At 42.3% G+C, this 60,948-nt stretch overlaps 1 protein-coding gene across 1 annotated transcript; it reads left to right on the top strand.

Moving 5' to 3' along the window:
• The first annotated feature begins 263 nt into the window (after positions 1 to 263).
• On the top strand, positions 264 to 47,062 carry RRAS2 (RAS related 2). The gene is made up of 6 exons (XM_068398241.1): positions 264 to 577; positions 32,706 to 32,793; positions 33,516 to 33,618; positions 35,992 to 36,100; positions 45,018 to 45,136; positions 45,611 to 47,062. Exons 1-6 carry the CDS (start codon positions 473 to 475, stop codon positions 45,696 to 45,698), a joined length of 612 nt encoding a protein of 203 aa, XP_068254342.1. The 5' UTR covers positions 264 to 472; the 3' UTR covers positions 45,699 to 47,062.
• Positions 47,063 to 60,948: the final 13,886 nt, after the last annotated feature.

Here is a 60,948-nt window from a genome sequence, read left to right as displayed (position 1 = left end):
GGAGAGTGCGGAGGAGAGGGGTGACCCAGGGGCTGTCACAACCCGCACGTTAAAAACAAAGAGGTGCGGTGTCGAGGAGCCGGAGGTCTCGCTGCTTGCCGGCCTCTCCCGTCCGGTCCCGCCGCCGCCGGGCCGGCCCGGGCCGCGCTGCCCGCAGGAGCCCAGCGCCGGGGCGGTGAGCGGCAGGCCCCGCCCCGTCATGCATATAGTCGCGTTCATTAGCATACCGATAAGGCGGGTTCCGCCCCCCCGGCGGCCATTTGTAGCCGCGGCGCCCTCCGCTCCGCTCCGCTCCGCTCTGCTCGGCGCTGCCGGCGGCGCACTCGGCGGAGCGCACGGGCGGCGGGGCCTGGGGCTGCTCAGCCCCGGCGGGCCGAGGAGGAGGAGAAGGAGGAGAGAGCGGGAGGGAGGGAGAGAGGCGGCGGACCCGGCGGCGGCGGCGCTGCCGCGATCGGCTCCGCTCGGCTCCCCCATGGCCGCGGGCTGCAGGGACGGCCCGGGGCAGGAGAAGTACCGGCTGGTGGTGGTGGGCGGCGGCGGCGTGGGCAAGTCGGCGCTCACCATCCAGTTCATCCAGGTGAGGGGCCGCGGTGCCTGAGGGGTGAACCGCTCCGCCCGGCCGCGGCGCCGGGGCCTGGGCGCTGCCCGGCGCGCAGCGAGGGGGGGCCGGGGCTGGCGCGGCGGGCGGCAGCTCCCGGAGGCGCCGCGGGCTGCCGGCGGTGGCGGCGGCGGGGCTCGCCGCGCTGCCGGGCGGGGAAGCGGGAAGCCAGGGGTGGGGAGGTGGCGGCGTGACCTTGAGGGGCCCGGTGCGGCGGTTGGGGCGCGGCACCCGGGGCGGTGTGAGCCCCCGGGAAGGTTCTGGAGGGAGGGAAGGGGCGGACGCCGCCCCCGGTCCGCCGGGCACCTCCGCCGGGGTGGGGTTGTGCCGCGCCGGGTCGGGGGCTCGGGGTGGCCGGGGCGGTGGGATCGGTGGCGCGGGCGGGGTCTGGCCCCGCGCTCCGCCCGGGAAGCGGCAGTGGCGGTGACCGGCCGCGGCCGGGGGAGCAGTGACACTTGGCGTCCGGCTCCGAAATAGCTGCCCCGGGGCTGAGCCTGCGCCTCTTGTGCCGGCCCGGCGAGGGGCGAGGGAGCTCTGGCAGCCCCCTAAGAGAGGAGCGGGATTTGCGGAGAGGGGGGCACGCCGTGGTGGCTCTGACCAGCCATCGCCCACCGCCCCTCTGAGCTCTTGCTGATGATGCTTTAACTTCTAAATAATTCAACTTTTTTTTTCTGTTTATTTCCAGTAAAAAACATGACAGAATAGGTGATGTAAAGTGTATGTATCGGTCTCGTGAGGAAGGGTCCTTTTTCCTGTTCCGCCACTAATTCAGCCATTGCCCTTTTATTTATTTTCATCTTCTGCCCTGTTGTTTTTAGCGTTTCTACCACTGTCATGGGAGTGTTATTAATCCGCCTCTGTTTATGGTGGAAGGAGGAGATAACTACTTGCATTCTGCTTGCTGGTATTCCTGATGGCAGATGAGCAAATCTGGAGAGAATGTCTTTTTGTTTGTTTTCTTTAATTCCACCGAGGAGAGGCTGTAATATTCTACCTACCCTTAAGCTAGGCTGTTTGAGAGAAGGCAAACCTGTCTTTTAACGCTTGGGGCAATGATATTCTCAAAAAGTATTTTGTTAGAACAGGTGATCTGATATCAAATAGACTATTTTTTACTTCAGATTTTCTTCACTAATGCATGCATCCATGTGTTCATTAGCTGTAATATTCTGCTGAGAATTTAAGCTCTGCAGCGTAGACTAAGTAACTACACAGAAAACAACCCTTTCCAAATCTGGGTAAGTACTGGATGCTGAATGCTTAGAAGATCCAGTATTGTACAGGACATTAAAATAACTGGCACTTTAGGAGAATTAGTTCTTTGGAAATGAGTTAGAACAGTGCATTTGAGATGGAATGGAAATCTGTGTTGTATAGGAGCCTTGTTTGTCGGACATGTAGATAGCTGATCAGATGCTGGTCAGATACTGACTCGCTGGTCTGTTTGAAGGGGATGGGGCTAGAACAACTGCAGTCCTCTCAGTGGGTGGATTGAATTTCTCATTGCTTGTATATAGAGATAATTAATTATGGTGGTTGACTGAAGCTGATTTAGAGTGCTATTCACTCAAACATGGTACCATTGCTTTGGATGGTATTCCCTGCATCTTCCTGGGAACATCTAAACCGGTTATGACAGTAATGTGTGCAGCTGGACACAGCTTATGTTCGGTTCTGAGATGCTGCTGTCATGGAAAATGTTGCTGAATGGATCTCTGAAGTTCCTGGCCATGATAAAGGCTTTTGGATAATTTTAACTTCACAAAAAAAAAAAAAAAAGTCTTTAAATTAAAGACATAAGGAGAGGAGAAAAAAAAAAGTGAAGTTCACACTTGATGTCCACTTATTTTAATAGTAGTAAGGTTCTGCCGAGTGTGGATAATATGTGAATGCTGGTAGGTATTTATTCTTTGAAGTAAAAGCTTGAGCTGCGCCTCTGTAGAAGTAAAAGTTTTCGCTGAAGTGCTCTGACTGGCACTTGTCTTCCAGTGAATAGCTGCAAAAGAGGAACTTGCGTCTGCTTTGTCACATACAAGAATCTCTTCAAATTAATAGCAGAAGAAGAAATAGTTCGCTTTGAAAGAGTGGTGGGGGAACAGCACTGTAGCATTAAGCTGATATGCTGAGGGTGAATTTTTCAAAACAACTTATTGTCAGTTTGTATTAAATTATCTACAGCTTTTTGCCCTCTCAGCTGCTCTATCTTGAGATAAAATCTTGCCACCACAAAGCGATGTTTAGCAGAAAGTTCAGCCTTCTGAAAAAATGAGAAATAGGTGGGAAATAAAGACCTGGACAGAACCTCAGATGCCTTAGAGAAGAGTTTTGTATTGTTTCCATGCTCGCTATGCAGTTACGGGCAATAAGAGATCAGGCTCGGTGTGTTATTTATATACCACAACATCTTCCTGAGTTCTTATAGCTTGTGATGTTACCAAGTGTGTGTGGTGCTGTGCAACCACTTCTGTAGTTTCTGTATGGCAAGTGTATTGCCAAATACGTTGTTTGTCTTCTAAGACTGCATAGAAACTGCTCCAAATTGTTTTAAAATTGATTACAAGCAAGTCATGTGCTTCATTTTTGGAATTTCTTAGGATTAAGTGGCAAACTCGTAGTTGCCTTCACTGAAGTGTGGATTGGTACTAGCTCTTGCCACATGACGAATCTTGATGTCAGTGAAGGATTTAAATTCTCTTTTGCTTTTTTTATTGCTTGTCTTTAAAACACGGCTGTTGCCAACTCAGTTTTGAAGCTCAAAAAGGAAAGTTTCTTCTTACTGATACTAGCAAATATTTCCACACTTGTTCTTGCTTTTCTATAATCTTGCATTTAATTTTCAGTAAATCAGTACTCCAGTGCAGTTACTCTTGCTTCTACTTCAGTGCTGCTGGTTATTTCCCTGTAAACAAGACTGTTGTGGAGATAGGATTTCATGGGAAAGCACGTGCTGTGATTTATGTTGTACCTTTGAAAGACTAAGGGGGATTCATATTTAAAAATGGGAAAGCCCTTTGTTTCAGATGAAACCAATGAAAACAAGAGGAACTGAGGATATAGGAAGAACCAGTTCATCTTCTTTCTTCTGCCAGCTTTCTGGGATTTGTGCACAGCACATCCATCCTTTCCAGCCCTGTTTAGGTGTTGGTGGGGAAACAGGTAGCATTGGTTCTTAGAACAGTAGGAATGGCTGAGGTTGGGCTCTTATTATGGAAGTGATGAGCACGTAAAGCACTCCTGTGCACGGTGTCCTGTGTGCGAGAGTATCGGTTCCTGAAGATTGTTGTGCCTCAGTCTGAGCTGCATCAACAATGTTTTTGTGAGGAGGCTGAGCGAGCAAACCCATGTTGTACAATGAAGGCTGTCTCTCACGTCCTGGGTTCAACACTGCTGTGCTAATTAGTACAGCGCAGTAGGAATGGTACATGAGATGTAACTGGTCACTTGCTTGTGATCTTGGGTTCACTTTTCAGTTCATCTAGCAACTTTGGAGTACAAATTAGCAGATCAAAGCTTTCAGTGGTTAGATGAGTGGTGTGTTCCTCAAAATTCATCCTCTGGGGAGATAAACAGAGCTCAATATTGCTGTTGGTGGGCCAGGATTTCATCCTGGAAATATCAAATCATTTCCTTTAAATCAGGATATGATATATGAACTGACTGCTGCCGAGTCGGTGCTCTGTTAAGACAGGAAGTGAAGACGTTTTAATTGTAGAGGAGAGTTGATGGGATCTGTCGCAGCTATAAACTTTAGGAAAGCAGCAGTGAATGATAGGTCATCATTACAGCACAGTGTTCTGTAATACTGTACGTGATAGAACTAAGCATTCCTTCTCTTATTTAAAACATACACAAATAATCCATCATGCTCATATCCCAAGAGGCAGAAAACTTTTAAAATGCATCGCAGCCAGTTCACTGGCCTCTTAGCAGGCTGAGGTATTTGGGAGTATGAGCTGTGCAGAGCACACAGCTGTTGCCACAATAGCTTTTCTCCAGCTGTCATGCAGAGGTCTGTCACAAAATACCCCACATTCCCTTCTAACTCAGCCCTTTGTAATATTCAGGTTTCCTTGCTCAAAGGGAATACAGCCTAGCAAATACCTAATCACCCTCTGCATTTTTTCTTATCCTGCAGTTGCCATTTACTTCATGCTTTTTTTGTGTGTGTTAAACTGAACAATGTGTAGCTAGTTTTCGCAGTGTACAGCAAGAAAGCCACTAATGTTTTATTCTTTCAAATCTGCTCTGCAAAATAGTGGATGCTTTTGATCAGAATTGTTAAAATTATTTGTCATACTGTTTTTCCTCTTCATAAAACTATAGCTCTTGTTTTGTGACAATGACATGTATATTTTTGCATTCTGAGTAGACTTTGGTGACTTAGAAGAATTTATTAGTTAATTAATGTCACTAGAATCTTAGGATGGTATTGACTGGATGTAATTCAGTGTGGCTGAGTTGAGCTTAGTTTGTTAATCAGCTTAATGTTAGCTATGGTAATGCATGAACATGGTTGAGACTGCTAAAACGCTTAATGTAACATAAAATGTATGTAGGAGTCCAGTGTGGTGGGGTTTTTTTGTTGTTTGCTTACTGATTTCGTGCTGTTTTTACTAGTTTAATTCTTACTGCCACATTTGTAAACTAAAATATTTTTCCTACTGCTCTTAAACTGTCAGTAACAAGTTCTAATTGGAGCTGAGCTTACTGTTCTACTAACTGGTGAGTAAAACGAGTTGGATGCAGATTTGTGGATTCTTTAATGTTAATATCAGACACTTGTCTGAAAGCAAACATATATGACTTGCAGATGGGTGGTGAGCAGCTGTTCAGACTTTTTTTTTTTCCTTTTTTCTTTCGTTTTCCAAGCTTCTACTTTCACAAGACTGTTAGTTCTCATTAACTAGCAATAAAGCTAAAGGTGGGTTATCTCAAAGTATCTTTTCTCTCTGATATAGCTGTTGGGCAAGAAAATAGCTTGTTCTGAATCTTATGGTAAAGCTCTAAAATAGAGTAGTAAAGCAGATTGAAAAGCAACAACTGAAAATGCAGCTGGTGTGTGAGCTGGCGTGCTGGATGTTTGTCAGACCCCGGTGTCTTAGTGTACCACTTTTGTATGCTAGACTTGGGGGACGTGCAAATCCCTCTGCAGTGTGTAGGTATTGTGACTAACTGTTGCTGACCGTCAAATAAATGTTCTTCAAGTAAGCCAATAAGAAAATCAAAGGAATAAAATGCCATGAATTCCAGGCTGCAGATTCATGCAGGGCTACGCTAGGGACTGGTATGCTTACATTCTGATAAAGCGTGGGGCCTTCTTATGGTAAGTAGTACTGTGTAACGCAAGGTGACAAAATACAGCGTAGGAGAGTGAGCGAGTGATTGTTGGCATCTACTGAGGTTAAAGGTGGGAAATAAAAATCCTAATCAAAACAAAGCACTTGTGATGCAGTCACCTGGAATAATAAGGGCTGGTTGTTGCACTTCATGTGAAACTCAAACTGCTCAGCTCCTTGCTTCCTAAAGCACTGCTACACAAAAAAAAAAAAAGGATTTGTCTCGCTTGGGCTCCCTACAGCCTGGGAAATGGAGTGCATAACTTCAGGCTTAACTTGCGGGCAAGAAGGAAGCATAGGTTTGCATGTTAGTGTTCTGGTTATAGCCAGTGTTCAGAGTTGACAATGTGCAGCGTGATAACACTAATGTCACGTGTGCGTGGCAGCTTGCTGACAGGACCAGGCTGTGCAGCTTCACCAGGTAGTTGCCCGGTACCACTGACCCGCTGTCGCAAAGAACAGCATCGGGTGCTGGAGGGACTTTGCTGACCTGGGCTGTCTGGAGGGTGTGCAGGTCAGCTCTAGCAATGGTATAATGCGTTGTTACTTACCCAGCAGGGATGCTGCGTGTTAATGTATAGATGGGGTAGAACTGAGCTGGGTTCAAAAGCTGGCATAAATTTGGAGTAGTGCTTAAATTTTGAGATACTGATCATTCCGCTTTTGAGTAATTTATAATCCTTTCCCAAAGCGAAATTCCTTTGGGATAATTTAAACCACGCTGCAGTCGGAAAGCACCATTTCATGTGTTAACCCCTAGCAGCAGTTGCTTATATAGCAAGCAAATATTGACGTATCTTTTGGTTATCAGGTTGTCTTCTGCTGCCACTTGCACAAGGAGTACTGGCACAGCTTCCCGGATTACTGGCCGGTGTGCCCTTTGCACTCTCCGGGTTGAATAGGCAGCCGCTGGCCCGTAGCCCTGTTCCTCCTTCCTGTGCTACAGGGAGAGGCTCCTGCTTCAGGTTTTGGCTGGAGCTCTGAATTCCAGTATTCAGTAGTGGTGGTAGAGCGTGGCTCTTATAAGTAGAGCTCTTATACTGAGAGAATTTTGAAGGACCTGAATGGCTCGTGTTTGTATACCCTATGTGACCTGTCTGCATTTACTGAAAGCATGACCAGCACTGAACATGTGACTGAGCTCCTTGACGTACCTGAAGATAAATACCAGCTTCGTGAAGTGAAATGTAGCAGTCTTCTGGCTAGCTGGTTGGAAGCTGGGTTTTTTCCAGACCTTCCTAAATGAGTCACTCTTCAGGTCTAGACTGGTATGACACAAGTGGATTATTTCTCCATTGGTTCTGACAATTCAGGTGGCTTAACTGCAATGGTTTTGTAGTCTTGTCTTCAGTTATGGCCATAAGCACCGTTAAAGGAAAATATAACATCCAGGTAAATGCAGCACTTATTACAAATGTGTTCTATTTCAAGAAGTGTGTAAAACCAGCATTAAAACTGAAATCGCACCTGTAATTGCTCCTTTTTTTTTTTTTTTTTACTTTTCCCTGTTGCTTTGGAAAAAACATGTCCAAAGATTGCTGGATGTAACTTTGATCAACCAAGGCAAATTTTTGCTGGAAGGGGTAGACTGAATGGGATCCAGATTGAAAAGCTTAGTTGTAAATAATACCAGTAGGCAGTGTTTGCCTGGCAAATGGTTTGCCTTATGAAGTTGCTGGGTTTTTGTTTTGAAATGCTGACAGATAGTAGTGGTAGCCTCTTACTACAAACCTAGAGAGTTGAGTTGGATCCCAGGTGAATTCTTTCTATCTGAGCAGTGACTAAGGCCCTCCCTATTTGGCTTGAACTGTATTTTTTCTTTACTAACAGAGATATGCCCTGGGATTGTGAACAAAGTTTTTTTTCTTGGCTCTTTTTACATTCTGTTCTTTCCATTTTTATCATCTATCTCACAGTTTAAGTGTGGTTGCAGCTTGGGTCTGGGATAGCCTGTAAAGCACTCTGTGGGAACAGGTAATACAAAAGAAAATATTTCTTTCCTCTCTTTATAACTTAATTACATGAAGTAGATAGACAAAAAGGATGTTTACTTAATCTGTTTGCTTTGCCTTCTCTTACTTACTCTCCTCCAATGACACACCATGAGTATACTTAAGCTAGTCACATCCCAATGTGTAAACTGCCTGATAGGCAGCACTGCTTCTAGATGGAACTTCCATGAGGTTAAAATTACTTTTTTTTCTTTGTAGATTGCTTGCGTTTTACTAGGTTGCTTCTAAGAGGGCTGGCTGGAATGCAGCGCACGGGCTGTTCATGGTTAAGTTGAAGAAGGTCACGTATTCACGTTTGAAGTGCTTGATCTTGCGACTAATCAAGCATTGTGCACAATGCTACCCTTCATTAAAGTGAGGTCAGGGTTTCTTATCTGCCACTGAAAAGGGAAAGGCTGGAGAACTTGAGCTTTAGCTGTCCTGAGGTATGCACAGAGCCTCGAACCTGAGCTGGGTGGGGGTTACTGAGGAGGATTGCAGTGCACTTCTGCAGTTACGTGGGGAAGTGCTGTAAGCTCTACCTACAGATGGAGATCCTGTTGGATGGTTAAGTTCTGTGGTGATTTTTGTAACAGACAGATGTGCTCACACAAAAGCTCACAAAGGACTGGAAAGGAGACAGTGCATTTCCAGAAGCTTGTGTGGAGCTCCACAAAACCGCAGTGGAAAGCGAGGACTGTGTGTGCAGCCACGAGGGCCATGCTGAAGCTGTCGCAGGTTGAAGGGCCTTGAAAGCGAAGGCAAGTTGATTGTTTGCTTTTTAAAAGGGACAGCTAGTGGGGAGGCACAAGGCTGAGGAAACGTTTTTACCCTTCAAGCCTGAAGAACAGGGCTTTGCTGTAATTAAAGGTTTAATTTGATAAGCTAGTACTACCAGTGAGGAGATATGCTCAACAGGTCCCTACGCTGCCACAGCAGTTTACCACTATAGCTATTTACTCCGTCTAGGTCACTGAAACTCCACAAGCACTCAGAGTTAAAAATAACCAGGGAATGTTTTTACCCAGGATCGGTTACCCTGTCTGGTCCACTGTGCGGCTCTGCAAACAGCTTCATCTGGCAGTCGTGCTCATTTAACCAGACCTGCACCAGCTTCTCAGCTATGCCCAGAAAGTAAACTGTAGTTTCTGGTGCATCTAGCTGGGAGTGAGTTCAGATCGTAGGAATGTATGCAAAAGGGTGCTATTAAAGAGAGCATAAAGTACTAGCTGCTTGGACCAGCGTGCATTAATAATTAACTAGATGTTAGCACTGACACATAAAAATGCTGCAGTTCAAGCAAAAAAATGTGTAACACTAATAACCAAAGTATTCTGCAAAGATGTTTATGCAGAAGACCTATGAGAAGCGTTATTTCTCAGCAGATTAATCTTAGGTACAGATACTCGTAACTGTCACGTGTGTCACTTTCCTCAGGTCTTTTAAGCCAGAAAATAAACTTGAGCTTCCACACAACTTACATGGAAATTATTTTTCCAGTCCTGTTCTTGGTATTCTTAATACCGTGTATATAGAAGTAGTGGTATAATATGTTGAGTCACTACTTATATTTGCTAGGAAAAGGAGAAATTTTAAAATCACTGCAGTTACCGTTTTGGGTTTTTCTGGCAAAACTACCTTGCTCAGCTCATACTGCAGAGCATCTTCAGAATTCCTGATTTAAGCAGATATAAATGTATAAACCTGCAAACAAATCTGAATATTTTGCTTCTTATGTGGTAAGTAGACCATGAAATGGTAGGATGCCAATGATAAATCTGTGTGAAAGATCTGGCATCCTTGGGTAGAAAAGTGATCTGTTTCTTCTGTTGTTAGACTTATTCTGTGTAGGGAAAGTAAATGGGATTACAGTAATATGTTCTCCTTGAAATAGTGGGTTTCTAAATTGCGTGTTCCTAATAGTATTTCTGTGTTTGTCTCTCCAGCAGTTGTTAATATATTTGTGTATGTGCTACGAACTCTACTACTTAAGAAAAAGATTCTGTCAAAAATGCATCAACGTTTGCCTCTACTACCTCACACTAAGAAGACTTCATTAGCAAAACCCGATAAAATAAGTAACGGTGACGTATTTAAAAGGATTCTGGCTTTGCACAACCCAGCATTACTAAGAACACAGTTATCAGTGTATTTTAATGTTATCTTGCAATTTCAATTGCTTCTTAGGATTTTTTTCTAGCAGTTTGTCTTCAAAGTCCTCCAGCAACATACTATCCTTGCATCTTATTCTCCTGCCTTCCCCCAGACCCCAAAGTTATCTGAATCTTGATCATATGTCCTGATTGAGATTTCCAAGACACAAATACATGTGCTGTACCGTTTTGAGTTCCCATACTTTGACTTTTCTTTTAACTGATGTTCCTCCTCCCCGGCAGCCAGGTTCTCATCTTGTTGGAAGTTCTCAGCTTGAGGTCCTGCTTGGGGTCTTAAAATACCATAGTAGAGACAATATCCTCCTGTGCTCAGCAGCACTCTTGTAGTGCTGCAGTGAATTCGGAAAACTTTGTTGGTAGGTTGTACACAATGATAAACAATTTCCAGACCTGCAAGTTTGAAAGTAAACTTGTGGGGCCAAAATCCTTCTTAGCACATAAGCAAGGTAAAACAACTCTAACTTAAGCCGAATGTGTCTTGCATTACCATCTAGAGAGTATTTAACTGTGAAGTTCTAAACTGTAGAAATATATTTTATTTCTGTTTCTGTAGGGGTAGGGGGTGTGTGTGTGGTGGGGTGGGTTTTTTTTTTGTTTGGTTTGGTTTTTGTTTGTTTGCTTGTTTGTTTTTTTCCTAGTAATGAAGTGTTCTGCATGTGGCATCCAGTGGACGGACCGCTTTGAATATCCTCCCTTGCTACTTTTAATGCTGGCTCTTAACAGGTTGTCACCAACCAACAGTGCTGTTGACTGCTTAGCTTTGATTCAGATGCTTGTGCTTCTAGCTTTTTCAGTCCAGAAGTCTCTTCCCATAAACTAAGGGAAAAGATATACTAAACTGCTGTACGGTCTTGTGTGTGGTTTAAATACTTCTCTAGCTTTTGGTGCAATGTTATTTTATATTGTACAGGTGATACTGCCAACTGCCCAAGTACAAAACCTTAAAGCTCTCATCTTGTTTGATTGCTGCAATAACTAAATGTTTAAGCTGTATACCATACCTGGGTTATTGGAGGATTAATCAGCTGGAGGCACTCTTCAAAAGAAATCATCCAAAGGGAATTGGGCTGCCCACTGTAACTTCCTGGCTATGGTTTTAGTGCTAAATGTTACATGAAAACAGGTCTTCAGCAGTAAAGATAATTTAAGATGCTTCTGCTTCTAGCAGTTAACGTGGTTCATAACTTGTTCTGTTACATCACATCAGCTATCGGGAGTGATGCTATAAAGGGATCGCAAAAACCTAGGTAAAATTGTCTGTAGCTAATGTGGACCAACGCAGTTATGCTGAGACCTGTGTGCAGGCAGAGCGAGGAGAGGAGGGATGGGACAGGCAGCAACTTCTGCTGCAGGTTGACCACTGAAGAAGGACTGTGTACAACTGCCTGAAGCCTTGCGCAGTGGGGGAAGTTAACCTGTTCCAGCTGTGCTTAAGATGGAGAATGAGACTTACGAGTGGTTGCTCTTATTGAGTAAAGCAAACACCAGAAGAGTTCAAAAAGCCTCCTGTGTATAATACTGATGGGTGAGCCCAATGATAAGAGGGTGTTCAGCTGAAGTCTCTCTGACTTTAGACTGTGTCAGATCAGCTGATGGGGCAAGAGATTTGATTTCTTTCAGGTCCAGCTGGAAATGTCAAGACAGCTCTGAGGCTTCAAGCTATTGTGGTCTTCTGACCAGCCTAGCTACAGTAGGTGCCTGTGTGTCTCTGAGGCCACTAAGGCTGAAAGTTAGTTTACTGCCTGTCAGTGGGTTAGCTCTTTGATCCCCTCGGGTATTAGTTCTGAGAGCATTAGTTTGTGCAAGGAGACATTTTTGAATTGAGTGTTTTACTTTTAATAAGAATGTTTGTTTAAACCTGAAAAATTTCTGAATTCCTATATCTGTGGCCTGAATCTACTAACTATAGAAAATGTTTTGTCTGTTGCAGAGTTTCTGCTTTGTTTCTCTCTTGCTGGAAAGATACACTCAAATATATTGATGCATACATCTAAACTTTTTTTAATTAAAAAAAAAGCACTTTAAAGCTCAGCTTTTGAAGTAGTTAAAGACACTTTTTCCTTTTGCTGTCTAGAAATTGTTGCACCCATTAGAATGGGTATAGTGTGTATCAGGTAATTGCAGGATTTGATATTTTTTTTTGTTTGTGAAACTAATTTTTAGTCATGCATATTCTACAAAGGTTGATGAAATTCACTAATATTCATAAATTTGAAATCGCCCAGTATCTATGTTTGTGGGACTCTATGGGAAAAGAGCCTCAGATCTGAAGGAGTCGACTTCCTTGTCCCAGTATTATCTGCCTTTTTCCAAGTAGGTTACATTCCACACATTTTTAATAGTGGCCTCCCCTCCTCCATAGCTGCTTTGACTTGTTTTGTGGGAGGACTTGAATATTTCAACTGACACACTAGAAGTCTTCTCCCAAAAAAGGAAACCGATAATAGAATTTTTCACTTTGAGCAGAATTTGATGATCTGATCTGTGCTGGCTGGATGTCTGTTCAGTGGAATTCTGAGCTGGGGTCTTAAAAATCCCACTGAGATATAGGGATTTTGCTCAAGATTTAAGAGTTTGGATTTTTTTCTAGCTTCAGAGCTAAAATTGCACCTTGAAATGCTGTGTTCTGTACATTTATTCATTTTACAAATATTCTGAAGAAAATAAACAAAAGCCCTGCATCTCTTGACGTGATCTGAACAAGGCGCTGGCTGCCTCCCTGCATGGGGGAAGGTGGTGATCTGGAAGAATTTGTTCAGGGTGGTTTCAGAAGATGAATAATTTAAGCTGTAACCACTTGCTTCGGACTAGATAATTGAGATTTGAGTTTTCCAACAGCTGAACAGCTTATGTTAAAACTTAAAGATTTCCTGCAGTGCACGTACTTCAGCTTGCTGTTTTGTACATAAGTACTGCCCTGCCAGTCGAGTAGCCTGAGAAACTTAAAAGTATCTCTGCTTTTCCCCAGTGCTAGTAGTTATTACGAGATGCTAATGTGATTGCCTAACACTATTCAGCTAGGTATATATCATCTTTCTGTAACTTCTTCCTTGAATGGATTGATACCTCTGGACTCTCCTAAATCTGGAAAATAGGTGAAGCGTAGATAGTGAAAGGCATTCACGCTGCTTGATTCTCCTGGGCAAAACCCCGTGTGTACGCTACTTCTGTTATTGCTGGCTGAACACCTCTGAGTTGGAGCACTGACTTCTTGTTAGCTTCCACGCTAGTGCTTTTAAGTGTGTGCTGTCGCAAACCCACGTCTGCCTGCTCTCCTAGCTGTGACCTACCATGGTGATTCAGAGGAAGGTATCCCTAGATTTGTTTTTATGTCTTATCTTCAGGATCTGACGATCGTTTCCGAAACCTGAAGCATGTAGACTGTCAGTGCCAAAATGTATTTGAAGAGGACTTTGTTGTAACTCTGCTTGCTTTCTTAAAAAAACTCCAAAACCAAACAAAAACAACAATGCGTTAGTGAAGTTGTGGTTCTGTTCAACAAGTTCGTAATGCGTACGGCCCATCTAATCAGTTTTGAGTTTTGGTCATCATGAAAGGTTGCTTTTAACACAGGCACAGGAAATGAGTCTAGAAGACTTAACGATTTAAATAAAAATACTTTCTAGCGCTGAAAGAAGGCTCAAAAGAGAAACTACTTGCCTTTAATTGGTAGCATCCACCCTGTCCTTGTAAATAACGTTAGCTTTGCTGCCTGTTAAAAGCTTGCAGAGCTGTGTGGTGGTAATGCTGTGTTCAGAGCTATGTTCACACTTGGCTACGTACGAGTTAACCAGCAAGAAGATAAGGTGTTCTGAAGGGTTTCTGCTTGTCATACTGAGGTACTGCCTGTCCGGAGACTTCATCTATGATTACTGTAAGTCTGAATAACACTGAATAGTCCATTATTTTAAGTATGATGAAGTTGAAGAACCTGTTTCTAATCTGTAAAAATGAGGAAAACTAATGTGCTTTCCTGTGGTTTCAGTGCAGAAGGCTGGCTGCCTGTGCATTCCACGCTCTGTTTTCTCTTCACTGAATGCCTTTACCACAAGATCTCTACTCGGTAGAATATGGGAGCGGAAATAGCAGTAGGTTTTTTAAAAAAAACAACAACAAAAAAACGCCTCTGATCAAACCCCGTGCATTCTAAAACCTTCTTATGAAAGTAAACAAATTGAAGGTCTTTGCACAGTGCTCACTCATTTTAAGATGGCGTTCCTTGTTCTGCTACCTCTTTATACCTTTAAACAAAATGTTTGCATAAGTTCTTTGCTCAAGAAAGCAATCAAATAATGATGTTCTCTACTTATTTAAAGTCATACTTTATTGTGTGTGCCTGTCAGACCAGGGAAGAATATTGCACATTACAATTTGAATTTAGAAGTTGCTGTATAGATGATTTTCTTAATGAAAATGGGTGCTTTTAGGTGATGGAGTATGTTCTTTCCTTCAGGACAAGATGTTTTAAGCTGTCTTCCCCACTAGATGTACAATAAAGCCAATTTTTCAAGTGCTGCTAACCTATTGCAGTACTAGATGGCTTCAACATGCAATGAATTTGGCTAGTTTGGTGTGAGTTCTTCACTTCTGTACGTGTTATGAATTGGGCTCAGGTTATTTATTAGCTGCTCCATTTCTATCAATGTGAACTTATGTGGAGAGAGGAGAACTTGAATTAGTTTTGTTTCTGATGTTTTTGTTTGGGGATTTTATAATTGCTTTATTTCATGCTCCAGAAACTCCTGGGTTGCCTTCTTTCTTCTTGCACTTTGCATGGGATAGCTAATTCTTCTGGTACTGGGCCTTGTGCGCTGTAGCATCAGCTTCCACTTGGGTTATGGCCTCCAGAAATGAGGTGGGGAACGGATGGATTGCTTTGGAGGTGTCCGAAAGGCAACTCAGAGCAGCAAGGTTACATTTCAGGAGTAATGGCTTCCCTCCTGGAAAATCTGATGGGACCTGTCAAGCTGAAAGACTGTAAACTAGCATAGTGTAGCTGATTATGGCATTTGATAGTGTAAGTTTAATTTGTCATGTTAAGATGATAAACAAAAAGGATCTTCTTTGTGAGTTGCCTGTGTAGAAATCTAATACTTTCTGTGCTGTTTGTTGGATTCATACTAGTATCCTCTTTTCTGGGCTTGCTCTCTGCTCTAAGAATATTGGTGTAAGTAACTTTTTTTTTTAAAGGCAAAATGTCTTAGTAATGAACAAATCACTGAGTTGCTTTTGTGGCAGTAGCTGTTCACAGAATCTGTCCAGAAGAAGGCAGCTTACTTCACTGAAGATTTCTTACAAGTTAGTAGACATAAAATCAGAGAGAGGTAGTGGCAGGTAGTGGAACCAAGCCTTAAGTGGAGAAATACGACTAGCATGATTGAGGTAGTTTTCATCAGCCCTTGTCCTTCCTCACTTTGATCATACATGTACATGGTTTAGGTAATATGTTTACTGATGCTTTTAATGACCTATATTCATATGATGTGCATCTGTGTCTTCCAGATAGTGATGCTTTTCTCCTCAACTGATGTCTGTGAAGGGATGTTATGTAGAGAAGTTGGCGTGTATCCTCTAATGCAAGTGAAGTAAATCATGTGATCTGGCTGCTGATGGCAGCTCGTAAGTTTAGAAAACAAATTTATTTGAGAATTTATGTAAATTCTTTGTAAGAATGAGAGCACACGGGACAGAAGGGAAATCACCTTGCTGGAAACCCCCAGAGCAAATCTTGACTATATGCTGTTACTAAACTGAAGTACCTGAATATGAACCCTTAGTTTTTAGGTTCACACTTTTAATGAGCCTAAATATCCAAAAGCCTGCCAGTCTTGAGGATGGGATGATGAACTGGTCAACATGAGTATGGTGTAGGAGAATCACAAATGCTTTAAATTTTTAGTGGCGGTCATCCCTTGTTTTCCTTTAAAACTTGAAAGCCTGCAAAAATGCAAGGTTGTGTTTTATTCAAAACAGAAGTAGCAGGAGAGGGAAAGAATAATTGAATCTATTCAAGTGAAATTTGGTAAAGAGCTGTCCTTGGAGGTTTGTGTGGACATGCGTGGGTGGCTCTGAAGATTTAGCTGTGCTCCTCTTATTAAGAAGTGCCAACAGAAAACTGGGCTCAAATGTGTTTGAATAAGCATAGAAGGTTACAATGTTGCAAAAGGATGAGGAGAGAAATATTTTGCTGAACTGAATTGAGCTGGGATCTGTTGTGGGTAAACTGGCGGTGCTTCTGCCCTCTTACAGCTGGGACAGGGCATTTCCCTAAAGCGAAGCATGTGAAAGAACGAGCTACCATCAACAGAAAGGAAAGACCTTTGGGTGAGGGGAGTGTACTAAGGTTTGGGATGCCAGCAAAGAAAATACTAGAAATACAGTCTCTGAAATGTTTGTGTCTGCAGAACAGATGGTTCCCTAAAGGTTTTTAATGTGAGGGTTAGGTAAGGAGCAAGGGGAGAATGCAAAAAGGAGGATGAGCATTTCTTGGTTGGACAGGGGTTTGTGTTCTCTTGATGGTCTTAATTTCTGTAGATTGATTAATACTTTCCAGAGAGTTTGCCGTTATCCTGGAGGAAGAGCATTTTGATGATAAAGCCCTATTTGCAGTATTAATTTGCTAGCCAATTACTTAAGCAAAACTGTGTTTACAAGTTTTAGATGACAGAACCAAGAGTGGAGAATGTCTGTCTCAGTGCTGGCTATCACAGCATGTGTGACTATGTTAATATTTGCAGCACTTGTGCTTCAAGCAATGAATTGCAACACCCATAGTTTCATGACAAAAGCTCTTCACTGGAGAGCTTAGGTTTTGCCTGAGAATCCAGCTCTTCAAAGAAGTAAACCACTGTTTCCTTTTAGCAGTTTGTGTGCTTCTGAATGAGACTGTAGCATTTGCTCTCAATTTGATCTTTGAGCTCTCCTCCTCCTTGGAGGAGCCTCACTCACAAACTGTGGGTAGAGAACTGTTCTGGAACCTGCTCTAACATACTGTTAAACAGGGTGTTAGAGAAGAAATTACTAGCCCTTGCTTTCCAGTGATCCTAAGGTCTACATGACTTTAGGAAATGCTTCTGACTCAAACTGAATTCCCTAAACAACAAGGGATTATCTGTAGATGTAGTTTAATGCAAATCATGTTTTTTTATCTGTTACTTAGAATCAGTTCCACCATGGGAAGTGATGTTGCTGGGTGTAAAACTGCTCCAATCTTTCATTTGCCTTCTTTACTGCTACCATAAATGGCCAATACTGTAAAAACATTTGTTGACTGTGTGTGGTGTTTGGTTATGTAGCACCTCAGCTGAATGTTTGCTTGCAGTTTCTTGATGTGGTTCGTAATAGATGTGGCTTTTTGTAATGTGAAAGTAGGTATTTGCACATAAAACTGCAGTTTGTGGCGTGTATAGTGTGAAGCAGATCTTAACATGAGAATAAGTCTGCTAACGCTCGTCCTCAGCATACTGTGTCGCTGGGTTTTGTAATTGAATGATGATGGTGCCTTACAAGGAGATGCATTTATTTTTTTGCTTTAGTTATTGCAGGACTTGGTTTGAGGGTAATTATATTCTCACTGAGATAAAACAGTCGTTGCTATTAAGATAATAAATTCTCTAAAAGTGTAAGAGACAGGATTAACACCTAACTGCTTAGGTCCTCCAGCTCAAAGGTCATATGAAATATTCATCTAACATGGTTAATGCTGTGAATGTTAAGTAATGTGGTTTATCTCTATCTTTTTCTGTTCCGTGCAGTGTCTATAATAATTCCAAGCAAAAAGTAAGCTCCCTCTGAGTTTTCTGTGTGTTTCCCTGCCCTGTGATTGGGGTGGTGCTGACTAAGAGTGGTACTGTACCTGCAGGTGCAGAGACAAAGGGGAGAAACACTGTGGTTGGTTTTAGTATAAGCAAATGTTTTGCTGGTAAATATGCTTTTTTTAGATGGAGATTGATGCTTGCTGAAATATGTAGACTGAATACTGAAGGCAAAAGCATTTTTAATAAAATTTGAGAACATAAGCATGTTTCCATTTGACACTTACTCTTTTGACTTTGAAATGTAAAGTTATTGAGGCTGAAGATTCTGGCACTGCTTAAAAGCATTTGAATTGTGCTTTCTGGGGCTTTAGGATCTCTTCCCTTTCCCTCTAGATCAGCTGCCAAGCTGATTTTAGCAAGACAGTGCTTGTAACCAGTTCTGCGCTGTGAAATCTTGCTCACATGTCAGCATTAGCAACCGTAAAACCACTCGATAGTCTCTGGTTCCTGGAATTGGAGTCTGTACACATTTCCCCATATGTAAGTTGCAACAATATTGGTCATGTTGTGCTTTTAAAGTCTTCCTTAATTGGGAGGATAACTCCACTCAAGAACTTGCTTCTGTCAAGCTCACATGTAAACATCCCTGTTGTGAATGATTTGGTTTCATGACTGCCGCGCTGCTGGGGTGTGCCTGTGTGCAGCCGCGTGCTTGGTGGAACAAAAGGGAGGGCCATCTGTGCATTGTCTGCCAGGAAAGCATCTCCCTCTCGCTCGTCATGCGATTCTGGCATTAATGTGACTTCAGGCACACTGTAAAAATAATTCAGGTAAAATAGATACTGCCCAGTTTGATATTCTTGGGCTGAGTGTAGGCAAGTATGGATTAGGGGTGAGGTGCACAGAAAATGGTAGGCTGTACGTAAACGTCAGGTACTAACCTGCAAATTCGCTGGTTTAAAAGTGAGTTTGCTGATTCTGAGCAACTCTGTGCCACTGAGGTATGGATGTAAGTGTAGCATAGCTGCGGGAACAGTCCTCAAAGAGAAATAAATTGTAGGGGCTGGAGCTACTGCAGGACAGTATGTTCAGGTTGACTTGTGGGGACACTGACACAGAACATGGAACGGTAACTTCTAAGACCTCACAACCATGAGTCTGGTGGTTGGATTGTTTTTGTTGTTGTTTTTTCTTCTATTTAGGATAAAATTTTCCCTGTTACCTTTTGTATTTGTTCTAGGAACTTCAGCTAGCTGTCTCTGACGTTAAAGTTCCAATACACATGGCTTTGCTTCTGAAAGGTCAGAAATGAAATGCTGCATTTCCTATTATAAACAATCCTCATGCACTGTACTGCAGCTTACCCCTTGATGAGAAAACTAGTCTGAATTAGACTGTTGTCAGATGTGAAGGAGTAATAACCTTTGATCTGGAAATCTGCTGTTGGTGGTAGTAAGAGAGACTGTGAAGACTTTCTCCAAGGACATTAAGATTTCACTTTTCTGCAAGCACTGATTAGGCTGGAAAGAAAAGCATTGTACTCTGGTGGTATCTGTGATGGAAAATACTCAGTATTACTTTTTTCAAAGTGGTTTGTCCAGCTGAAGTTTCGTTTCAGTTACACAAGTCCACGCTGCAGGTTCCTTGAACTCTGTGTATTGGATTTCTAAGCTTTTGTTCTTATAGAAACCTGGAGTTTTTGAAAATAGTGGTATTAATTTGAACCACTACTTATGTAGTGTCTACATAGGTGAGACTAGCCTCTGTTTAAAATACTTGTGCTTTTTGACAGGCATCATGCCTCATCATGATTTCAGGTCAGCCTGCATCACTGAAATCTCTGCATCAGGTATCTCTGCTGAGACGGGGTAGGATTTCTCTGTCTTGCTTCAAGGGTGGAGTAACTTACCACATTGCTCTGCTAGGTTTGATTGACAATGACCAAGTCCAGTCTTTTTTTCTTCCCCTCTGTCAGAATTGGATCTGTTGAACGCCATGCCCAAGCAATCGAACAAAACAAAGGGACTGCTTGTGTGCCAGGAAGCTCTGAACACACTGTCCTTAGTGTGAAAAGGCTTACACAGCCTGCTCTACCTAGAAAGAGATCCCCTTCCTTTCTTTTCACTCTCACAATTAGGTGGGTTAAGCTGACACCTTAGGTTAGAGACAAGGCAAAATATACTCTTAAGCTTTTTGTTGTTTCGCTCTAAATCCCAAACTAAAGTTATGAGTACTTCTCCTTGGTGTTGTCTGGGTTAAAAACCTGATGCTGAAATGTCAATCTCTTGCAAAAACCTCTCTTTGCAGAGGGGCCACTAAGGCTACAGAGCTTATTGCTGGACTCAGGAGTGACTGGCACGTAGGTGCTCCATTTTCCTTCCTGGTCCCTGTGGGAGCCTGTGCGCTGGCCCTGCCAGGAGCTGCTGAATCTGAAAGTACAGGTCACATGGAAAAAACACTTGTTGACCAGTATAAATTCTCCCCCTATCTGCGGTTTTACTGCTTAGCTACAAACTTCTGAGAAATGGTTTCGGGAGGCGGAAAGCACATTTATTTTCATCTTAAAATGCAGTGTGATGACTGATACGGATGTGCAGAAATACCTGGTGCTGGGGCATGGCGGGTACTCCTGAGTGCTGAGCTGCCATGGCTGGCGGGACTGTGGCGTGGGGCTCGCACGCATGGAGTCAGTCAGCCTGGTTTGGGATGGCTTTCACGCCGTGTCCGTTGTGTGCATTTAGCGCGTTAGCACTATTGTAGCTTTTTTAGCATGAACTTTTCGTTGATAGGTTGCCACTTGCAAGCTGTTCGGATAACTTTTCTAAGGGGAAGTTGCCTAGTTTGTTTCATTTTAATTGATTTTGCTGCACATTTTACCATTATAATATGTGCATCTTGCAGCTTTACACGTTGGCACTCCTGAATGATTAACACACTTTCAAGAATTCCATTATTTCATAGGTAGGCAACCAATTCTTTCATCATCATTTAAAATTTTCATGACTCAAGAAGATAACAGCTTTGTGTGTTTTACTTAGCTGGGTGGTGATTTTGAGGGAAGGATAGTAATAATTAGCCTTGCTAATGGAAATGGATGGCTAAATAACGCTTACAGCTGCCATTTCAGCATTCTTGGCAATTCTGGTTATGGCACTTTCAAAACTTAAAGATTATAGTAATTGTCTGTAGTCTGCAAAATGAGTCTAGACAGTCTAGTCTCAGGCCAAAAGGCTGGAGTTGAATAAATACATAATTTGGGCAAATAAAGCTATTAGAACCGTGCTTATCTTCTGACACAATAGGTCTTATTAGATACAAGTGCTATTTTATAGCTTTTTCCTAAATAATTAGCTTCTAATGATAAGTCAATAAATCTTTGAAAAATAAAGTACTCCAGACTTCACTGATGAAGCTGAATGTTTTCAAGTTGGATATTGTCCAAGCTGGTGTTCACAAATTCCATGGGATTAACTGTGGTAATAGAAAAAAAAAATATAGCACAGGAACGAGTGTATCGCTATCTATGACTACAGTGATCTCATAATATAAATGAGCTGCGTTACTGGCTCTGAAAGAGTCAACTTTTAATTACATATGTGCCAAGGATTCTGTGTCTTTCTTTTCTAACAGAACAAATGGTATGATGAAAACTTCTAGAAGTTTTCACTCTTGGTTCGGTCCCTGTTTGGCACTTTATACATAGACACACATTGTACGAGCGGGAATGAGAGGGAATGTTGGGGGAAAAGGCATCTTTTAGTGATATGCTGTGAGCTTTCCTGAAGTGCCTGGACATATAAAAGTGGTTGGAGTTAACTAGTGTTTGGGTGGAAGATTTTAAAATTTTTCATTAGCAATTTGAACTGTCTGGTCTCCTGATCGTGCTGCAGGGAGGCAGCAGGGAACTGTGGTGGAAGGGCAGGAGTGGGGATGACAAAACCTCCCTCTTCCACTGGCAGGAAGTTGCTAAGGTGGTTCAATTGTATTGTGAAATACTATCCTACAAATATTTAATCCTAACTTGAATCATTCTACAAAACTGTAGGCTTTAGGCTTAATGGACTAGTTAACCTGGGTGTATCTCCATGTTAAACAAATCTTTTAAGAGGAAGAACATGGAGAACTTGCCTTCCTCAGGCTTTCTACCTGGCTCTTTCTGCTGAACTGTGGTCCAAGTCCATGTCTGCTTCCAAGTTACTATAAACCTACACAACTGATAATCGTGCCTGGCATTGCAGGCATTGTAGAGAACTGAAACGTAACAGTAAAGGTGGGAAAAGGTTTTTACGAGCTAAGATGGATCTTTACGTACTGCTTGCAGAATAAGAAGGGTATTGACTTTAGAAATTCATTACCTTAGCTTGCTTTATAGTCCCAGGGCTCGAACATTTTCAGGTATTTAAAATGTGAAGTAGGAATTGACATTACTAAAATCCACTGGAGTTGCTGAAGTGAGGCTTTGTTTTACTGGCTTGTTTGGGCTAGAAAAACTTCTTACTGCATTAATGTAATTGTAAGGGTCCAAATGTCTGTAACCTAGGGCAGACGATCTGAAAAGTCCAATTAACAAGCAATTCGTTTGCAATTTCAATGTATTTTGAAATTTCTGATTTGACATGAATACCTGAACTCTCCTCAAGAGTTTCTTTGCCATGGAATTAACTTTTCCAATCCGCATTTCAGTTCTGCCAGTACGTTCCTGAAGAAGTTGTGAAGTAGCTTCTTTCTTAATAGACTGTAAATGCCCTAGACATGGGTGTCATTATAACCTCTAATCTGAAGTCTGTTGCTGACTGTGTTTTAGTTATGTTTTAAGTTACTGAAGTGAAGAGCTATTTAATTGATTCGAAGTCTTACCCTGTTACTGTACTTACAACTCAAAAGCTCTTACATTACACCATATATCTTGAGGTGTTCTAATGATGTCACGCGTATGAGAAAAAGGTATTCCAGTAACTTTCTGCCTCACCAGAGGATTTTTTGAGTAACCTTACTTTCTTTTCACTTGCAGCTATGTTCCCATTATCTGGTTATACGCGCATCCTAAAATCAGATACGCACTTTTTCAGAGATCACGGGCTTCTTGAAGTAAAAACTGAGTTAATCCTGAAGAGCTTGTATGAGCTGCTATGTTGAAAACTGTCTGAACCTGATAAAATATTATGGATTAAAAGATACTGTGTAGCAAATATTTTAAACATTCCTTGAATTGCAAGTGGCCAAGACCAGGAAGATTCAGTACTTGGTGTGTTCATAGTTCTTGCACATATTTACTGTGAAGCAAAAATGAAATGAAGACTCATCTATGCTTGCAGTATAGAGTACATTAGAGTCAGACATGTTTCAACTTGAGAAATTGCATAGCTGCCTTCAAAGAACTTTGTAGGTGCTTACTGGCATTAAAAGGTATTAATTCAAGGCGTTACAGAGAAGTCTTAACAGACAGTGAAGTGTACGTTCTCTGATCTTGAGTAATGAAAACTGCATCACCAGAAAGTAGTCAAGAGGCCAAAGTTTAATGCATGTATTGCTTAAAACAGGTCTCTGTGAGTGTACTTGATATGTGGTGTGGTTTGATTTGGAGAAATTTAATGAGAATTATAAATCGGAGGCAAATGTTTGCAGGCTGGTGAGCTGCTAATACTGAGTTGATGTACAGTATGGAGTGCTATAAGCTAGTAACTGAAAGAAGACATAAACGCAGTGCAGATTCAGTTTGAGTGTAGAAGGTGAAAGCTGTTTTAGAAAAAGTATCAATCTGCTGTTTTTTAAGGAAGGTAGTATTTAAAAAGATGTTCTCATGCATTTCGAAATACATATCAGAAAACCCCACTCTCATCAGTATTCATGTTATATGCATGTAACCGTACCCACTCTGTCCATAATTCAAGTGTTGAGGCTGCAGTAACGCTTTACAACAGTTGCCCTAACAGTATGTTTAAGCTTGGCAGGATGTTAGCAAAAAGGCATGTCATCTTTTTCAGTGAAGTAGTTGTAATAGTTATTCGTTAAACCTCTGTGATTTGAACATGCACTGAGAGGCTGCCAGAGTTATGTTTCAAAGACACTTTCCCAAGCAAATTTTACCTCTCTCAGTGGATTCTTAGGTGTTGTCGTCCTCCCCCCTGAATTTTGTAATTATCTGTTTAGCAGTAGAAACTTCAGATTTCTACCTGTAAGCTCGAGCTGTTTTGTAAGTCATTCCGTGGGTGCTAGCTTTGAGGGAGAAAGTAAAGGAGATTCTTTCCTGTGCTGCTGCAGCCCAGGTGGGGCTGGGGAAGGTAAAGCTGCCTTATTATAGGTAACAATTAGGGGAAGACCAAAAACTAACTGTTTTTGGGAGTCTCGAAAAGTGTAGAGCTGATGGATGTTCCCTTTCAGAGCACGTAATTCAGTTTGATTTGAGTGTTTCCATCTTCCTGACTCTTAGTCCACTGTGTGACGTGCACAAGTTGATGCTCCAGAACCAATGTGGCTCTTAAATCCCTGATGCGAGTCAGTCCTGCTGAACTGGGGATGAAATCTGTGGAATTTCCTGGCATACGGCTATCTAGAGAAACATCATTGGAAATGAGTGTGTTTATGGTTACGAAGTTCAAGTGTTCATTTAGTAAATACGAAAATTAAAGGTGCGTAGACAGAATTCAGATGTGTATTAGTATTCAGATTGAAGACACTTTACCCTCTGTACCCTTTCTCCCCTTGCTCCACCCATGTTTCCCAACTCATCTTAATTCATGTTTCCCAATGCCTGTGGGGGAAGCAAAGTTAGTTTTGCTTTTAGGTACTTTGAGTGGCGACCACTACAAAGCCCATAAAGAAAAAAAAGCTTTGTTATATTTAGCTTTGTGCAATAAATGTGCCTATGCACTGAACACAGATTTCTTAATAGTTTTATTTTTCTGATGCACTTGTTCAGTGATCACTGTGTATGGAAGGGCAGGGAGTGGAGAGAGGGGGAGAAAGGAGTATGTGGCCATAAAATAGGACTAATTTGTGCTTTGTTTAGTATTTCCAGACCAAGCACAAGCTCTTGACAATCCTTGCATTGCATAAAACAGTTAAGGGGAAGACCTAGGTATACTTAACAAAAGTCAGATGTTTATTTTTGTACCCTACCATATCTTATTCAGCATTTAAGATTTGTATCTCTTCTGTCTTTGAATTATGTGTTGGGTGATAATCTAACAGATGCACTCTGAGGCTGCCATGGGTTATTCAAGAACTTTGCATTCTCCGTTATGATTTTCTTCAACAGAACCATTAGGATTTGATTAAGCAGGCGCTTAATCATAAATCAGTATTATAGGTATATGTAATGCTAGTTCTTCAGGAACAAATAAAAGCTTTTCAACTTGTGTATTAACTTCCAAAGGGTTTAGCTTGTATATGGCTCATGGCATCTGTCTTTCACTATAACTTTCTTTGGTTTAATCCTCTTCTCTCTTGGTGTCTCAGTTTTCACTGTTCATGAAGTTATCAAGTGTTTCACATCACTGGATAATTGCAGTAATTGTGGTTACAAATGATATCTGTTTCCCTGGATAGCCATAACAATGCTGGCAGGACACATTAGAACAGTGGGAAGCAGTGTAAATTGAGGGAAGCATCACTGATTGCTTACAAGCGCTGACTATCTTTTAGTTTATATTTTTCAGAAGAAAAGAACAGGTGCTCTTACTGTTTGTATAATTAAAATAAAGTAACTCCTAAAGATTTGTATGAGTATGGGATAATTGGAGGAGGGTACACCTGGCCTTCTGTAGCACGATCCAGTGTTTTATTCATTCTCTCTGCAGTCTGGTCTTTATCAGCAGAATTCTAGACCTTTGGTCCCCCACTCTCCTCAATGTTCAACACCAAAATACTTCCCCTTGTTCTACAAAGCATGATTGTTTATACCAGCAAAGCAGGCTCAATGCTATCTCAAGCACTTCTGTTTGAAATGATGCTGGGTTGCTATGGGTAGCTCCTGCAGCCTTTCGACAGTGTTCGTGCAGTGCCCAAGCCCTTTGCAGAGGTGGCACTCCCTGCTCTCTACCCCAGCAGCATCCATGTCCTGCTCCCCAACACCAACCAATTAGACCTGTGTGGAAACATCAGGTCCTCATGAACCACGTGCTCTTGGGGAGGTATATGTTAAGTATTTAACAAGCTTGTCAAAGGCTATGTAATCAGTTGTGTGCTTTCGTTTGTTTGGTTGGTTTTTTTTCTGTGACCCAAGTACATCGGGCTCTGCAAAATACTAAACTTGTATGTTTTGCTGTGTCTGTTCCTTTATTCTGGAATGCAGTCTGGGTTTAAGTTTGCTTCCAGAAGTCACGCTTTTTCCTGCATGTTTTCCTTGTCTTCTAGCCAGCCAACTCAAATATTTCTAAAGAAATTACTTTAGGAGCCTCCTTTGTCATGTGAAAGGAGGTTCTTCAGTTAATCTCTTCAGGTGCTGAGGCCCTAGGTGCTGCTTTGCTTAATTACCAAGTCTGCTGGGCAGGTTGGTTCTGGATCAGGGCCAGCATAGTGCTTGAGCATGGTGGCAGGTTACTGCCACCTGTCCTTTAGGAACATGTCTGTGGTGACATTGAACTTGTTTGTGCTCCTATAGGGACAGAAATGTATGTTAAAGCTCCTTGAAATAGTCTCTAAGCTCAGCATGGAGGAGGGCACAACGATCACTCTGGTCATGTTAGTATAGACTTGGCTGCTGTGTCACTCCTCTTAGGTAGAAGAGCTGAAGGAAGAGGCTGTAAGATTTCAATGGGTGGCAAAACAGTGAAGGTTATGCACCAATTTATGCGGTCAGTCATTTAGATCTTAATTCATGGTCTAAGAAAGCTTTTACCATGTAGCCAAGTACCTCAAACAGAAAGGTGTTTTTCTTATGGTCCTACTGACTGGCCAGGGCACTATAGTTCTGGTCTTAAACTCTGGCGCTGACTTTGTCTATGACTTGGAACAAATGTCAGAAATATTAATTCAAATGAAGAAAAATGTTTAGAAGAGAACTTGGTCACATTTCTGTCTTTCTGGATTAAGTAATTCTGATCTGATCAATGTGGTGTGTGATAGGGCTGTAGTTGATACTATTAATTTGTTCTGTGCCCATGGTGTGAAGACGTGAATTGGACTTTACATCTGTCAAGTGGGACAGGAGCAAACAAATGGTGCTGATGAAGTGTAGAGGAAATGAGGAGGAAGCTAGAAAAGAGATGATAATGTTAGCGGTAGTCAAAGGAGAAACTGCCAGAAGAAATACGCTGTCAAGTAGCACTTAGAGCCTAGGAGATGTCTTGGGATAATGTATTTCAGGTATTTGGGAATGTAATAAAGTCTAAAGCTGAAGCTTTGATGTGTAGCATTCACCAACATGTCCGTTTTAAGTTCTAACTTACAAATTATAGCTGGGAAGGATTTTTGGGCTATTTGCAATGCTGAAATTGTAGATGTTATTTAAATCCAGAGCTGGTCTGTAACTTCAGCTGGAGGGTGGAAACCCTTCTATTTCCTTGCCTTCACTGGGTTGAAACCAAAAATTTAAGCATGTGGAAAAAATTTAAATGAGCAACCAGTGACTCTTTGAAACATTCAGTATATATTTAGTAAATATAAATGGAGATTATAGACACAGCAAGGATGAATACATATTTTGTCATGTACCACTCCTTTAACTTACTCATAGTGGTGTGCTTTCGCTGTGCTGGGCTGCCTTGTGTTGCATGCCCTTCAAGCTTTGTGTAAAGATAAACAGAAGCACATTATGCAACCAGCCTCTGGACTGGAGCTTTTGTAGCAGCTCCCTGTTGATAGCATCTGACTTGTCTCTCCAGAAAGTAACCCAGTGGCTTTTCTGCTTGTGGACTGTCGATGACCTTATGCAGCTTTTCTTATTTACTCTTCATAACTGCTATGAAACTTCACAGGGGTTCTCCGTCTTTCCGTGTAAGATGTCTTCACTTAGGTAGTTGTTTTTATTAATTTATGAAGTGGGACTCCTGCGCTTGTAAGAAAGTCCAGCTAATGGAAGAGTTCCTTTATGTGTGTTAAAGGCAGCATAACCAAGGGGGAAGATGACAATCTGAAAGCAGTTTTTTCACATGTTCTCCTTGCCAAAAGACTTGAGTGATGGCAACAGTGATTTAGGGATTACTGTTACCTTAAATGGAGAAAGACTGCTAGAGCAGTATTCAGTACAGCAGTGTCATCGTTCCTGGGCACCGCAAGTAGAAACTCCTGCAAAGGTCAGGACATTGTGTTTGAAATACCTTTTAAGATGACAAGTGTGTGTATAGGAAGGGATTGTGGTGGTGGGTTGCCCAACTGCAAATGATGTAGGTGGTGTGGGGATGGCGGTGTTGTGTTTTGTTTTGTTTTCTTCTGCAAAAGGCCTTGCGTCCTTGGCAGGCTTTCCCGTCTCTGGACTTGATTGCCTCAGCAGTCTTAGAAAGAGGAAACCTAGAAAACTCGTTGCATAATATTTTGGGTAAATTGAATGGTTGATGAGACTACTGGGCTTGGCTTCTCATTTCCCTTCTAGGAGGTGGGTGGAAAGAGCCTTGATTTTTCTAGTGATTAAGGGAGTGGTGTAACAGAAGAGAAAGTTCAAGTTACTATCTTCATAGAAGCAATTTAGTTTCTTCTAATTACGTCCTGCAGGCAGTGGCCATCTGTGGTGGAGCCAGCTGAATGAGGCTTAGCTCCTGCGATTCATCATAGAAACTCACCTGCTTTTAGAAGAGTGGATCTGACAACGTGGTCTGTAATGGGTTACCCTAGAGAGTGGCCCAGTGTGTTTTGTACCAGCCGGCACCCAAGACACCTGTTATAGCTTTCTAGTATTTTGTAGTTTAACAGGGCAACTGCTTTGGAGCATTAGGACTTGCACATACAGCTTTCATAAAGGAGGCAGCAGTAGGCAGGCCTGGGTATTCAAACACTGTGGCCTGTGCATGCGCCTCTAATTTGTCTGGACTTGGCGTCAGTTTAAAACCAGTAGGTTGGCGGTGGTTTGCATCTGCTGGAATTGCGCTCCTGTTAGTCTTTTAAGCAGTTCTGCCACAAACTCCTTGACCTCTACAAAGCTATGTACACTGGTGTATGGTCTTGGGCTTGCTGGGTGTGCAGGCACCTTCCCGCTGTTGCAAGACGGCGTTCAGAAGTAAAGGTACAGCCTCACAGAGTCTTTCAGGGTATGCTCTGCCATCCCTTAATTCTTTAAACACTGTCTGTATAGCAGCAGTAAGGTCCATTTCTGCTCAGATTGATAAATACTGTCTCTGCTACATCTAATTTTCATAAATCAACCCTGACTGAATAAGGCCTGCAAACTGCGGTTGATGTGCTCCCTGTGGCAAATAATCCCAGTGCAATTTGGGAAGACTCCTTCAAAACCAGCAGCTATTTCAGGCACATTAGTTTAGTCCAGTGCCTGGAGGTAAACCACAACACTAATTGCCTTGCAAACCTCTCCTGTAGCGGCTGTGACAGCAGATTTGGCAGTGTGGCTCCATGGGAGGGAAGAAATTGCTCCTAAGAGGCTTGTTAGATGGGGGAGCTCTGGTGTCTGCTCATTCTGAATTTGAGATGTGGCTGGTGCTGGATCAGGGCATCTTAGTCTTGATCACTTTTTTGAGGGAGGAACCATGCTCCATGTCTCTGTACCTAGTCTGGCACTCTTGCTTTGTGTGTAGTTTCCTTTTTTTAAAATAAAGAAAACAAAAAGCAAACCAAAAAGGGTGAGGGAATCACAGAAATGCCCTGGAGATTACAGAACATACTGCAGTTCTTGGCCCTTGGACAGGTAATAAGGCGAACATGAAGAATCCCTCTGAGATTATTATGGTTTTCTTTTCTGACCTCTCTCAGTGAAAGATATTGCCCTTGTTGGATGAAAACTTGCTCCTTTAGGTGGTCTACTAATACTGATTCATGAGAGTGAAATAAATTGATTCCAAATTCTCCCTTTTATTTAAAACTTGGCATGGTTTACAGCTTTATAGATGTAAAGGGTCAGGCGGTAACTGGCTTCTGCAGGACAGAGAAATGAAAGTTGAAACCGGAGAGGAATAGGGAGTAACTTCAGAGTGCGTGCTATATCTTCCCAGTTAGAACCCTGAATTTCTAGATACACTGATAGTCACACCATGTGTTAGTCACCTAATTTTTTTTTTTAATAAATATCACATTCTGTTTCCTTAATGAAGCATAGGACTTAAATCCCCTCCCTTGTGATCATCCCTTCTGAAGTCAGATTCTGTAAACGACTTTATTTACACATATGTATGTTCACATAAGTGAATTTTTCTTTCATCTTTCAAAGATTGTCAAAGGCCACAGAAGACTTGAGACCTAATTTATATATAGTTTATGAATAAATTCATTCCTCAAAAACTGTGTTCTTAAGCTCCTGGATAACACTCTGTGAATCATGGATACAGGCAAAAGGAAAGACAAGAACAGTATTGAAGGCTGTATTTTTTCCTCTTTAAATCTTGAGAAGCAAGGTGAAGGGATGATTTGCAGTCAGAACAGCATATTCTGGGGGCTTGTTCTGTGGTAAGGTGTTATGCTGTCTGCAAATAGTCACTCTTCTGCTGCAAAACCTGGACTTGTGTGTGTGCTTCATTCATGATCCCATAGCTGTTGGTTTGTTTGGGTTTTGGTTTGTGTGGGTGGGGTTTGGGAGGGGTTGGAGGGGGGAGATTGCTTAGCCTGCGTAAATGCCCTAAAACAATGAAGAAACCGTTTCTTACCCAGAAATGAGCAACTTGACTTACATGAAACACTGTGAGAAAGGAATGAATTACCGCATCTCATGTGTCACAGGTGTCTCTGGTGGGACAGAGTGCTAGGATTTTATACTCCTCAGAGAGGAACATGGTGGTTTTAATGTTATTTCTATCTAAAGGTCACTGGTTACACAGTGGTGCTGCTGAGACTACTGTGTGGGTGTATCCTGAGAGGACAGTTTACTGATGTCTACCTGAAATGCAAAGGAGGTGTGCAGAGCTGTTCAGTGTCTCTGTTTGAGGGGTCAGGAGTTTTTCAGTATGGTGCCAAATCTAAATGAATAAACAGCAACCTGTGCGTACTCTTCCTGTAGCCAGCTGCACGCTGGTGAGGTTGTGGTATATGAGCATAGGTTATATATAGTATACACACCTGGTAAAGTGTGTTAACAGCTGGCGATGTGTTCCTCCCAATAACGCATCCTGCAGCTCGGTCGATGAGTTCTGCTGAGGAGGCCATGTCCGTGCTGTTAAACCAGAAACCTAGTGTGGGCATGTCCAAAAGGTGGGAGTCAGGTGGGAGCAGTCAGGATGAAGTACTGCAGCCAGCCCTCGTGGGCAGCTCCACATTGAAACGGAACAAGAACAAATACAACTGCATTAATAAAACTGTATGTGCAAGAACAGAGCTAGCTGTGTTCTGCACTGACAGGGATGTGTCTGGAGAAAATGAGCAGGCTAGTGCTGTAATTTCAGTTATGTCTTTTTTTTTTTTTTTTTTTCCTTTTTTTCCCTACCATGACATCTGTTAACTTGACTTTGGTAAGTCTAGGGGAACAGAGTGGTGTCTTGTTGGTATCTTGGAATTTGTGTGATGGGAAAGACGCTTCAGTGAGAACTATTAATTTTGTCATGAATAAGGACATGCACCCTATTTTTGGCTATATCTTCTTAATGCAAGAACAACGTCCTGTCCTGCCCCGTCTCCCCCCTCCCCCCCCCGTTTTGCTTCCCAGGAGTCAATATGTAGTTTTAAAGCATTCCTGTTTCCTCAAAGGCTTACAGAACTGAATAACATACACAGGTAGTACTCCTTCAGTTACTGTGATGTTCATCTGGGTGTGTACATGCCCGGTGTGCTTGATTTCTGAACAGTCAGAGTAGTACACGTCCCCAGTGCCTGTTGCATGGAGCACAGAGGGGGAGGAATTTCATCAGAGTTCAGATTTGTTATGGCAATGTGCTTATTTTGGGTTGAAGATAACTTTGCTATGACTGCATGAGAGCTAAAAATCCATCCTTTGAAATCTAAACTTGTCTTCTTCAGATAGTGTTGTTACCCTGGTATTCAATACCAGGTCACCCTAGAAAGACGTACTAGAATGTGCTTTGCTCTGCAGTTCGGGTGATAAGTAACAGACTGGCAGTATCTGGTGGAGCCTCGTGCATAGGCAATGGGTGACACAGGCGTTTCATGGCTTATTCTGCTTTCAGGAGTTGTCTTTTTGGAGGTTATATGTGCTTGAAGTCATTAAAACCAGGAGAGAAATCCTGGGAATAGGAATGATCCACTAAACGTTATTCAGCTTACAAACTAAGTGCTATTTGTGCTGTGTGGAGCTGTTGCTAGAAATAGTTATAAAACTGCTAGAGAATTCTAGAAACAGCTGGGAAAATCCTGGCACTTCCTAGAAATTACTGGCTCTGTGAGCGGGGGAGGAAATCCTGGAAACTTTTGAGAATTCCAAAAAAACTTCTAATCCCTACCAGAAGTTCAGAGAAACTTAGCAGTTACTAGAGGCCTTGAAAGCTGCTAGAAACTAAAAGTTTTTAGGGATTCCTGCTGGGAAATTCTAGGAGTTACCAGAAATCTCTAGAAAATACTAGAAATTCTGTGGGAATCCAGTAAATTCAGTGACGCTGCTAGTAATTTCTACAATTTATGAGCGTTTACTAGGACTAGGAAAGCTGCTACCTGCTGTCTTTTTGGATAGAGTGGCAAACAGCTGTACATGGGTAAAACCTGCTCATCTTCCCTAAGCTGTCAAGCATACAGTTTTAGCATCTTACTTGATGAGTGTCCTGTATGTGCTTGTCTCACTCACAAACTTGTTTTATTTTCTGCAGTCTTATTTTGTTACGGATTATGATCCAACGATTGAAGACTCCTACACCAAGCAATGTGTGATAGACGAAAGAGCTGCGCGCTTGGACAGTAAGTAGCCTCGCTAAAGTGTGGTACTAACAGCCGGTAGCTGTTGGTGCCTGTGCTTTACATCTGTATGCATAAAATGTAACACAGGTAAACAACTGTGCAGCGTGTGGTTTTTAAGTAAGTGTGTGGCTGATAAAAGCTAGCTACCTTCGTTTTATTAATGAGACACCCTGGATTTGAAGTGCTTATGCCTTATATATGTGTAAGTGTCTCTCTTTAAAGTAAATTTGGCATTTTTTTTAAGAATTATTCCCGAAGCCTTAGTGCCTACAAAACTAGGAGAATTTATGTAACTTCTGGCAGTTACCTGGGTGATGTGGTGGAAACACATTGCTTGGCTGTTGTGTGCTGCCTCTCCCAAGTGCCATATGAATGCTTTGCTTTAGAAGTTTCAGTTCTCAGTGATTTCTTTAAGGACAAACCAGCAATCCTCCCAACCCCCATCCCCAAGTCTCTCTAAGCATTTTCCAGTTGTTTCAGCTGGTTGTGAATTAGCAAAAGTCCAACAAACTTTGTTGTTCAGTTTGGTAGGTCTTGAATTGTTCAGTCAGTCCAAGAACTTGTTGGGAATCTTAGTAAAAATCCAGTAGTATTTGTGAAAAGTGATTTCTGCTTAGTTACGATTTACAGGAGAGGCTCTCACAATATCCTATTAGGAAGGATTTTTTTTCTCAGTCTATAAGAACATGAACTGTAGTAATCAGTGTTTTGCTTATATTCAGTTCTGGATACAGCAGGACAAGAAGAATTTGGAGCCATGCGTGAACAGTACATGAGGACAGGGGAGGGTTTTCTGCTTGTTTTCTCAGTCACTGATAGAGGAAGGTAAGCCTGATGTCAAGTTATTAAAACAAACAAGTTGTAATTAATTTTAAACTGCTGCTTATCCTTTATTGAAATAATCTCAAACAGAAACATTACGTATGCGTTCACTGTTAGATTCTGTGGTGTGATGCTCTTTCAGCACTGATGAAAACCCATTTTAAACCAATCACTTGCTGAAAGTATCTGTCTCTTGCAATAGATGACTTGAAAGTATACACAAAAAAATGACAGCTAGATTCAAGCTCTGCATTACAGTCCAGAATACTGGTTTCTTGGAAGTGACAGAAATTTAAACTAAGGGCAACATGCTATCATGTCTGATTAGTTCTTAGAAATATCCCCTTGCCGTGTGCTCGTCAGCGTTGAGCGGCTGGCTCTGCACTTCTGAATGGGTGTATCCCATTCAGAGTATGTCTCAGCAGCCTTGTACAGTCAGTGCTCGCTCTGCTTGCTCCCATGAATTGACTAGAACCTGCATAACTGATTGACCAGAGAGCTGAGATGAAACATATCTTTCTAGAAGCTCACGGAGCTTGGTCAGGTAGCCTCCTGATCATTGTACGAGTAGAACACTGCCATGTATATACAGACAATCACTTAATATTTTGGCTGTGATCTTCCGTCGTTATGCTTATCAGATATGTAGTAATAAAGGAGAAGTGCTCAGGGACCTGTCCTTCCACTTGTTTCGAGTTGCAACAGAAGAGCAATAAAATGACAAAAAAAAAAATTGTCTGTGATTTTGCCCCCCTTACAGAGTCAATCTAGGCTCTAATAAATTATTTCTTATCTTGTTAACAGCTCTATCTATAATGAGAATTAAGAGAAATAGTCTATGGAGCATGAGCGTGTTTCCATTAGATCTGTATCTCACAATCAAGAACGCTGCTAAATGTATAAATTCATCTTGAGGTACTGTTCAGAAGAGACTCACACTTCTGTCAGAGATCTGGGTCTGTGGATTTAAGACATACTGAGCACTTCTGTTAACATAAATATTTTCGTTACAGAGGACGGTAAATTTTTTTGAAGTTGTTATGTGAACTCCTTGACTTGTCTAAAAATCTTAAGTTTTGGTTTGCTCTTCTGGCTAAGGGTCTGATTTGATTTTAACCAGGTCTTGACTCATTAAACCTGCATATCGCTTTCCTCTCTGAAATCCTTCCAAGACTTCTGAAGAGCAGAGTTTTCATTTTTGTTCTGATAACCATTTGATTCAAGACTTACCTCGCCTGTCAGTGAAGATCTGCTAGTGGTGTCTGTCCTGCTTGTATGGTGGAAAGTAATTCTGAAGCAAGAAGAAATCTAGATGACTTAGTTGATAACTTTAAACTCTCTTCTTCCAGTTGCTACAGATTTCCTAGTAGACTATTAAAACAGCATATCTAAATGGAGGTCCAGCTATGCTCAGTGGCATACCTTCCTTCTAAATTCACCTTTCTTCTCATGATTGCTTTATATGGATGAGGTGGATTGGCATTGTCATGTCTGACTAGTAATTTTTTTTTAATGCAGCTTTCTTACTGATGCTCATCTTAGATTTACAAACTAAAATTTAAAAGCAAGTGTAAATGGCTTCAGACCATACACGCAGAATTAAATACAGTGCTTGGGAAATCTGTGCTCTAAAGGATATGTGATTGTCTGCAAGCATCTGTGCTGAAGCTCCTTATGTAGTGATGTAGCTTTTTTTCCTCCAAAAATCCTTGTTTAGGACAGAATTAGCTTGTTTAATATACTGCCCTTGGAGAAGCTTTCTGCTTCACTCAGCTTCCCTTAAGCACTGCTGGAATATTCCTTACTGTTTGAACAGCATCAGTACCTGATATAACTTAGTTGGTAACTGGAAAGCTTTCTGATCGTTTAGCCTTGCCTTTTTTCTGTTCTTCAAGATATAAATTTTTCCATCTTTGATAGCTTCCCTCAAAATTCCTAGAAGTAGCTATGGGGGTTGCCAGCTGCAATATTGATCACCAGGGTCTGTAGACTGTAGTTTAAATATTTTAGCCAGAGTTAAACTCCAAAGTCAACGTTTGTAGAATGGACTGTGGTTGCTTGGCTCTCTGCAACACATTGGCATCCGGATCCCTCTAGATGCAAGACACAGTAAGTGTTCTGCTTACTCTGCAGCCCCACCCGAGTCCAGTGCATAGCACACTGCTAACTTGAGGATTTTTTTTAGTTTGAGTATTGAATGATTCTCTTAACTGCTCATGCTGTGACAGTGGACTCTTTGGTGGAGTGCCTGCAGCTGTCTGCTTGTGTGGCATGACAGGGCAAGCCCAAATAGGTGACTCATCATTTCTGAACTTCTTCAGAACCTGAGAATCTATTAATTAGTATGCTGATGTTCTACATTTTTTTTTTTTTCAGTTTTGAAGAAATCTATAAGTTTCAGCGACAAATTCTTAGAGTGAAAGATCGCGATGAGTTTCCTATGATTCTAGTCGGTAATAAAGCAGATCTGGACCACCAAAGACAGGTAATTCATTTGCTATTAGTTACTGCTCACTTTCTGCTAGAAACTTTACAGTTTCCCTCCCAAAAATAGGAGTGGGAACAAGAAAAAATGAAAAAAAAATCATATCATACTAACTAATTCCAATGCAAGAAACTACACAACTACACTCAGTTTCTGTACATGAAGAATCTTAGAAGCATGATGGCATTCCACATACAGCACATCTTCTGTCTGACTCAGTGGGGTTATGTTGAGACCAAATCTATTCACATACAGAGTTGAGAGCTTTCTGTCATGACTTGATGACTCAGGCATGAACGTGTCTTAATTCCTCCATTCTGTTACTCACCATAGCACGCTGTGCCAAGGAGGGTGCGTTCCAGTACTAGCTCTAATGATCCTGAGACTTCAGTGCTGTTGCTTTTACCATTCACTGCTGTTACGTATAAATAAGTAGCCATTTGCTGTTTTCTATTTGGCCACTCATCTTCTGCATAACTGACTTAAAGCTTTAGAAGTTGGAAGTACAGCAACACAATTACTGGCATATTTGACAGCCAACATGGCTTCACCAAGGGCAAATCATGTCTGACAAATTTGGTGGCCTTCTATGACGGGGTTACAGCACTGGTGGATAGGGGAAGAGCAACTGATGTCATCTACCTGGACTTGTGCAAAGCATTTGACACTGTCCTGCACGACATCCTGGTCTCTAAATTGGAGACATGGACTTGATGGATGGACCACTCGGTGGATAAAGAATTGGCTGGATGGTGGCACTCAAAGAGTTACAGTCAACAGCTATATGTCCAAGTGGACACCAGTGACAAGTGGCGTTCCTCAGGGGTCGGTATTAGGACCGGTCCTGTTTAACATCTTTGTTGGCAACTTGGACAGCGGGATTGAGTTGTCAAAACTCAGCAAGTTTGCCGACGACACTGTGCAGTGTGGTCGACACACTGGAGGGAAGGGATGCCATCCAGAGGGACCTTGACAGGCTTGAGAGATGGGCCTGTGCAAACCACATGAAGTTCAACAAGGCCAAGTGCAAGGTCCTGCATGCGGGTTGGGGCAATCCCAAGCACAAATACAGGCTGGGTGGAGAATGGATTGAGAGCAGCCCTGAGGAGAAGGACTTGGGGGTGATGGTTGATGAGAAGATCAACATGAGCCGGCAGTGTGCGCTTGCAGCCCAGAAGGCCAACCGCATCCTGGGCTGCATCAAAAGAAGCATGGCCAGCAGGTTGAGGGAGGTGATTCTGCCCCTTTACTCTGCTCTCGTGAGAACCCACCTGGAGTACTGCATCCAGCTCTGGGGCCCCCAGCATAAGAAGGACATGGAGCTGTTGGAGCGAGTCCAGAGGAGGGCCACGAAGATGATGAGAGGGCTGGAGCACCTCTCCTATGAAGACAGGCTGAGAGAGTTGGGGCTGTTCAGCCTGGAGAAGAGAAGGCTCCAGGGAGACCATATAGCAGCCTTCCAGTACCTGAAGGGGGCCTACAGGAAAGTGGGAGAGGGACTTTTTACAAGGGCAAGTAGTGACAGGATGAGGGGAAATGGTTTTAAACTGAAAGAGGGTAGATTTAGATTAGATATTAGGAAGACATTCTTTCCTGTGAGGGTGGTGAGACACTGGCACAGGTTGCCCAGAGAAGCTGTGGCTGTCCCCTCCCTGGCAGTGTTTAAGGCCAGGTTGGATGAGGCTTTGAGCAACCTGGTGTAGAGGAAAGGTGTTCCTGCCCATGGCAGGGGGGTTGGAACTAGATGATCTTTAAGGTCCCTTCCAACCCAAATCATTCTATGATTCTATATTTATGTACCTTAAAATTAAAGCTTTGAAATGAGTAGATTTCAACCTCACCTCTAGTTTTATGAGAGCTTAAAAGATTTAATTTAGAATGATTTAAAGAAAGAGCTTTTAATTTGTTTTCCCTATTTACTCTTGATTTTCATGAATCAAACTGATTTGAGCTGAAATTAGGATAATCTTACTACATCAACAGGAAAGGAACAGGTGTCAAACTTGTATTCTTCTTCAGCAACTTATTTCAGAAATTTAGTATTTTCTCCTGAGACAGTAAGATGACTCCTAAAGCCTGGTAGCAAACACGTGATTGATTTTTATCTGAGTGTAAACTAAATATTACATAAACTGCTGTAATTATTTTAAGATTATCACAAGGAAAACACAGCTTTAGACAATAATATATTCTCAGATTTGTGTACCAGGACATGACTTAGTTTCTGTTCACAAGTGCTTACATAGGTTTTATTCTTTGCTAAATAAAATCTTTCTCTGTCAAAAAACAGTGGCTGGAGCCAGAAAATATTAGGCTCAAAACAAATAACATTGAAGAGTTTAGTCAGTTAGTACATTGTCGTTGAATGAATTTCTTGAATACTACATAAAACCTTCAGTACAAAAAAGTTCATTTTGGGTATGCTCCCTTGATTGTCACATCCTCTTTGCCCCTGAACCTGAGTAGAAAGATCGTGACAAAATTAAAACCTGTGCTGAAAGATATGTCTTAAAAGAAGATTTCACAGAAGTAGCTCACAAACTCATCAGCACTAACTTCTTGTACTCACACATGCAGAGAACTATCAGTCTGTCCCTGAGACAGAAGTGAAACTCTTTCACTCTTCAGTTGTCATCATGCCTCCATCAAAATACCTGAATTTAACCTGGCAGGTACTGGAACATAATGTACTGTATCTCATGTACAAATGTTGGCATGGAAACCATATAGGTGAAACTGAACGGTTCTGCAAACTGTAATTGCTGAAGGACAAACATCCAGATGCTTTCAGAGGGAAATAACATCATTGCTGTCAGCCCCAGTTCTCAGAGGATACCTGCAAATGTAGTTCATAATCCTGTAGATCCATTTCTAGCAACAGTTAGGATCTTTGTTCTCTCTCCCCCACTTTCCTGATGTTATTACACCACGTCTGTTTCTCCCTTAAAGGAAGAGGTGCCTGTCAGCTGTTTTCCTGCTGGTCGCTCTGTACCTGATTCCTAGCTGCTTTTTCAGATGGTAATGGGCTGGTACACATTCAAGCTCAAAGCAGCTGTTTCCAAATTGCTTAACTTTGCAGTTTTGCTGCTTATATCTGAACACAAATAAAAGCATGTGTCCCCAAAAGCTCCTTCTGCTTTTTATGACTACATTAATTGCCCTAATTGATTAGATGCTGACAAGCATAACTTCTGGTGCCATCACTCACACAATTTACATGCAAATTGGTGGATTTGTGACTACCATCATAAGTTGGGGCTTAGACAGCTGTAGCTGAAGTAGCACTTCTAGGTTTGCTGAAACAGCTAGTTATGTGTTCCTAACTCTTCCCTGCCCCTTCCCCGTCACGTGGTGTGTTTCAGTTAGCCTTATGTCAGTCTAAAGGAATGGTTTGGGGATGCTGAGCTGACATAATTGGTCACCAGAAGGGAGAGGCTCCACTCCCTCTTGACTTCACATTCCCACTCTTTCCTTTGCTGGCCCTAACTCTCACTTGAAGCACTTTAAGTTGAATCATCTCTCTAGATGGGGAGAAAAACAGATGAGCTGGAATAGCTTTCTGGGACCTGTGTGAGTTAAATCAGCTTGCAGAAAGATTGAGTGCCAGCACTCAAAGCATGGGAAGGGGTGGGACTGTGGCTTGGAGCGGAGCAGGGAGGAGCTGAGGTGGGGGGTAAGAAAGTGAGACCTCTCCTTTTGGCAGCAGCAAGCAGTTAGATGTTATCAGCTGGATGTTAAACGCAGCCAGAGTCTCTGCTCTGTTGGTGGAGTTGTTTCTGTTCCATCACATGAACTCTCGATGCAGGCATTTGTTCAGTGAGTTGGACCAGCTTGCTGATCTGGCTGAAAACTAGTCCTGCTACCACATCTCCCCAAGTATGGAAGAACTTCAGCCTGACAAGCAAGGTCATCCTGCTCTGGCTACAGGTTTACTGCACAGGCAGCCGCAATGGGAGGTCTGGGGACAAAGGCGAGCGTACTCCCTCACCTTGGTTTGGAGTGCTGGGGGGAGTGGGAACTGTGGGGTGTCCCCAGGCTGTAACTTGTGGGCACAAACGTGAGAAGTCCTAGTCCTCTGCACTTTTGCATTTTCAGTCTGCTGGTATGTCAAACCTCACTTGAGTTACTCTGTAAACCCGGTCAGCCAGGCTAGAGTGTCACACCGCAGTCCTTTCACTTATCTGGCAGTTCTTCAAGAATTTTTCTTTCTTAACTTGTTTAATCACAAATGTACATTTTTCAGCTTCAGAATTTAAGTAGTATTTTTAGAAATTCAGGAAGCTGGGTATGAGTTTTTAGAGCAAAACTACTTGCACTAGGCATCCGCCTTCTTTTCCTGAAAGACAGGAGGCAAACCAGTGGAATAAGAGAACATGTGCTACCTCTGGGAGTGTAAAACTAAGTTAAAGCAAGTAATTTAGTGTGTGTTTTGGCAAACAATACTCAATAAAATTAACACACAAATCTTCCTGGAGACCAAGAGAGTTAAATGTGTACAAAAGTTTTGGGTGTCTCAAGGGTCTGACCACACCTTTATGCAAGTAACTGTTTTGTAGTTGAAAACAGCACAGAGTACTATCATGATGATACCATAAATTTGGAAGCAAATGATGCATAGCTAATAATCCTTGTATGGTGGCAACTGTTTCTCGGGAAATACATGAACTGGGTTGTAGAGGAGAAGTGCACAGACCATAGTATGATCTTGATGAAGCATTAGGGGCATACCAAAGGTGTAGTCTAAAATGGTGGTGGATGTAATATACTATAGGTCAACTCACAGGTGTTTTTGGAAGAAGAGAGGTGAAATAGGAAGTCTGAAATAGCAATTTGTATGGCTAAATGGAGTTAAGCAGGCTGCTTGTAATTTTTCTCTCCTTTGTGGTATGGGAGGCAAAGTCCTTGATTAGGTTGACAAAGAAAAATGAGTTATTAGAGGATGAGAAAGCATTAATCTTTAGAATGTCCTTATATGATAAGAAATAAAGTTACCAGTGTTTCCAGATTCCCCAATCAGTCACAGGTTGGTGACCACGAAACCAAAATTGAAGCACAATCTTTTATCGCCCTTTCCTTAAAGTAAACGCTGGGTAGCAGTCTTTCTCTTAGATAGGTTAATTCCATACAACTCAAACACCACTGGATGTTTTACAGTAAGACAGTTCAGTAGAACACCAGATGTTTTAGCAATAACCGCTACTGATGGAGGAGTAGACTTGTCAGTGCAGGAAATGTACGATGTTTTGTAGATAACTGCTAGCTTAAACTGGGTCGAGTCTGATCATTCCCCAGATGGCACAGTTTCAAGGAAAATCCAAATTGCAACAGGAAAGTGCTTGGGTTTCACTAAATGCTAGTTTTTCCTTTTGCATCGTGACTGAACTAATACAGTGACTTAGTGCTAAGATTTTATGGCTGTATACAGTGATGCCTCTGTTCTTCTGGATGGATCCTACCGTCAGATCTTCCCATCGCTTGCCTGATTTTGAGCTTTATGGATACTGCATCAGATGTCTTATTGCTAGTTATTTGAATACGGCAAGTCAATCTCTTTGAATATGCATCAGTGCTTCATAACCACAGTTTGTGTGTACCAAAGTGACTTTTTATATGAGAAGAGGGACAAAATAGAATTAGTGGACAGTGAACTACCCCTACAGGAAAGCATTATAGCAGCCCACTGTGAGCATGAACTAGCAGCACTTACGGGTGGGCTGGTGAGGCAGAAAATCAGGATGATGGATGCACTCTTCAGGAGTGATGGAGCTCTCTGCAGGAGTGGGCCATGTTTCTGTGCAGGGAACACTGTAGGGTGACCACAAGGAAATAGAAATGGATTCCTCTCAGACCTGAGGAAGCACTTAACTGTTACCTGCTGATACAAGTACAACGTGGCCCTTAGTCCGCGTAAGTATCCAGGCAAAATACAGATGCAGTGTTAGGTTAGGCAGCCTTGTAGAGTTTCTTTAGGTGGAGGAGAGAATAGAAACTTGAGAAATTAATATATTTCTGACAGTTCTCAGATACAATAGTGAAGAAGGGCCATGTGAGAGATGTTCACAGGATTCCTGTGCAGATACTCAAACGGATACTCTTTCAGTAAGAGGAGCTGGGGAATAAGCTTTTCCATGTTTGACTTGCTCACTTCCATCTTCTAGTGTAGTGTTTAATTTGAGAAACTTTTACCAAATACTGAACAGCATGAATGTATGATATCCAAAACCAAACAGTACAATATCCTAAAACAAAGAATAAGCATTATAAGTGATTCCCGTTCATACTCAGCCCTAAGCTTACCAAAACTAACATATATTCACTGTAGAATCAACACACACGCACATGTACACACACAGTTACTACCAGAAGATCTGTGGTTCTCTTTATTTCTGTCAAAATAAAATACAGTGTTCTTTGAAGAAAACGAATGAAGTTTTTATTTTGCCAGTGAACTGTAGGAAGCTCTCCCATCACCCTTACTGAAAAGTCTGTCATGACACAGGTTTGACGTACTTAAGGAGGGAGGGAGAACATAAAGATGTGAATTAATATTTTTTTTTCAAGTATTTCTGTTTGTACTTACTACATTTCCCTCAGCTATGAAAATGGAACCGGTATGCTCTGGCCTCTTAATTTACAGCTTGGGTACTGCAAATGCTTCCTAATATGCCCAAAATCAAGTATTTTTTTTAAACTGACTTTGAGGTCAATAAAATTGACTACAAGCTACTAGACAATATACTTGTAAGGCTGACAAAAAGATTAATTTGGAATTAAGCAATTATAGGTCTTCTAGCAAGTGCAATAAAGGCTTTAATGTTGCATCTATAATTTTTTAAATGCAGGATAGTATGGGAGTGTAGTTTATTATAGTTTGTTTGACTTGTATTTCTAATGCGCTTTATATAAAATAATGAAGTAGTAACCACGTATGTTTAAAGACCGGGTACAGTTTCTCCTCAGGACTATACATTCTTTCCCAGTTATTTATTTTTACTAGACTTTAGTCTGTCATTTTCTGGGGCTACAGTAGACTATGCCAGGATGAAGAAAAGTAAAGGGGGTTGGTTTTGCAAAAACAGCCATATCTGTACTTTAACTTGCTTTGGTCTGGTGAATGAGGCAGAAATGCATAAAAGGTTCTGGAGATCCTAATGCAAACTTTGGGGGGTTCTGAAATGTCATTGACATGCTAGAAAACAGCTATGAGTATTTCTCAAAATGTAGCATTCATAAGCTTTGGAATAAGGATATTTCAATATCTGGGGCTGGAAGGTGGAAGTGGGTTTGTTCTAGCTAGTGGAGCAAAAATCTTGAATATCATTCAGTTTTCAGACACCAGTGGAGGACTGAAGGATCCTAGTCATTCTCACTGTGTGCCCTGCAGTTAAAAATGCAGCTCCAGTAGTTGATCTTAGGGTTGGCTTGGTTTTGTGGGTTTTTTGTCTTCAGCAAGATGGTGATAACACAGAAATAAATGTAGAGTGAGCTGTGAATGAGATCAGCAGATGCATTCTGAGTTACTCCAGTTAATGGCACAAGGTTCTGGTGGCTCCTTGTATCGTTTCATGAGGGCTTAGTGGGAGCAGCCCTCAATTCAGCGGTAAGTGTGTGAATATAATACCAGTGAGTGTTCTAAGGACAGAGGAATCGAACACGTTGAGATGTGGTGCATGAAGGCTCTCAAACCATGTGTGTAGCTGTTAGGAAAGTATTTTGCAAGCTAGAAAGTATTTGTATGTCTTGCACTGTGGTGAATGCTCCTAATGATGCTTTTCTAGTCCCATCTATTCCGTTTCTGTGTAGCTTCTTAATCTAAGTGAATATCTGAGTGCCTTTTCAAAACTAAATTAAGAAGAAACCCTCAGTTTTTTTTGTTCTCATCAGTCCTTTATGTGCTGTTTTAACATTTTTCTGTGAAATCAGTGTAATCTTTGACACTTCTTCCACTAGCCATTGTCTTGGCAAGATCTGCTGTACTTCCTTTTCTCACTGAAAGCTGCCTTTTCCTCCCCAGCCCTGTGGGTGACCTTCCTGTTGAAGCCTCGCATGCCTTGCATGGCTCAGCGTGGCCTTCTGTTGTCTGACCTCGCTGCCTTCTACTTCATCCAAGAATATGCAGTGGTCTCCTTTCGTTTTTCCTGTGACCAACTTATTCCCCCTTCCTATGATGGTCCACTAGCTTCCTGCCTTCTGCTTCATCACTTTAAATTTTATACCAGCTCTTTATGAAGCTCATTATTTCTTCTTCATCTCCCTTTCCTCTGTCCCAGGGAGTCAAGAGGTAGACAGGGTTTCTTTCATATCTCTGGATAGCCTGAAGGCTTCATGGCTTTTTAGATCTTGTGTAATTTAAGCTATGTATAAAACTGGCTGTATTAATATTTTGCTGTGTCATAAATAGATTTTTAATGACTTTTATAAAAATTCAGAAGCTAAACATCCGTTCTTGTTTTAATAGTAGTAATCTGATTTTTTTTTTTTCTCTAGATTTGGCTGGGACAGGGAGAAGGTGAATTTAGCAATAGTATTCACAATTCTGTTAATAGTCCAGCACATGTTGACTGAAGCACTTGCTTTGGGGAGGAATGGGGGACTCTTGTCTGCTTATGAAGGAAAACTTGGTCTTGCTATGCAGAAATGAAGTGAAGATGAGGCAGCTGCAGTGAGGGAAGTTTCTTAGAGGGTCAGTCTTTGTCTGTTGCAGAAACATTTTTTTTAAAGTCTTCACTTGCACTTGAAAAGATGTGTTACATGGATTTGTTTCCTGGTTGTATTATGTGGACAGTGTGGAAACTATTCTGTGGCCAAATAAGCATTATTATTTGAGGGAAACACACCCTTAACTTGTATTTGTAACATCTACTGATACGAACACGCCTGCAGAAGCCTTGAACTTAATTCGTGATGTCTGTTACAGGTGACACAAGAGGAAGGTCAGCAGCTAGCACGGCAACTTAAAGTAACGTACATGGAAGCCTCTGCAAAAATCAGATTGAATGTAGACCAAGCTTTTCATGAACTTGTCAGAGTCATAAGGTATGATAACTTAAGACCAGATAATTAATGCCCCTACGTTAATGGATCGCTCCAGCAAATGTATTGAAATGTAGTAGGAGATTGCTGAGAAAATTCTACCTGCTGTTACCTGTAAACTTGAATGCTCTCCATTATAAAATATTCCTGTGTATTAGGAAAAATGTTTACGTGAATGTAGTATGTATTTGAAAGAGAATTTCTTCACCTTTATCTCTCAGATTTTATTGATCACCCAGTAAGTAAGCCTGATAAACTAAATCTCAGATTGGCCTTCTGTAAAAAAAAATGGTGTTTCTTAAAAAAAATAAGAAAGCAAACCCTCAAAAAACTATCACTCATTTAATCAGTAGCTTGAGTGTCAAAAGTAAGTCCATCCACTATAAAAGTGTAAAACCAGTAATTTTAAATACAGTATTTGTTTTTATTTAACTGAAAATGATTCTATTAATTTAATTTGAAATATCTTATTTCCAGGAAGTTTCAAGAACAAGAGTGCCCTCCTTCACCAGAGCCAACACGGAAAGAAAAAGACAAGAAAGGCTGCCATTGTGTTATTTTCTGAGAATCCCAAGAACCAAGCTATCAACTGCCAGATTATTTTTTTTCTTTTCATCATTTTACATCACTTCTGGTATTGGTCTAGCCTTATATGTGCATGTCCTAAAAGTGGTCACCAGAATAGCCTTAGTCCAAGAAGCTGGCAGAATAGTTCTTGAAGAAGACTCAGTCATCCTGGGGCAGACTTCAAAACAAAACACTAAGGCTGCTTCTTTAATACCACAGTTCCTTCCTTCTCTCCCTTAAGAGCTTGCACCTTGTGGAGTTTTATTCGCAAAGGAGATGAAACAAAACCGTGTAGGACAAGGTGTTGAAGTCATGCATAAGTTGTCTCTCGTGAATTAATTTATTTTTACTTCTGACGTTTCGTTAGCTATTACAAAGACCTATATTGAAGTATAGAGAATACTTTTAAAAAAGGGGTGGATTGGCTTTTTTTTTCCCTCAGTTAAATTAGACTTGAGTATTCAGCTAGCCTTAAGAAACCTACACTGAATTTCATTGTCAGCAAAAATTTTCATCTCTCATTCATGCTGCAGTTTTATTTCAGTGGCCAAAACAGTCTACTGTATTTATTTTATGAATCCAGAACAGCTACAGGATGATTACTACTACTATTAGGATATGGCCAAATACCTGAGCTCCTTCTGGATTGAGGCATTTCAGCTTATTAAGAAATTTCACGTCATTTGTTTGGAAACAAATTGTGTCTTCCTTTGTATTTCTGGGTAAGGGATTAAGGAAAACTAAAATTGTAGCTGTTTTTGTTTCATGTGATATAAAAATGAATTTGATCTTTCCATTGTCAGAGATGATTAAATGTTTTTGCTATATACTTTTATACATTATTTTCTTATCAAACTAGTTAACAAGTATTTTTATATGTTTGTAAGCAAATATGCTTTCACAGCATAACTTGTGTATATGTAAAGATGAGTATTTAATTCTCACAGTTCACTTTTAACTGACAAAATGTGGGATTTGCCAAACTGTGGTAAACTTCTCCTTACTCCTCCGATTATACCCAAGAACGGCCAATTATGTGCCTGCCCAACACACCCATAGAGTAAAATCTAGTGTTGTGTTTTAATGAATTTCAGTATCCCTTACTAAAGACTGACCATTATGTGAATTATTAAACTGTAAGACTTTTAACTGATTGTTTAGTTAAACTGTGGATGGTTGTTTAATTCTGAGTTCTGTGGATTGTGTTTAAACAATTCAAGAGTATGTTCCCTGATATCGAAATAGAGTGGTATTGCACAGTTGTCACCTTACTGAATGTGTCCAACAGTTCTTTGAGACTTGATTATTAAGCAAACCCTTGTATAACTTCAGGTGCTAGAATTAAAGATGATCTAACCATTATCGGGGGTAAGCATATTGCCTCTTTCTGACTGTCTTCCAAATCTGAATTTTTGGGGGGTAAGGGGTGAAGAAGGGGGTGATGGATCCTGGTTAGGAGATAGATGTGCACGTCTGCACAACCTGTCTTCAAGCTTGGAAGTAAAGAAAAGCCATTTCAATTTAAATCATGATAGATGATAAAAGCTGATGTTTGCTTTGACTTGAAGTATGTAGTCAGTGGTCCAATCCACAATTCTTGTGTTTTCAGGCTATGCTGTCAGGTGCTCTGCTATAAAACTGTAAATGTCTACTGAGAAAAGAGTGCTTAAGTTCCAGTGACCTTTACTGCAGCAAAGCATTAAACCTAGAGGTAACACTAGTGCCATGCATAGCAGAGGCATTTAACTTCTTTATGTAATTTAGATTAGGTTGTGTAATACTGTTTTGAGAGTGGGGGTAGCTTCCCCCCCACTTCCCTCTAAAGGTACTGGTTGATGAAAGGCTACTTATGAATAACGTGTAGAAGATTCAAACAAGAAGTTACAGTGGACATACATTTGGGAGATTGATCACATTTTTAAAGTCAAATGTAAGAAATTACAGCCTGTAGCAATACCGTGTGTTCTCTTAAGTAAGAGAACTGTGTGGCGTTAGAATGAGCTGAGACAACAAATTGCAGCATGTGTGTTGAGACAGAATTTGTGAGGTGCAAATATCTTCAAGTTTCATCTGTTTTTCCTCTTTTTTTTTAACCTTTCATTCGTGATACATTGGTTTTAAAATAGTAGACTGTTATGTAGATAGGTCTTTTAATATGTAACTTTCTAATTCACAGAGAAGCTGGAGAGCACCACACCCCTGCTTTTCCTCATATGGAAAGCAGAATGGCCTTGAGGTGGTGGATGCCAAGCAGCCTGCTCCTGTCTGCCAAGCCACACTGTAAACATGGTAAATTTTATAAACAAGTTAAACAGAAGTGGGACCACCAGCTGCTGCTATGGAAGTCTGCTCTAAATTTATTAACTAAGACCGTATATTCCTCTGCATGTGTTTGTAAGGCTTCTACTGAGAGAATGTGCAGGGAAATTGTCATGTAGTGTTATGGTCTCTTTTTGAGACTGGTTCTTATGTGATGCTTTAAGCAGGTGTTTTGATCCTACTCTTTAGACTTGAAGTAAGTATTTAGAAAAGTAATATGTTTTTTTGGGTAGTGACCAAGGTGGTCGTGAGTTTGAAACATCTTAAGATATTTCAATGATTTGCTTTTCTAATTGTTGTACCTAAAGGTAATTGTGAAAATGGCACTTCTGCCCCTAGTGTGGAGCTTGCAAAGTGCAATAGGGACCTTGTCAGTCTTCTCAAAAGTAGTAGCCCTGATCTATATGCCTTGGATTATTTGTAAATTTACAACATTGCTGCCTTGCTGTAGGATAGCAGTTTAGCTGACAACCTGAGAGAGAGTTTCTTACAACTTTACCTGTCAGAAGAAATGCTTGAATATTTGTCGCTTATGTTTGTAGTTACTTCAGTTCAAGGCCACATCCTTAAATCATTTAAATTCACAGTTCAGGAATTTGGGGTGCTTAAAATGTATCCACAAATGACCTCCTGCTTCTCCTAGAGCACAGAAGAAGGACTGGATCTTTGTTTCAAAGTACAAAATAACTCACCTCTTTCTGGAATCTTATGCTGCTGAGCCTGCTACTCCACTGGATGATGAGGATTGGCCTTCTCATAGGCAAAAGCCTTTTTATGCAATTGGTGGAGTTTTATGAGTGGTCTGGAATCAGGGAAGAATTACTTCCATGTAAGCACAGCATAGTTCCTTGTGCCTGCTCTAGTTAATGCATTTGCTTTCTCTGACCAAGCAACTCTTCTGCATCAGTACTCACAGGCTAACTAACATACACAGGTAAAGAGGAGAATTTCCAGAAGTATTACATCATCTCCTCTGAAATCTGCTCTTTTTTGTGACATGGCCTATTCAGGGGAAGTAGAGCCACTGATATGGATGGTAACTATAAATTTACCTTGATTGTGCAGAAAAGAGAAAAATAAAAGGTAGGATAATTTGCTTGGTCTGGTGCCAGCCCGTTGCATTGGGTGTCTGCCTGAACTGTGTGTCTGCAACCGGTCAGCCTTTCTGCTGCAGGTGAAAACTAACCTAGTGTGGTAAAACTGTAGAGCTGTATAAGAATAGGAGGTGGATGATTTTCTTATCAAAGTTGTTTTCCTTTCATTTCTCTAATAGTACAATTTGCGGTGTCTTGCAGTGTGCAGGAGACACTGTGCAATGCACCCTGGCAGTGCCCTACCTCTTCCTGCGGAAGAAGGACAGCTCCTCCACCCTCTCCTTCATGACACTGACCGGTGGTGCTGGCCCGTGGAAGTGCTCAGTGTTCAGGCTGTCAGGCAAGAGGCGATCAGATAAATGCCCTAAGTGAGCCTGGCAAGCCCTGTGTAGGAGCATGTAATGAGATGAGCTGTTGTGAAAGGGTTAATAAAGCAAAATATATTTGGAAGGAGCTAACACTCAGCAATGCCAAGGAAAACTGACTTTGATAAAGTTCAGGTCTGGATTCAAGCAAAAATACTAGCTGACACTGTTCTGACATTAGTTCATGTGACAGCATTTCACCTGTGGAGTAGCTGTGGCCATCGCTGACTGGCCTTGCCACGTAATCTCGTTACAAAGCTTTAATGAGCTTATTCCAAACAGAAGATTCCTGAAGTCAGTCACCGCAAGCCAAGCGCTGCCAGAAGTTACCTGCACTTACTACTTACAAGTTTGTCTGGAAAAGCTGAGGGATCTGCTGAACAGGAAGGCGTTTGTTCAGTTGATTTAGGCGTAGATTTTGGAAGTTGATTACCCTCGAGTTCCAAAACCATGGTAACAAACACTCAAACGGAATTCAGAAAAACGCTCAAGCTGGAGATGCGGGGGCACGGTGGTGTTTCCTGTGTTACTCAGGTGACCCGCTGCAGGGCAGCAGCCTTTGCCGAAACCGGAAGGCTTAAAGCTGCTAAGATGGGGTCTTGCTCAGAGCACCCCGAATGGTAAATGCAGTGCTCGCCGCTTTGTAAATACAGCTTTTCTGCCGTACTTACCTGGTCCTACTGGAAAGCTAAGTTAAAATTGCAGGCTTGAAGCAGGTTCTGGGTTTTAAGTGGGGGTAAGTGTGTTCGAGTTCTTAATCCCTGTGTTGTGGGGTGCGTGTTGTAAGGCCAGAAATCTTGTGAATGGTCTCGATACTCAGATATTCGCTTGGAGCTTTGACCATGGGAACACTTGGTTGAAAGGAGTTGGGTTTTGTTCGTAAACCTTAGTGGCTGTCTAGGCCACCTTCTGAGTCTTTCTAGGCTTTTGTTCAGGGTATGTGAGGAACTGTAGGAAATCGGAAAAATCACCAAGGAGTGATGATAAAGGGAAGGAGGAGGAAAATAGTCCTGTACGTTCCTATGTTCTAGCCTGAGTGCACGCACCAGATCGGGTGCAGAAATGAGGATGGGTAGGGCTGTGTTTGTAGCCTTTAGCTGGGAAGATAAAGAGCTTTAAATGAGAAGCAGCACATGCAGAAAAGGCAATGGATTAAACTATATGGAGAGCGTAATACCTAGAAACAGCAGTGTGAATGCGTGCCATGCTTGCTTTCTGTAGGTGTGCTGCTGGACTTGTAAGACTACAGTTATATTGGAGAGTTTGGGAGACTTCTGTGGATTAAATATAAAGGGCAGATGATGTCCCACACAAAAGCTAAACTGCATTAACACATGTAATATAATTAGTAATGTTCCTGAGCAGCCAGCCAGTACTGTGCAGAACTACGTGCATCGTCTTGCTGCTGGAAAGCAAATACCAGTCTGTTCAGCTACTTTTTAAACTGGATACTGTGAACTGCAGTAAGATACATGGTATTTGATACTCACTAATTCGCAGTGACACAAGCACTTCATAAATTACTACATTTTTTTAAAATGCTTCTGACATGAAAGTATTGTAGAGAGGGAGAAGTTACCATAACATAGCAAAGTACAGGCACCAAAAATGCAAGTAGAGGCAATGATAAAACCTCTTAGTTCCTTGTCTCTTAGTCCTGGGCACGAATTAACGTATACTAGAGACAGTTTTCATATCACTTGAACTGGACTGCTGAAGAGCAATAGTACGGTACAAATACTCCTCTGAATGCATCTCACGTTTCTTATGACAAATGTAAAAAATGAACTTACCCTGGTGATGTGAATAGCTTATATGCTTTAAAAAGTATTTTGTGAAGTAGTATTTTGAGACCTATCTGGGACCATATATCCAGTCCACCATGCAAACATAACACAGGTTTGTCCTTGCTGTAAAAAGCTTAATAGGGAAGACAAGCACTTTTGTAGAAGGGTCTGCTAGGAGGAAATGGTGGATTATCTTTTAGTTGTGATTATTTATTTATAAAGCAGTGGACTTGCATAGGGAATCCCCCTATAAGGAAGGGATGAAAGGTGGGGGGATAAAAACAACAGTGGTAAGAGGCATGTGGAGTGAAGTGAAGGTGAAGTCATAAGGAGGGGAAAATGGCTAACGAGAACTGCTAACTATGGCCGTGGGCAGTTCCACCCCAGCTGTGGCACACCCGCCATGCTCTGCTGCGCCTGCTCCCAAAGGCTGGAAGGGGTAAAGGGCTGCTGCCGCCAGATTGATCTGGCCCCAGAGTGGATCTGCAATAAATTCTGCTGTAAACGTGAAATGCCCAGGGAAGTATTTTATCGACAGCCACCAGATGTTTCTACAGGTAGGCATACACGTGTATTTAAAGGGCTTTTACATGCTGCTTTTACCAAGACCCTTGTACAGAGTTAAAGTTCTTATTTTTACAAGCAGGGTAGGAATGAACAGCAAGAACCATAACAAAGCCATTGACCTATAATTAAACGAGGCCATGTGTCAGTGCTATTTCAGAGTATTTTGTTCTGTGAACTCTGTAAAATCCGGATGGTCAGTAGCTAGGGGAAAAAAACAACGATTTATAAATAGTAATTCTGAAGAAATTGGTGTGAAAAGCAGGAAGGATGCTTGCAATCTAAAACATTAGTTGCATGCTAATTAAAAAATTGTACAAATTCTTCATTTCTTTTTAGTGTGCTGAACTTTCATAGTCACCAGCTGTGTCAGGAATACAGGAGACAAAACAAAATGAGTAATATTTGTATACCATTAGTAACATGTAAAATTTGCAGGCAGAGAGTTATGTGTAAACACTTCGTGCTCAGCTAAATAATGCATCTAAATGAGGATTACTGTTAGCATGAGAAAAACGTAGTGCCTCTCGTCTAGGCACCAGTCCTGGCATTTCCCCAAGGAGCAGGGAAATCTCTTGAACGCGGTGCTGACCTTTGAAAGTGAAACAATGTTCTAGTGCTTTTCTCCTTCCTACTGCAACTTTCAGGCAACACCTGCTGTGACTTTTGAACAGTAAAAGTTCATGTGTGCTCTAATGTTTCTCCTGCAAACTGTAAAATCTGCCCGTCCTTCATTGCCTCTCAGAAGAAAGTCGTATTCCTGAGCTGCTGGCTTCTTGTCCCACCATAAAAGGCATTCTGCCCTATCTCTTTCCTCCTCAGGCTAAGCCATGCTGTGTCTCGAGCTGGTTTTTATTCTTTGCAAAATAATCCAGTGCTGTAATGCAATTACAAAGTACCACACTGGCAATGTGGACTGATACTTCGACTTACACGGTCGTCCCTCTTATTCGAAAGGCTGACTTTCAGTCATTGAGGGCTACATCTTCAAGGTTTTGTGAAGTACTGCATGCTTGCTGTAACCTTCTGTTCCTCCCTAGCACCGCTTTTAAAATATCCATTCAGCTATTAGTATTTATTGGAAATGGAAGGGAGAATACCTCGTGAATTCTGAATGTTTTGGCACGTTTTTTTTTTTGTCTTGTGGATTCCTAATGTGCAAGTTGCACAGTGAAGTTGCTCACCTCTCTGCTCCAGTTGCCTTTCTGAAGTGGTCGTCTTCTTGATCTTTTTTTTTTTTTGTAATTAAAAGGCAATGAGATCTCTCCTGTTTATCTTTCTCTTGAACAGACAGCTTGAGATCATTCAAATCCTTATTACAATAGCCACCTTCATGATGCTATCAACATCTGCCAGGGTCTAATACCACATTTTGTTGGTTTTGTAAGGTGTCTGGGAAGGCATCTGTCACTGCCAAGTCCTAAGGTCTGGGCTCCATCGTTGCTGCCAGGAGCTGCTCTGTGATGACTTCTTCCCAGTAGTGTTACTTCTAATGTCTTTGGAGGGCTCTGGATGTGCAAATAGAGAATACGCACCCGTTTCCCACTTGTAGCACCAGAGCAATCCCTTAGCAACTGCTATTGGACTTCTTCGTGTTACTAGGACTGAATCTGACTTATTCCTCTAGACTGTTTCATAAATAATATGTTACAGACGATGCCTCTCTTGCTTTTTGTCTTTCAAGAGTTAGGTATGACTTGCTGAACGAGGGAAATGAGGAACTGTTGCTGAGTGCTTTAGTGATAGTAGACACAGTACCCAGTGCCTTGGTTGCCTCAGGCTTGACCAACAGGTTTTCCCATGGGATTAGTGAAAAGGTACGATGAGGAGAAGAGCCAGCAGCAGTGGATGAGGATTGAGGTGGGGGTTACTTCAGAGAACTCAGCCCATACAAATTCACAGGACCTGATGGGCTCCGTTCAAGATGGTGAGAGAACCAGCTGATATCCTTGCAGGGCTGCTTGGTCATCTTTGATGACCATCTTTAATGGAGCTCAGGGAAATTCCTGGTGACTGGAGGAAAGCAAGTGTTGCACCCCTCTTGAAGCAAGGCCTGGAGAGCAATGTAGGGAACTGCAGGGAGTTGGCCTCGCTTCTGTGCCTGGAAAGTCACACAGCAAGTCCTCCGGGAACACGTTTCTGGGCACATAAAAGGGGTTGGGAATGGTCTGCGTGAATGTACTGATTTACCAGGGTCAGTCACACCTGACCAGCATGATTGTCTTCTGTGATAAAGTGATTGAATTTGTGGACAAGGGGAGAGCAGTGGATTTTTTTTACCTCAGCTCAGCAAGGCTTTCACTGCTTTCTCCCACCATATTTTTGTATCAGAGTTAGGACCTTGTGGTCTGGGTGGATGAACAGCCAGATGGGTAAAAAATGACTGGTGGGTTGGGCTCAGAGAGTAGTGGTTGGCCTCAGAGGGTAATGGGCTGCCCTCCAGGTCCAGTACAGTGACAAGAAGAGTGCTGCAGGGATTTAGCCTGGCACCTGTCCTGTTAAACCTTTTGTCAGTGACTTGAAGGAGGTAACTGAGTGTACTCTCGTCATGTTTGGAGGTGACACCAAGCTGGGGGGAACGAGTCAGTAAACTTAGGGGTGGAGCTGCCATCCAGAGGAACCCTGACCAGCTGGAGGACTGGGTCAATAGGAGCCTATGGAATTTAAAAAGGACAAATGCAAAGCCCCTTTTAAAACCAGAGTTTTCAGTTAAAGCAGCTTATGGCTTCGGCTGAGCAGAGTGCCTGTGCCAGACCCTGGTGTCGGGTTTGCACTCAGGCCTGTCAGGAAGGATGTAGTTGCCCTGGAATATGGTGGCTGCCCAGGGCACGGCAGGCTTGCATCGCTGGGTCAAGTTCGTCAGAGATCCAGAAAGAGAAAACTAGTAGCTAGGAGCAGTGGCTTGTGCAACCGATGTGTTTTAGGGGAATAACCAAGTGTCTTTGTTGTATTTTTGAATCTGTTAAATGCTGCTTCCCACCACAGAGAAGTTGGTTGTTTATTGGCAAGAAGTAGCTTGTCGAATGGGATGATGAGGAGGTGAACAGCGGTGGTTTGTAGCTCAGGGTCAGATTTTTTAAGTGAACCATGAAACAGGTATGGTACCTTGTGTGTGGAAGGACAAGGTGCTTTGGTCTTTAATTGTGAGCTGCTGCTTGTGAGTGGGCAATCAATACATTATGAGGCTGGCAGTTTAATTTCCAGCTGATCACCTGACAAAAGTTTCTGCTACTTAATACCCAGATATGGGTCCTCTGAATTCAACGCCCTGCACAAAAGCAAATCTGTACTATGGTTTTGTGGTCTAGTGAAAGGTTTTGCAATTCAAAGCTCTTTTCAGCCAGAGCAGGATCAACTGACTTTTTTCTATATCTGGAAATTATATTATTCCTTTCAGAATGACATTAAAAAGCTGGAAAGTGTAACTGAGGTGTATGTGTTTTCCAACATGAAATCTGTCATTGTCTCGCATAAAACCCCCCAAGATGCCGTAGGGCTGACAGCTGCGTGGAGCTTGGTTGGTGCTTTCTGTCAGCTCTTCTGAAGATGGCATTTGTTTGAGGTGTGGTGGCCACCTCATGTTTGGCTTTTGTCACTGCAATGAGGTGACAGCTCCCGCTTCCCAGCAGAGGGGACGGCCTGAAGTATGTGGGTATGTGGGTATGTGTCTGTCTGGATTTCGTTGTCCAATCTCAAAGTAACTTTTTGATATTTTTATGTACTTCACGTTCTGCTCTGCTAAAGTAATCCCAATTTCCTATGACATTTAAACAGCATTAACTTACTTTGTAATCTGTAAAAAATAATTTTTAAAAGGGTAAATTGCTTTTTGCTTCTTTGGGTCTTTTTGGGGTTGGTGGTTTTTTTTGTTTGTTTTCAGATTCTGATCTAAAAGCCTGAGAGCCCTGTTTTAATGCTTCTGGTACTGAGTTTCTTCTCTAGGAAGATGTACAGTTGCTTAAAAATTCCCATATAAGAAGCCAGTCAGTGAGGGTCCCTATTGCTGCACTGCTTTAAGGACAGGGCTGCCTGGCTATCTAATTCACCCTCTGGCTGTAGGAGTTACAGAAATCTGAAGGAGCGTCAGTGGTTGCGTTTGAGGACACAACCAAAGGAGGCATTAATGGGTTGCTTCTGAATGCTAAAGCCAGCAGGAACCGTGGAGGAATAGCAAGGGGAACGACGTGTATAGCGCAGGGTGGGGATTTAAAACACATTTTGGCTGTTAAGACCCAATTCTGTACTGGGGCAGAGGACATTGCTCCTGCAGGACCCTGAGGTCTGAAGGGTGCTCTGAGCTGTTGGCATCCCACAGGCAGTGCTAAGAGCCAGCATCCTCCCCTTGCTGGAAACCATCCTTCAGTTTTAACCTCACTGTTGCTATGGGACATCCTCTGTGCTCCTTTGCCTCCCCATCGGGGGCTCAGTCCTAGCAGCGAGGGCATGGGCTGGTTTAATTATTCTGGAGGATGGTGTGCACGAGCCAAGCGCTGGCTGCGAGCTTGTGGGGAGCCCTCGGCACCCCTGGGACCTCGGGAGGTTGAGGAGAGGAGCAGGGGACAGCACGGGCGCTGTGCTTGGCCGGGCTCAGCCGAGGGCAGCGTGTCCCTTTGCCTGGGCTACACCACAAATACATTCAGCTGTGGTGTGTGCACATTACCAGGGCTGTGTGCTTCAACCTGGCTGCAATGACATCGTCAGGCTTTTCTGATGCTTAGATTTTCACTTGTGTTCCTTACAGATGATGGGGATCACTGTAGGCACAGTAACTGTTTTATCTAGGCTGCTTAAAAATATGTATATTTGAAAAAGCTACCATGTTTTTGTTGAACCTGAATTTCTGTTGGTAAAGCTGGGAACTTCCTTCACAGATACAAGGATGCAAGTCCAGAGGGATGGATGCAATATAAAAATCCCCCAGCAGATGGGGACTGGAATGGAGATAATTTTTTTTTCCTTTCTTTTTTTTTTCCTTTTTTTTTTTTTTTTAAAAAAAAAAAAAATGAAGAACAAAGATAACTTTCAGTCCTCTAAAAGTCAGGAATGATTTCTTCACAACCTGTCTCTGGAGCTGAAGTATCTGATACGTCTGCTGGATCTGAGTGGTGTTTTGGGGTCTTGCATTGCTTGCCGGCTTCTTCTCCTGGGCCCTCTCTTATGCCATTTTTTGCTCTCTCCTCACTGCTTTTTTCCTATTTTTTTGTATCTCTGTTGTTAGCTGGTCCATGTGAATGATATGATCTACACGAGCAGAGCACTGCCTTCTCAAATCGCAGGCCCAGGTACAATCTAGCACTGTGAGGGCCTCTTAACAAATAGGAACAAACCTTTCTGAAATGCAAAGCCTGTGTGCAGCGAGCAGCAGAGGGGATGGATAGCTGCACTGTGTCGGATTTTCTGTGCTTTTCCCCAAAGAGCAGAGCTGTGACCTGGCTCCTGGGGGGCTTCAGGGCTGACATGAGCTGCTGCGGCCTGACGTAAACATCAGGGAGCCGCTAGTGCCCCCAAGGAGAGGGATGCGGTTGAATGTAACATCAGTGTCCAGAGCTGCTTTGTACCTTCTTTAACCCAAGCTAAATTCTGAATGGTCAAAACAATTTTTATATTTCATTTTTTTTTCCATATTGATCAACAGAGCAATACTTCACTGAAGACCACTATAACCATCCGTCAGCACGATCTCAAGTTTGGTGTCCAATAATTTCTGTACCTGTATGAAATTAGCAAATATTACAGAGATGAGTAGGGGATGAAAAGAGCTGACTAGCTACTAAGAGATTGCCTTAGCACTTAGGACTGTACAAATGGATGAAACCAGCATGCAGCCCTCTCAGTAATATGCTCTGTGAGGAAGGCAGAGTCTGCTAAAAAATACAGATCAGCACGCCCTGCTACTATGGACTTTCTCTGGTTTAGTAATTATAGTATTTTTCTATAGAGTAAATATAGCATACATGTACTATATATAGTAAATATAGTATTTTCTAAGGAAGAAGTTGAGCTCTCGTGAGCGCAGTGCCAGTTCCTTGCATTTTTAAAGAGGGACTTTGAAACAACCGTGGATTGCACGGCTGCCAGGAAGGATGACAGGTTTCTAAACACTTCCAGGCAAGAGATCATCAGAGGGTCAGTGTTGGGCTGTGCATGTGTAGGACTTGGGGGCATTGCAACGCGTGGGGTGCTGGAGCGGGACTCGGGAGACTGCAGGCAGTACGGGTTTCTGCCGCGGTTTCTTGGTTGCTGCTGGGAAAGTTGTGCTGCTTCAGTTTCCTTTCTGTCAGATGTAAATAGCGATGCTGGCTTCTTCACAAAGTGCTTGGAGATTGACAGATTAAGTTGTTTATTATGTTGTGAGTGAAGTAAAATTATAACGACTCTTGGAGGGAATTTTTAGAAGCTGCGCTATCCTTTGAAAGGAAGATGAAATACAGAAATATGCCAGATGCTCTTAAGGATGTAAATATCCTCCTTTGAGACAAAATTGTTAAGCACAACTTTCATGAGCTTTATTTTGGCAAGGTAATACGAGGGCATGTGAAAAAACAAACAGCAGCGTTCCTCCTTCCCTAATTAAAACATTATATTATTCAAGGTACTGGCTTATTAGTCCCCGGCACAGACATTGGGTGCCCTGGAGTCCTCCACTGCTCATCCCATTGGTATGTATTGCTCCTCGTTATGGCTAGATGCTCTCCAGCAGCACAGATACTTCTATGCTGTTTTCTTCAGCTGTGGTAGGACATAATGTACCTTGCAGCCTGTCTTGGCTTTTTTTTTTTTTTTTTGTAAAATTATGTAGTGATTTCTCACAGGCATCTTGTTCTTCTTTTAAGGCAGCAGAGCCCCGTGTGAGGAGACAGGCTCTGTGGTGCTGTTCCTGCACCCGTGGACACATGTAGCATCTCGCATCGCTACTGGCCAAGTACTTTTAGCTGCAGGAACAGCAAGTGGTGCCGACAAATGATTGAGGCTCTTAATTCCTAAATCTGTCTGGAGCGGGTGCGAGTAGCTTTGAGGTGCTTCTGACTGGCTTTATGGACCTCACTCATGGGCGTGCTTAAACCCCGGGGGGTTGTTGTGTGTGGGCTTGGGTATAAACCCAAGTCTCTCTCTGAGCGAGGCCCAGATATTTATTCTGCAGGGCGATGCAAGGATGTCTGCCCAGGTGTCAAAGGGTTTATAACTGATCTTTCTTGAGGTTTTTCCTGTTGCTGTCCTAAAATCTGTCTGATTATTGGAGGAGAATATACATGTTACTTTTGTTCAAGTCAGCCTGAGTCTGGAGCCGACACGCACACTGGGTGTCTGGGTACTGCTGGTATCTCATAAACGTCAGCCTGGCACTCTGCCCCAGCAGCGCGCTGTATGCAGTGGGTGTCTCCAAGCACGCTACCGTGATTTTCTTAAAAAGCCCCTGCTTACGACAGTGCTTGGAGGCCAGGTCTCCTCTGCCTGCGGCTTGGAGTCCTCTGTCCTCGCTCTCCTCCTCTCCTCATCACCTGGAGATTGGCAGACCACAGGGTTGAACACGGGCAGCCCCTCAGGAGGAGGAGTGGCAGTGGGGAAGGGGCAGTTAGTGCCCCGCTGCCCCTGGCGCAGGTCCTCGACACAGGGTACTGCCTGCGGACCAAGGAGCATCATCCCCTCCAGGCAGCAGGACTTGGAGAAATCCTCACTTGCGTAAGCACCAATTAGCAGTGCTGAAGGAGTCATAATCTCATTGAGGAACTTTTTGTGGCTGTGGCTCGAAGCTGACCTGAGCAGTGCTGACAGGTGCAGCTTCCAGCCCCATCTGGTGTGAAGGGAGATCCTGGCGATTCCCTGAGCGCTCGTGCTGGTGGTGGGTTTCTGGAGCAGGAAGGCTTATGTTGTAGTTGGCTCTGGCCAGTGTCTTCAAGTCAGAAAGATGCAAAGGTCTGTCTGTCCCTCTCCAGAGCTTACCTCCTGATTAATGGGTGGGCTGTAATGAAGGGGTGGCTTCTGCGGCCACAGGCACCTGGTGATGGGACACATTGGTTGTGAACATGATGTTTTGCTGGAAAAACTACTATCTGGGCATGCCCAAAATGCACTCTTAAACCTCATATTTTTTCAAGGATACCTAATCCGGAGATGTTCTATGTTGGGTTTTTTGCCTTTCCACTGTTAAAAACGTTAAGCACATCCAGTGACTCAGCAGGTACTTTGTCACTTGTTTGCAGCAAGGTACGTGCTGGCATGAAAATGCAGGAACAGCCTGTTTGCTTCAGCACTGCTGCTGGTTTAATTTCTGTGGTATTTCAACTGCTCAAGCCAGTATTCCAGATCACGTTTATTTGGGTAGTAAGGTCATTGGCCATATACTAAACACCTAAATAAAGGAAAAAACGTTTTGTGCTTTCTCAGTGCTTGGTTCCAGCCTTTCCCCGAGGTGGCACTGGGATGGTCGCTCTGTGCTGTGGCTCTCCAGTGCTTGCAATGAAGAACTGAAATTTATTACGGCTCCAGCATTAACAGGTTGTAATCCAGAAGCCTACCCCTCCTGCTCCCCCAGGATTAAACACACACTCTTTGAGATACCCCTGTATCTGCAGTGGTCGGAGGGGATCTCTTGAACAGGGAGCAGCCGTGACTCATTTTGGATGTGTGTAGATGTGCCCGTGCACAAACACACGGCGACACGCGCCTTGCAACACTGGTAGCAGAGCAAAGCAAATGGCAAGAAAAACTTTTCTCTTTCTGACTGAATTCCAGCGTGGATCTGATTTGTGTCTCTTCACCTCGCACAAGTTTATAAGTGCCCTGGCCTCCCCATCAAAGCTTTTTTGAAAATGTCAAGTTTGAAGTAGTATTGCCAGCAATGCAAGTTGTGGGGCCAGATGGCAGAAGTAGAGATGGGAGACTTGCAGAAGAAAGCTGCAGCCCAGTAGGAGCTGTAGATACTCACAGTTAATCACAGGGAAAAGCTTCACCATCAAAGTAATTGGCGTTTGTTTTGAATTAGTGACACAGGAGTTGAGAAACTCCTGAGAGGAAGAGTTGGGAGGTTTTTGCGTGCAGGTAGCTTGCCATCCATGTGCAGGAAGCAGGGAGATGCTTGTGTTCTAGGAGGCTAAATCTGCCACGCAGATTATTTTTCT

Source organism: Nyctibius grandis, chromosome 4 (assembly GCF_013368605.1).
Source record: "Nyctibius grandis isolate bNycGra1 chromosome 4, bNycGra1.pri, whole genome shotgun sequence".
Lineage (NCBI taxonomy): Eukaryota > Metazoa > Chordata > Aves > Nyctibiiformes > Nyctibiidae > Nyctibius > Nyctibius grandis.
This window is presented reverse-complemented; position numbering and strand designations above follow the sequence as displayed.

Excerpts from the sequence above, each read along its gene's own strand:
- RRAS2 (XM_068398241.1), top strand. The coding sequence starts at position 473 with ATGGCCGCGGGCTGCAGGGACGGCCCGGGGCAGGAGAAGTACCGGCTG. Across the intron at positions 32,794-33,515 it reads AAGAGCTGCGCGCTTGGACA|TTCTGGATACAGCAGGACAA; the intron begins GTAAGTAGCCTC and ends GCTTATATTCAG. Across the intron at positions 45,137-45,610 it reads GAACTTGTCAGAGTCATAAG|GAAGTTTCAAGAACAAGAGT; the intron begins GTATGATAACTT and ends TCTTATTTCCAG.